The sequence below is a fragment of the Chiloscyllium punctatum genome, chromosome 20 (assembly GCF_047496795.1).
Source record: "Chiloscyllium punctatum isolate Juve2018m chromosome 20, sChiPun1.3, whole genome shotgun sequence".
Classification (NCBI taxonomy): Eukaryota; Metazoa; Chordata; class Chondrichthyes; order Orectolobiformes; family Hemiscylliidae; genus Chiloscyllium; species Chiloscyllium punctatum.
This window is the reverse complement of record NC_092758.1, coordinates 9,592,247-9,664,335: the sequence shown is the minus strand read 5'-3', so window position 1 is coordinate 9,664,335 and position 72,089 is coordinate 9,592,247. Positions and strand designations below refer to the sequence as shown.

The following is a 72,089-nucleotide window of genomic DNA, read 5'->3' as shown; positions in this document are numbered from 1 at the left end:
CTGGGGACTTGTCCGGGATATTCTCCCATCGCTGGGGGGTGGCTGGCCCTGGACACTGGGAAGACGTGTCCCGTTCCCGATTGAGGAGTGGTCTCATGTTTGGTCCGCTCCCTTGGGTGACTGGTACAAATCCCACAAGAGAGACATCTGAATCAGACAGTGAAAGGAGGTTGATAGGAAATACAGCAAAAAGGGGCCAGGCAACTCTGTGCACAGACCAAGGTAAGAAAATTGACTTTTAAGTATTGCCTTGGTGGCCGGGATTGAGTTTTAGTAGTTAATAAGGGACTAACGAAGGAACTCAATATGGGCAGTGCCGTGGGTTAGGAAAAAGCCTCCGGGAAAACAAAAGAAGGAAAAGGCAATGGAAATGGAGGCAGGGTCCCTTACAACATACCTCCAGAAAGTCCGTTGGGCAGGATGTTGTGTAATAGCAAAAATAATACTTGTACAAGGGAAAAAGATGATTAAATATTGTTGATTTGTATGAACTAAGGAATCCATTCTTTGTCCTGCCGTCTTCTGGCCAAAGTACGGGTCGGACGAAGACTGGGTTTGTAAATATTTGAAAAACAGCCTTACAGTCAGGAGGAATCAGATTATGCTTCAAGTCGGAAGGGCTAGTGAGGGTACACTTTGTAACTAAATCATGGCCAGACATCCAGAACAATATTCAAAAGATAGAGGGCTGAAGCGAGGAGCACCCAGAGGTGTTGTTGCGGGAAGCTCAAAGTGTCTGTGAGATATGGTGTGTGAGAGAGAGAGAGAGAACGAAAAGAGCTGTACAGCTGGTAGAAAGTTTAACCCTTTGTGATTTGGTTTGAATGCACATTTGTTTGTTGGTGATTGAATGTTTGTGCTTTATTCCCTGGAGCTTGAGTTCCGGGACTGTTTTGAATCTGATTTTTATTATGGAAACTTAACATGATTTCTTTTAAGGTTAAGGATTCTATAGAGATTATGAAAAAAAAATGATAACTCCTGTTCTTTTTACAGGTCATGACTGCCTTACTATCAGTTTCTAACTAATCTCTTTTATCCTTACAGAAAAGCGATTTATGGAGGACAGTTGACGTTTCAGTTCAACATTAGATTATAGTAAAAAAAAATCCTATGGTTAATATCTGTGACCTTGGATTCAGCCATTGTTCATGCATTAGAAGTTTTTTTTTAACTTGGATAGACAAATTCTTTTAAGGCAGCTTTGATTATTTCACGACCTATAGCATTGTAATTGAGCAATGATTGGTCAGGGCTACTTAAGAAAACTAATTTTGGATTTAAATTAAGGGACTAAAACAGGAGGAGACATGGGCGGCCGTGGCTGACAAGGGAAGTAAAGAAACATATAAGGTTAAAAGAGAAAAAGTATAACTTAGCGAAGATAAGCGGGAAAACGGAGGACTGGGAAGCTTTTAAAGAACAACAGAGGATTAGTAAGAAGGAAATACGCAGAGAAAAAATGAGGTACGAAGGTAAACTGGCCAAGAATATAAAGGAGGATAGTAAAAGCTTTTTTAGGTATGTCCAAGGCAAAAAAATGGTTAGGACAAAAATTGGGCCCTTGAAGACAGAAGCAGGGGAATATATTACTGGGAACGAAGAAATGGCAGAGGAATTAAATGGGTACTTCAGATCTGTGTTCACTGGGGAAGACACAAGCAATCTCCCTGAGGTAACAGTGGCTGAAGGACCTGAACTGAAGGGAATTTCTATTTGCCAGGATTTGGTGTTGGAGAGACTGTTAGGTCTGAAGGTTGATAAGTCTCCGGGACCTGATGGCCTGCATCCCAGGGTACTGAAGGAGGTGGCTCGGGAAATCGTGGATGCGCTGGTGATTATTTTCCAGAGTTCAATAGAATCGGGGTTGGTTCCTGAGGATTGGAGGGCGGCTAATGTTGTGCCACTTTTTAAGAAGGGTGGGCGGGAGAAAGCAGGAAATTATAGACCAGTTAGTCTGACCTCAGTGGTGGGAAAGATGCTGGAGTCTATTATAAAGGATGAAATTACGGCACATCTGGATAATAGTAACAGGATAGGACAGAGTCAGCATGGATTTATGAAGGGGAAATCATGCTTGACTAATCTTCTTGAATTTTTTGAGGATGTAACTCGGAAGATGGACGAGGGAGATCCAGTGGATGTAGTGTACCTGGACTTTCAGAAAGCTTTTGATAAAGTCCCACACAAGAGGTTAGTGAGTAAAATTAGGGCGCACGGGATTGGGGGCAAAGTACTAGATTGGATAGAGAATTGGTTGGCTAATAGGAAACAAAGGGTAGTGATTAACGGCTCCATTTCGAAATGGCAGGCAGTGACCAGTGGGGTACCGCAGGGATCCGTGCTGGGACCGCAGCTTTTTACAATATATGTAAATGATATAGAAGATGGTATCAGCAATAACATTAGCAAATTTGCTGATGACACAAAGCTAGGTGGTAGGGTGAAATGTGATGAGGATGTTAGGGGATTACAGGGTGACCTGGACAAGTTAGGTGAGCGGGCAGATGCATGGCAGATGCAGTTTAATGTGGATAAATGTCTGGTTATCCACTTTGGTGGCAAGAACAGGAAGGCAGATTACTACCTCAATGGTATCAAATTAGGTAAAGGGGCTGTTCAGAGAGATCTGGGTGTTCTTGTCCACCAGTCAATGAAGGCAAGCATGCAGGTACAGCAGGTCGTGAAGAAGGCTAATAGCATGCTGGCCTTCATAACAAGAGGGATTGAGTATAGAAGCAAAGAGGTGCTTCTGCAGCTGTACAGGGCCCTGGTGAGACCACACCTGGAGTACTGTGTACAGTTCTGGTCTCCAAATTTGAGGAAAGACATTCTGGCTATTGAGGGAGTGCAGCGTAGGTTCACGAGGTCAATTCCTGGAATGGCAGGATTGCCTTACACGGAAAGACTGAAGCGACTGGGCTTGTATACCCTTGAGTTTAGAAGACTGAGAGGGGATCTGATTGAAACGTATAGGCTTATGAAAGGATTGGACACTCTGGCAGGAGGGAACATATTTCCGTTGATGGGGGAGTGCCGAACCAGAGGACACAACTTAAAAATACGGGGTAGACCATTTAGGACAGAGATGAGGAGAAACTACTTCACCCAGAGAGTGGTGGCTGTGTGGAATGCTCTCCCCCAGAGGGCAGTGGAGGCCCAGTCTCTGGATTCTTTTAAGAAAGAATTGGATAGAGCTCTTAAAGATAGTGGAGTCAAGGGGTATGGAGATAAGGCTGGAACAGGATACTAATTAGGAATGATCAGCCATGATCATATTGAATGGCGGTGCAGGCTCGAAGGGCAGAATGGCCTACTCCTGCATCTATTGTCTATTGTCTATTGTCTAAAACTGGGTAATTATAATGGATTTCTAAGTTGGGAACTGTATGCATTTTACATTTTAAATATTGAATACTGAATAAATGAATGTATAATATATAAATATATTTATAAGTTAGGAACAGGCTTTAAAGTTAGTCAAGCATAAATTGATGAATTGGTATTTGAAGTTATGGGGAGCAAGAAATATTACAATATTTTTTTTTAATTCTCAAGATCTAAATAAAACATTGGGTGATGAAGAATGGCTATTAGATGGCCCTAAGCTGTTCAGTTGGTTAAATCGGGTCAGTAATTGATCTGGCAATATAACATGAGAAGTGGAAGCAAAAGGCAAAAATAATGATAAATCACGGTTGATGAGATAATGAAAGGACAAAACTAAAAGGAGAAAGAAACCGGAATGGTCAGGGAGGAGATGTTAAGGGGTCTGGTGGACAGGAACAAGGATCGAAGTGGAAATCCCCACAGGCGGGATGTTATTACTGTGAAAGGACCGGTCACTTTAAGAGTGTTCAGATTTGAAAAAGGAAGTAAAGACAGTACCGTTTATGAACTTGATGAAAAATAGAGGTGTCAGGAGTTCCTGCCCCCGGGGACCCATCAGGAACCCTTGATAAATTTAAAGGTTGGACTTTATAAGGAGGACATAGTTTTCCTAGTCGATACAGGGGCAGCAAGGTCATCCTTAAAATCTAAGCCCAAGGCAGGGGGACTGAAAGAGTAAATTGGATTATGGTGACAGTTTTGTGATGAGAGGCATGAAGAACCAGTTTTGCGCTCTTGACAAAATACTGCCACCAAATTGGGACTGAATTAACTGCAAATGGTGCTATGAAATCTGTTGAGGTTCTTAAAAATGAATGTGCTCGAGCAAAACAATTACAGAAACAGAATGAGAAGTCACAAGTGACTGGTAAACAAACAGAACTGTGCACTTACAGTTTTAAAAATGTTTTGGTCACTTGTTGTGTTTCCACCCTGAATTACAGATAATGATTTTTATATTTATATAATATATAATTAATAATCAATATTTATAATAAATTGATTGTGCTAGCCTGAATCAATATTAATTGGCAGGATCCTTTGACACATTCTCAGTGACCTGTCATATTGATTCCTGGTTAATTTAAAACATGACTGCATTAATTCATTGTTAATTAAAGAATGGAAAGCTACATTACTGGCTGATGAGGTAACTAAAGAGGCAGCCCTGAATCCACAGGAAGCGGTGGTTTATTCCCTAATACCTACTGTCCCAGGTCCTCGGGAAGTTCCTATCTCTGGCCACTGCCAATCCCAGAAACTAAAGATTTGTTCTTAAAGAAGTATATACTGGGCTTGTCCTCCTCTTTGTCTTTCCTCAGGAAACAGAATTTATTGGCACAGACTCTGCCCCGCTGTTCATCTGATTCGACCGGTAGATTGGGTCTTAGTAAAATCATGGGCACTGACTAAATTGCAGCCGGACGGAAGGGCCGTACCAGGATCTTTTGACTACTGAAACAGTGATAAGAACGGCAGAAAAAGGCTGGACTCACTACACTCGGACCAAAGGGCCAGTGGAATCTCCAGTTGAGGAAGAAGTCTGGACAGCCGAATCAACGCAAGAACCACTGAAACTCAGACTAAAGAGACTTTGAGGAACCGATTATACAATGGCGATGCGAGCGCGGGATTATTTCTATGGTATTGTAAATTAAGTCTTTTGGTGCTTCAAGACGATTTTTAGAATGCTGGGGATGCTTAGGGTTATGATACAAGCTCTCTTAATATTGGGATTTTGTCAAACATTATTTCCATATGTGTTATTAACAGTTCCTGAGTCTGATAATCCGCAAGTAATAGACCTGATGCATGTAGCTTAGTAAATTGTGGGGATATAGATAATCAGAGACAGTACAGCAGCTCAGAGATACATCTTAAGTCCTTTGGGAATGGTATTTGGTATAATGGTCTTGTCACAATACACCGGGCCCCCTTCTGACCAGCTCTTGATTGTCCCGATAAAGAGCGTAACCCAATATACCTAACGATAAAGAAAACCACATGGCACAAAGCAAATCTGGTGGGGGGAGGGGGAACCTATGAGATACAATTAGATGAAACATTTGGGATAGAAATGAAAGCAAATGGGAAGGATTTCTCGGGCTGTTGTTTTCGAATTAGCGTAGGACAGGGAAAACGGGCAGAACTACTGGATAATAAGGTACAACCTTTCACCCCTTCCGATGATCGTAAAGTAGTAAAAATTATAGAGGTAAAGGACTTGGAACAGACCATCGAAACAGAAACTGGATATGGGGATGCAAATGCCTGGGTTGAATGGGTAAAGTATACTGTAAAAAGTCTGAACAAGAGCAATTGCTATGCATGTGCCTCCGGTCGGCCAGTGGCCCAGGTGGTTCCCTTTCCGCTCGGGTGGAAGCGAGGCAGGAAGGGCATGAAATGTATGATAGCCCTATATCAGGATGAGACTGCATGGAATGATAGGAATTGTACCTCCCTATCTCTGATGTTCCCTCCCTTGGAGAAGAAAGACTTAAAATCCCGCCCTACGTTTTCAACCGCAGATGGAAATCACACGTCGTGTGTGCGTAGATTAGGTACAAATCGGTCCAGAGATTTGGGGGAGCTGAAATTATGTACAGACATTAAGAATGTCACCGAAACAGATAAGGAAGGGAACCACTCAGCACTCAAGGTCCCCTGAGCGATCTGTGGTGGTACTGTGGAGGCAAAATATTGAGACCCACCCTACCTCCGGATTGGAGAGGGATATGTGCAATTGTACAATTGATAATTCCATTTACTCTGGCATTTGAGAAGGAAAAAATAGTAGGGAAGGAGTAAGAGATCACTATTAGACACCTCTTTCGATGGCAGGATTTATGTAGATTCTATAGGAGGGGGTACCTGATGAGTTCAAGGCTCGTAACCAGATTGCAGCAGGCTTTGAGTCAGCTCTCTTTTGGTGGGTAACAATTAATAAAAATGTAGATTGGATAAATTACATTTTCTATAATCAACAGTGATTTATAAATTATACAAGAGATGTGGTTAAAGGAATATCAGAACAGCCTGATGCGACAAGTAGGCATGGGAAAACAGAATGGCCCTTGATATAATTCTAGCGGAAAAGGGGTGTGTGTGTGATGTTAGGAAGAAGCTGTTGTACCTTCATTCCTAATAGCACTGTGCCTGATGGTTCTGTGGGATATAGGTAAATTAATGTTACTTCTGCAATTCTGCAATTCCATTTTACAAAGTAAAATGAACTCACACCAGTGTGTAATTGTTTTAGCCAAGAGCTGAGTCAACAAGAATGGAAACGATGTGGAGGAAATATATAATTGTTTTTGTATTAGCTAAAACTGTATGTCAGAAGGTAGACATTACGGGCAAATAGATAAGATGTTGTGAGGGGATGAAGTTAAGCTAGATACGCCTGTACAAACAGTAGGTATAAACATCTGCTTCCCACTTTTACAAAAACACAGGAACAAAGCCCAATTAAAAGGGTCATAGGGATCAGAACGGCCTCGGGAAAGGCACAGATGAAGGGGGTAGATAATGATGAAGAAAGAATATGCCTAACAATTACCTACCGCAGGATGAGGTCAAACAGCCTTGTGAGGCCAGGAATAAGCATTTTGTCACAGACAAGGCAAGAGATAAACAGGGGTAATGGGGGCCGGTCTTAGGGAAGTGGAGGATGTAAACAGGGGAGGGAGCAGTGTAAAACAATAGACATCAAATCATATAAATGTGTGTATGAATTGAATTTGGTGTGTATGTCCTCTACCTTATAGGCACTGGACACCACACCCACTTGCAAGTGTAAAATAAATGACACTACTGATTCAGATCTTGTCTCGGACTGAAATTATTGAAGTGAGTGGGCTTTGTTTCTCACAGTTCAATTACTTGGGCCTTAAGTGGATTGACTACCTTAGCAGAGGAACTGGCTGAGAATTCAGGAGTAGACACATCTCTTACGGGATGGCTTGAATCATGGTTTGGAAAATTGAAGGGGGTGGTGGTTTCCATCCTTACTTCCTTGAGAGTAGTAGTAGGGGTATTGGTAGCCATTGGCTGTTGTATCATACCCTGTATACGAGGGCTAACCCAGAGACTGATTGTAACACCTTAATGAAACAAATGCCCCAAAAAGCATTCTGAGCGAAGGGCTGGAATGAAGGAATAAGTGACCTCAAGGAGATTTCCAAAATAAATGAAATTTTGGGTAAGATGCTCGTCAATTTGGAAGTGACACATAAGGAAAATGCAGAAGGTAACAAATGATAATTAAAGAAAAAGGGGGAAATTGTGGGATATAGGTAGTGTTACTTCTGCAATCATTTTTACTTATGCAAGGTAAATGAACTCACACCAGTGGGTAATTGTTTCAACCAAGAGCTGAGTCAACAAGAATGAAAACTGTGGAGGAAATATATAATTGTTTTTGTATTAGCTAAAATGTGCATACATGAATGATAGATATTACAGACAAATAGATAAAGTGCTGTGAGGGGAGGGGGTTAAGCTAGATATGCCTATACAAACAGTAGTTATAGTCTTCTGTTTCCCGCTTCTGCAAAAACAAGAACAAACCACAATCAAGAAGTCATGATGTAATAAGGTCATAACAAGTAAGGGAGGATATACCTAACAATGGCCCACAGCAAGATGTGGTCAAACAGCCTTGAGGCCAGAAATAAGCATTGTGGGATATCAGTAGGATTAGTGTTACTTCTGCAATTCCATTTTACAAAGGAGGTGAACTCACACCAGTGGGTAATTGTTTTAGCCAAGTGCTGAGTCAACAAGAATGGAAACAATGTGGAGGAAATATATAATTGTTTTTGTATTAGCTAAAACTGTATGTCAGAAGGTAGACATTATGGGCAAGTAGATAAGATGTTGTGAGGGGATGAAGTTAAGCTAGATACGCCTGTACAAACAGTAGGTATAAACATGTGCTTCCCACTTTTACAAAAACACAGGAACAAACCCCAATTAAAAGGGTCATAGGGATCAGAACGGCCTCGGGAAAGGCACAGATGAAGGGGGTAGATAATGATGAAGAAGGGATATGCCTAACAATGACCTATAACAGGGTAAGGTCAAACAGCCTTGTGAGACCAGAAATAAGCATTTTATCACAGACAAGGCCGGATAAGGCAAGAGGCAAACAGGGGTAATGGGGGCCGGTCTTAGGGAAGTGGACAATGTAAGCAGGGGAGGGAGCAGTGTAAAACAATAGACATCAAATCATATAAATGTTATGTATGAATTGAATTTAGTGTGTGTATGTCTTTTGCCTCTTAGACACGGGACAACACACCCACTTGCAAGTGTAAAATAAATGACACTATTGATTCAGATCTTGTCTCGGACTGAAATTATTGAAGTGTGTGAGCTTTGTTTCTCACAATTGGGGGCTCGTCCGGGATTTTCTTCCATCACCGGGGGGAGTGGCTGGCCTTGGACACTGGGAAGACGCGTCCCGTTCCCCATTGAGGAGCGGTCTCGTGTCCTGGTTTGGTCTGCTCCCTTGGGTGACTGGTACGAATCCCACAAGAGAGACATCTGAATCAGACAGTGATAGGAGCTCGATAGACAATACGGCACAAAGGGGCCAGGCAACTCTGTGCACAGACCAAGGTAAGAAACCTGACTTTTAAGTATTGCCTTGGTGGCCGGGATTGAGTTTTAGTAGTTAATAAGGGACTAACGAAGGAACTCAATATGGGTTGTGTCGTAGGTAAGGAAAAAGCCTCTGGGAAAACAAAAGAAGGAAAAAGCAATGGAATTGGAGGCGGGGTCCCTTACAACATACCTCCAGAAAGTTCTTTGGGGAGGATGTTGTGGAATTGGCAAAATAATACTTGTACAGGGGAAAAAGATGATTAAATATTGTTGCTTCATATGGACTAAGGAATCCATTCTTCGTCCCGCCTCTTTTGGCCAAAATTCAGGTCGGACAAAGACTGGGTTTGTAAATATCTGAATTTATTTGTCAATGAGTGAGAGAGAGAGAGAGAGAGAGAATGAAGAGAGCTGTACAGCTGGTAGAAAGTTTAACCCTTTGTGATTTGGTTTGAATGCACATTTGTTTGTTGGTGATTGAATGTTTGCGTTTTATTCCCTGGAGCTTGAGTTCCGGGACAGTTTTGAATCTGATTCTTATTATGGAAACTTAACATGATTTCTTTTAAGGTTAAGGATTCTATAGAGATTATGAAAAAAAAAAGAATGATAACTCCTGTTCTTCTTACAGGTCATGACTGCCTTACTATCAGTTTCTAACTAATCTCTTCTATCTTTACATGAAAGCGATTTATGGAGGACAGTTGAAGTTTCAGTTCAACATTAGATTGTAGTAAAAACAAGATCCTATGGTTAATATCTGTGACCTTGGATTCGGCCATTGTTCATGCATTAGAAGTTTTTTTCTTTAAACTTGAATAGACAAATAATTTTAAGGCAGCTCTGATTATTTCAAGACCAATGATTGGTCAGGACTACTTAAGAAAACTAATTTTGGATTTAAATTAAGGGACTAAAACTGGGTGATTACAGTGGATTTCAAAATTGAGAACTGTATGCATTTGACATTTTGAATATTAAATACTGAATAAATGAACGTAAATATATAAATATATTTACAAGTTTGGAACAGGCTTTAAAGTTAGTCAAGCATGAATTGATGAATTGGTGTTTGAAGTTATGGGGAGCTAGAAATATTGCAATATTTCTTTAAAAAAAAAGAAAAAGGGGAAGAACGTAATGACTTATCCCCTTCGGGAGGTACCAATAGGGGACAAAGATTGGGTTTGTAAGTGTCCCCCTCAGCAGTGGGGAGGTCAGAATATTTAAAAAAGAAATGAAGGTCCTGGTTGAGGATCTGGTAGGGTTGTCTGAACAAACTGATCAATTTTTGGGGCGCAGTCTGTATACCTGGGCTGAGTTAATGTCTATTTTGAATATACTATTTATTGGGGAAGAAAGGGGACTTATATGGGGAGCAGCCATTAAAATATGGGACAGGGAACATCCGATTGGAGATGGAGATGCTGGACAGGGAGAGGTGAAGTTTCCCCTCAGAGACCCCCAGTGGGAAAATCAAAATCCGGAGCATAGAGAAGAAATGAGGGAATTGAAAGACCTGATTCTAAAAGGAATAAAAGAGGCAGTTCCGAAGTCACAGAATTTGACTAAAGCCTTTGAAGTTAGACAGGAGAAAGATGAGACTCCCTCAGCTTTCTTGCAAAGATTAAGAGACTCAATGCGGAAATACTCTGGAATGAACCCTGAGGACCCAGTGGCACAGGGTCTTTTGAAAGTACATTTTGTGACAAAGGCATGGCCAGATATACAGAGAAAGATACAGAAGATAGAAGGGTGGAGTGAAAAACCATTAGATGAATTGTTAAGAGAGGCACAGAAAGTGTTTGTAAAGAGAGAGGATGAGAGACAGAAACAGAAGGTGAAAATGATGGTAGCTACGGTTGATGAGGTAGTTAAGAAAAGAATGGAACCAATATTGAGCAACCGGAGCGGTGGGTGGAAGCATGTAGGACAGAGAGGAAGAGGGAAAGGGAGAGGGAGAGGGAGAGGACAAGGGGGAGTATTTGATAGAGGGTTCGAGCGACAGGGGCAGAGCTGGAAGACTCCACAGGCAGGATGTTATTATTGCGGAAAGATAGGGCATTTTAAGCGGGAATGTCCGGCTCTGAAAAGGGAAGAGAGGGCAATTCCGCTTATGAATTTTGATGAAGAATAGGGGTGTCAGGGGTTCCTGCCCTCGGGGGCCCACCAGGAACCCTTGATAAACCTGAAGGTGGGACCCTATAAGGAAGAGGTAGTCTTCCTAGTAGATACGGGGGCAGCACGGTCATCACTGAATTTTAAACCAAAGAAAGTAGAAATGTCGACACGGTCAATTACTGTTTCAGGGGTTAAAGGGGAGGGATTTACTGTTCCAGTATTTGAACCTATGATGATAGAAGGTCCTAAGGATAGGGTCAAAGGGGAATTGTTGTATATCCCTGATATAGGAAGTAACTTACTAGGGAGAGATTTAATTATCCTCTTAGGACTGGAGATTGGAATTCAGGAAAAAGAATTAGTTGTCCAAATGGCAATGTTGACAGAGGATATGGAGAGAGAGATAGACCCTATTGTATGGGCTAGAGAAGGGAATCGTGGAAAATTACAGATCCCCCCCCTTGAAATAAATTTAAAAAGGAAAGGGGACATTGTCTGTGAGCGACAATGTCCCATTTCCATAGAAGGTAAACGAGGACTGCAGCCAGTAATTGAAGGATTGATTAGAGATGGATTGTTGGAGCCATGTATGTCTCCTTATAATACCCCAATACTACCAGTGCGGAAATCCGATGGAACTTACCGATTGGTGCAGGATTTGAGAACATTATATCAAATAGTACTGATCAGGCACCCAGTGGTGCCAAACCCCTATACCTTATTAAGTAAGATCCCTCATGACCACAAATGGTTTAGTGTGATAGATTTAAAGGATGCCTTTTGGGCCTGTCCCTTGGCAGAGGAAAGTAGGAATTTGTTTGCCTTTGAGTGGGAAGACCCTAAGACAGGGTGAAAACAGCAATACCGATGGACTGTGCTTCCCCAGGGGTTTACGGAATCCCCGAATTTATTTGGACAGATGTTAGAACAAGTATTGGAGAAATTTAGCAGCCCCAAGGGGACTACCCTGTTGCAGTATGTAGACGACCTCTTAGTAACAGGAAAAAGAAGAGAAAGAGTAGTAGAAGCCACTAACAAATTATTGAATTTCCTGGGTCAGCAGGGACTGCGGGTATCTAAAAACAAACCACAATATGTGGAGCAAGAAGTTAAATACTTGGGACATTTAGTTAGTGAGGGAAAGCGAAAGATAAGCCCGGAACGGATAGAGGGAATAGTGGGAATGCCACTGCCCAGCACTAAAAGGGAGTTACGCAAATTTTTAGGTCTAACGGGTTATTGCAGATTGTGGATTGATTCCTATGCACTGGAGACTAAGAAATTATATCTCAAACTATTAGAGGGGGGAACCCAAATGTCTAAGTTGGGATGATGAGGAAAAAGAACTAGTTGAGAAACTCAAAAGAGATTTGATCCATGCCCCTGTGTTAGCCCTACCTTCCCTAGATAAACCTTTCCACCTCTTTGCTACCGTGGATAAGGGAGTGGTTTTGGGAGTATTAACCCAGAGGTGGGGGAAGGGATTAGTACATGAAGAATTGATTAAACGGGTCTTGGAGTCCCTATTACTTCCCCGAGAAATAGCAGTAGTGCATGTAAATGGTCATCAGAAAGGAAATGAACCAAAGGTTAGGGGAAATAGATTAGCCGATGAGGTGGCTAAGGAAGCAGCCCTGAATCCACAAGAAGTGGCGATTCATTCCCTAATACCTACTGTCCCAGGTCCTCGGGAAGCTCCTATATTTACTGAAAGTGGAGAAAAAGAATTGAGAGATTTAGGGGCTGTAAAAACAGCAGACGGGCATTGGATGTTACCTGATGGAAGGGAAATGTTAAACAAAATGATGATGCGAGAGATTATGGCCGTCCTATACCAAGGCAGCCATTGGGGAGTACAAGCAATGTGTGATTTAGTTCTTAGGGAATATGGATGTAAAGGAATATATACAATTGCTAAACAAATATGTGAGGGATGTATCATATGCAAAAAGGTAAATAAGAAAGTCTTGAGAAAACAGACCCCGGGAGGAAGAGACCCAGGACTGAGACCTTTCCAGAGTATACAAGTAGATTATACTGAACTCCCCAGGGTAGGCAGACTAAAATATATGTTGGTCATAGTAGATCATTTATCTGGTTGGGTTGAGGCATACCCCCTAGCTACCGCCACTGCAAGTGGAGTGTCTAAAACAATATTGGAGCACATAATTCCCCGATATGGGCTCGTGAACCATATTGATTCCGATCAAGGAACACACTTTACTTCTAAAGTGTTACAGGGGGTAATGAAAGGGTTGGGAATTTCCTGGGAGTTCCATACTCCGTGGCACCCGCCATCATCGGGAAGGGTTGAGAGAATGAACCAAACACTCAAACGACAGCTCTCTAAATTGATAATAGAAACCAGACTCCCTTGGATCAAATGTTTACCTATAGCTCTCTTGCGAGTACGAACAGCCCCAAGGAAAGACTTGGGACTATCCCCCTATGAAATCTTATTTGGATTACCTTACTTGGGAACGAATGGAGAATTGCCAATTCCCGAAACTAAAGATTTGTTTTTAAAGAAGTACATACTGGGTTTGTCCTCCTCTTTGTCTTTCCTAAGGAAACAGGGTTTATTGGCACAGACTCCACCCCTTGAATTCACCGTTCATTCCATCCGGCCGGGAGATTGAATCTTAGTAAAATCATGGTCAGAGACTAAATTACAGCCGGACTGGGAAGGGCCGTACCAGGCTCTTTTGACTACCGAAACGGCAATAAGGACAGCGGAGAAAGGCTGGACTCACTACACTCGGATCAAAGGGCCAGTGGACCCTCCCGTGGAGAAAGAAGTCTGGACAGCCGAATCAACGCAAGATCCGCTGAAACTCAGACTAAAGAGACTTTGAGTAACTAATTATACAGTGGCGACGCGAGCGCGGGATTATTTCTGTAAGATTGTATATTAAGTCTTTTTGTGCTTCAGCATGATGTTTAGAATACTGGGAATGCTTAGAGTTATGATGCTAGCTCTCCTAGTATTGGCATTTCATCAAATATCATTTTCATATGTATTATTAACGGTTCCTGAATCTGATAACCCACAAGTAATAGACGCTGATGTATGTAGCTTAGTAAATTGTGGGGACGTAGATAATCAGAGACAGTATCGCAGCTCTGAGATACATCTTAAGTCCTATGGGGATGGCCTTGGGGACGGTACTTGGTATAACAGTCTTGTCACAGTACACCGGGCCCCCTTCCGACCAGCTCGCGATTGCCCTGATAAAAAGTGTAACCCAATATACCTAACAATAAGGAAAACCACATGGCACGAAACAATCCTGGGTGGGGCCACCTATGAGATACAATTAAATGAAACATTTGGGATAGAAATGAAAGCAAATGGGAAGGATTTCTTGGGCTGTTGTTTCCGAATTAGTGTAGGACAGGGAAAACGGGTAGAACTACTGGGTAATAAGATACAATCTTTCACCCCTCCCGATGATCCTAAAGTAGTAAAATTTATAGAGGTAAAGGACTTGAAACAGACCATTGAAATAGAAACTGGGTACGGGGATGCAAATGCCTGGGTTGAATGGGTAAAGTATACTGTAAAAAGTCTGAACAAAAGCAATTGCTATGCATGTGCCTCCGGTCGACCAGTGGCCCAGGTGGTTCCCTTTCCACTCGGGTGGAAGCGAGACAGGAAGGGCATGAAATGTATGATAGCCCTGTATCAGGATGAGACTGCGTGGAATGATAGGAATTGTACCTCCCTATCACTGATGTTCCCTCCCTTGGAGAAGAAAGATGCAAAAGTTCCCCCCCTGTTTTCTGCCGCAGTTGGAAATCACACCTCGTGTGTGCGTAGACGAGGTACAAGTCGGTCGAAAGATTTGGGGGAGCTGAAACTATGTACAGACATTAAGAATGTCACCGAAACGGAGAAGGGAGGGCACTACTCAGCATTAAAGGTTCCCCGAGCGGATCTGTGGTGGGACTGTGGAGGCAAAATATTGAGACCCACGCTATCTCCGGATTGGAGAGGGATATGTGCAATTGTACAATTGGCAATTCCATTTACCCTGGCATTTGAGAAGGAAAACAAAGGAGGGAAAAAGGGAAGGGGTAAGAGATTACTGTTAGACACTTCTTTCGATGACAGGATTTATCTTGATTCGGTAGGAGTCCCTAGGGGAGTACCGGATGAATTTAAGGCTCGTAACCAGATTGCAGCAGGCTTTGTGCCAGCTCTCTTTTGGTGGGTAACAATTAATAAAAATGATCATACCCTGTATACGAGGGCTCACCCAAAGGTTGATTGAAACAGCCTTAATGAAACAGATGCCCCTAAAAGGGAATCAGGCTGAAGGACTTTATCGACTAAATAATGAGGAGATGAGTGAGACCAAGATGGATGAAATCTCTGGGATGATGCTTGCGAATTTCGGGAGCGATGCTTAAAAATAAAATATTTGCAGAAGATAACAAATGGTAATTAAAAGAAAGAGGGGGAATTGTGGGATATCAGTAGGATTAGTGTTACTTCTGCAATTCCATTTTACAAAGGAGGTGAACTCACACCAGTGGGTAATTGTTTTAGCCAAGTGCTGAGTCAACAAGAATGGAAACAATGTGGAGGAAATATATAATTGTTTTTGTATTAGCTAAAACTGTATGTCAGAAGGTAGACATTATGGGCAAGTAGATAAGATGTTGTGAGGGGATGAAGTTAAGCTAGATACGCCTGTACAAACAGTAGGTATAAACATGTGCTTCCCACTTTTACAAAAACACAGGAACAAACCCCAATTAAAAGGGTCATAGGGATCAGAACGGCCTCGGGAAAGGCACAGATGAAGGGGGTAGATAATGATGAAGAAGGGATATGCCTAACAATGACCTATAACAGGGTAAGGTCAAACAGCCTTGTGAGACCAGAAATAAGCATTTTATCACAGACAAGGCCGGATAAGGCAAGAGGCAAACAGGGGTAATGGGGGCCGGTCTTAGGGAAGTGGACGATGTAAGCAGGGGAGGGAGCAGTGTAAAACAATAGACATCAAATCATATAAATGTTATGTATGAATTGAATTTAGTGTGTGTATGTCTTTTGCCTCTTAGACACGGGACAACACACCCACTTGCAAGTGTAAAATAAATGACACTATTGATTCAGATCTTGTCTCGGACTGAAATTATTGAAGTGTGTGAGCTTTGTTTCTCACAGCATTTTGTTATAGACAAGGCTGGATATGGCAAGAGATAAACAAGAGTAATGGGCGCCGGTCTTGGGTGGGAGATGTAAACAGGGGAGGAGCAATGGGATGAAAGAATAGGAACCAAATTATATAAATGTTGTGTACTAGTTGAATTCAGTGTGTGTGTGTCCCTGCCTTGTGGACAGTGGACACCACACCCTCTTGCAAGAGTAAAATAAATGACACTACTGATTCAGATCTTGTCTCGGACTGAAATTATTGAAGTGAGTGAGCTTCGTTTCTCACAAGGTAAAAACAATGACTGCAGATGCTGAAAACCAAATACTGGATTAGTGGTGCTGGAAGAGCACAGCAGTTCAGGCAGCATCCAACGAGCAGCGAAATCGACGTTTCGGGCAAAAGCCCTTCATCGTTTCTCACAGCTCAGTTTGTATCATCATTTGCCTTGTGGTCAGAAGTACAGTGATTAGTAGCTGGAATGGTATTGAAGATGATTGAGGTTAAGATAGAGTCTAAAACCTGTTGCAATGTGAAGAGGATGAGATAGAAAATGTAAACATTAGGAAACATTAGAATGAGCAGAAACACTGGCGTAGCTGTTCGTTAGGATGGCTTTTGTCTTTGGAAATTCAGCTTATCATTGTCAGTGAGCCTGGCTGAATAGGCTTATGGTACGTAAGGCAGGTTGTCTCTGGAGATAATTAGATCTAGAGTGTAAGTTGTCAAGAGTGGAATAAATGGCCCACTATATCTTTCAAACTACTTGGAATCATTGCATCTGATGTTCACCAGCTAAGAAACTACCTGTACATTTACCCATAGTTTACTGGGCAGCATTTCCAAGTGTGGAGTCTTCGAGTACCTTCAGTGCAGCATCTTAGGATGGCTTCCCCATTGCAGTGTGCAGTAGGTGACCCCATACCCCACGACTCTCCAAGGGCTGGAAATTCCCATCAAGGTCAGCCTGAAGATTCCATCAGGTGAGGTGAGTAACTTAAACTTCTCCAGCAGTTGTCATGTGTTACAATGTTTAATGCTAAAAATCAGGTTATAGTCCAATGGGTTTATTTGGAAGCATTAGCTCTTCATCAGGTGGTTGTGAAGGAGCAGCGCTCCGAAAGCTAGTGCTTCCAAATAAACCTGTTGAACTATAAACTGGTGTGATTTTTAACTTTGTCCACCCCAGTACAACACTGGCTCCTCCACATAATGATTAATGCATTGATGCAGGAGGAATGGAGTCAGAATCTCCAGAATGAGATGACCACTCTTTGAAGTGAGACGTTATTGTGAAAAGTAGACAAGCGAAGCAGCCCAGGAAACTGATTTCTTCAGTCTGCAAGGATGTGCTGTAATGCAGGCAGTAAAATGGAAATGTGTGCCCATCTGCAAATTCAGGGAAAAAATGTTCTGAGAACATAGGAATAAAATCAGGCTATTCGGCCCCTCCAACCTGTTCTGACATTCAGTGAGATAACTGATGCATAGCCTAACTCCATATACCTTTGGCGCATATGCTTTAATAAACCTTTGTTTAACAAAAAATATATGTATCCCTGATTTAAAGTTATCTAGCATCAACTGCTGTTTGTGTAGGGGTTCCAAACGTCTACCACATTTCCCAGGGCATCTGCACATAAGTTTTAAAGTGCTACTGCGTGAGTTTAAAGTGCAGAAAGGTCACAATTGTTTTTGTTGTTATAAAATACAATTGCATTGGCAATGTTTTCGACTTTAATTAGTTTTGTCTGTAAATACAAGCCAGCAACCTCCACCTCAGCAGCATATTTTGCAAACTGTCTCCAGTTTTTGCAAAACATGTCTCGAAGTGGGATTACAGCAGTCTGTGTGCGGGGGAGGGGGTTGGAGGAGGGGGACTGCTTGAAAGAGTAAGCAGATTAGACAGCAGTAATGGTTTCAGGTCAGCGACCTTGCATCACAACCGAAGGAAGACAGACATGTAAAAGTTTTTAAGTGGATGGACGATGGTAGTGGGCAGGAAGAGCAAAAATGAACTTTTTTGCAAGGATGGGAGGCGGGGGAGATTGGGATTTCATTATGCACCAGTTGTAGCGGTCGTGGGGGTGCTGGGGTGGGGTGGTGGGGCAAACAAATGTTGTGACCAATGAGCTGTGAATGGCTACATTAATAACAATCTGAATGCAACTTAAGGGGATAAGGAAAGAAACAAGATGAGTACTGACCCAATAAAACAAATAATGAAACATACAGAATGTGATGAGGCCAAAAGTGCACGGGAACACCTTAGCAGGGTAGGACCAACATGGGGAATTAAAATGAATAGCATCTGGAAGGTCATGGTCACACTTATGGATTGAAAAAGCGTGTTCCCCAAAGCATTCATCCTCTAACTGTTTTTATGTGAATAGCAAGTCCAGCATTATTTTCCATCTCTAATTGTCCCTGAGAGGGTGACATTGAGCTGTCGTCTTGAACTGCTGCAATCCATTTTGTGTAGGGACACCCGCAGTGCTGTTGAGGAAGGAGTTTCATGGTTTTAGAATCATAGAGTCATAGAGATGTACAGCACGGAAACAAACCCTTCGGTCCAACTTGTCCATGCCGACCAGATATCCCTAACCAATCTAGTCCCACCTGCCTGCATCTGGCCCATACCCCTCCAAACCCTTCCTATTCATATTCCCATCCAAATGCCTCTTAAATGTTGCAATTGTACCAGCCTCCACCACCTCCTCTAGCAGCTCATTCCTTACACCTACCACCATCTGCGTGAAAAAGTTGCCCCTGAGGTCTTTTTTATATCTTTGCCCAAAACCTATGCCCTCTAGTTCTGGGCTCCCCACCCCAGGGAAAAAAAAACTTTGTCTATTTATCCTATCCATGCCCCTCATGATTTTGTAAACCTCTATAAGGTCACCCCTCAGCCTCTGACGCTCCAGGGTAAACAGCCCCAGCATATTCAACCTCTCCCTATAGCTCAAATCCTCCAACCCTGGCAACATCCTTTGACCCAAAGACAATGAAGGAGCAGTGATATTGTTTCCAGTCTGGATGGTGAATTTTTGGAGAGGATCTCTTAGGTGGTGGGTGTTCCAATGTATCTTCTGCCCATGTCTGCTAGTGGTGGTCACAGGTTGGTGCTCACCGATTGGAAGGTGCTGTTAAAGACTCTTGGTGAGTTACTGCCACGCACATTGTGGATTGTCCATGCTGCTGCTACTGGGTGCGCATAACGAGAGGTGTGAATGCTCAGAATGGTGGACGCATTGGGCTACACAGTGTTGCACATCTTAAGTGGAGAATATTCTGTCACAACATTGACTTCTCCCTTTGTGGATAGTGGACTGGGGAGACAGATTTGGCTTATTTGCTGCAGATGTCCTGGCTTCTGACCTGCTGTTGAAGCCACAATATTTATATACCTAGTCTAGTTCAGTTTCTGATTAATATTAACCCCCGGGTTGTTGATAGTGAGGAATGCAGTGATGGTAATACCACTGAACATGAAGGGGCATTGGTTATACTCTCCCTTAGATATTTACATTGCCTGGCACTTGGGTGGCACAAATGTTACTTGCCACTTGTTTCTAATGTTCATTTGTGGGATGTGGCCTTTACTTGATGGAGGAGTGCTCCAAAAGCTTGTGATTTCAAATAAATCTGTTGGATTATAACTTGGTGTCATGTGAATTCTGACCTCATCCACCCCAGTCTAACACCGGCACCTTCACATCATAGCTGGCATTGAAGATTGGCCCACTAGAAGGCCTCAACTGGCCCACTTCTGCTGCTATCTCTTATGTTCCTTTATTCAGAAGATCCTTGGATTTTTCGCTTGGAATGTGAGTTGCCGTTTGAGCAGCTCATCACCTTTCTTTGATGAAAACCACAATGGAATTTCATTACGAAGCAAAATGTAGAAAATCTGAAATGTGATCAGATGATGCTGTTTCTGTGCTGTGACATCTCCCAAACAGGGTCTTCCAAGATCAGTTGTGAATTTTGACTGTTAATCTTCCAAGATACACTGCGATGTCCAGCGATGCATGAATTCAAACATCAAAGGCAGTAACTGTGCGAGTTCACTGCTCTGTCAGTTAGCAATGTGAGTTTCTTTCTCTCTCCTGCACAGACCTCACCATGTGCTTCCTTTGTCTGTTTCCCTCTCCCTTTTAATAGTGCTGTAGTTTTGGCTTTTTTTTCTCCAAAAGTTCCAAAACAATTGTGGGATATAGGTAGTGTTACTTCTGCAATCATAATTACTTATGCAAGGTAAATGCACTCACACCAGCGTATAATTGTTTCAACCAAGAGCTGAGTCAACAAGAATGAAAACTGTGGAGGAAATATATAATTGTTTTTGTATTAGCTAAAATGTGCATACATGAATGAAACCTGCCTGCAAACAATGGTAGATGTTACAGACAAATAGATAAGGTGCTGTGAGGATGTAGGTTATGCCAGATATGCTTGTACAAGCAGTAGTTATAAGCATCTGTTTCCCACTTTTGCAAAAACACAAAAACAAACCCCAATTAAAAGGTCATAAGGATCAATATGGTTGGGGAAAGGGAGGAAATGTCACAGGTGGGGGAAGTAGATAATAGTGAAGAAGGATATACCTAAGAATGGGCCACAGCAGGATGTGGTGAAATGGCCAAGTAAAACTTGTACGTTGTTATGCATAAGGCCGGATAAGGCAAGAGATAAACAATAGTAATGGGCACCAGGTTGGGAGCAGTGAATCCTATATAAGATATGTACTTGCTCAACTCTGTGTGCCTTACTTCAGGCACCATGCTTGCAAGTGTATAATAAACATACTGATTGCTTCAGACCTTGTCTCGGACTGAAATTATTGAAGTGAGTGAGCTTTGTTTCTCACAATTGGGGGCTGTCCGGGATGTTCTTCTATCGCCGGGGGAGTGGCTGGCCCTGGACACTGGGAAGACATGTACCGTTCCCAATTGAGGAGCGGTCTCGTGTCCTGATTTGATTCGCTCCCTTGGGTGACTGGTACGAATCCCACAAGAGAGACATCTAAATCAGACAGTGAAAGGAGGTCGATAGAAAATACGGCGAAAAGGGGCCAGGCAACTCTGTGCACAGACCAAGGTAAGAAAGCTGACTTTTAAGTATTGCCTTGGTGGCTGGGAAAAGGGGTATTTAATTGCTGAGGGACTGGTGAGGGCCCCGAGAAATGGGGGCTAGGCAGAGTAACTGTCACGGAGTAAAGGAAGAAAAAGTCCCTGGTAACATTCCTCCTGAAAGTACGTTGGGGAGGATGTTGCGGGAATGGACAAGTAACACTTGTACAAGGGCAAAAGATAAAAAAAAGATTAAATATTGTTGTTTCGTATGGACCAAAGAACCAATCCTTCGCCCGGCTGTCTTCTGGCCAAAGTATGGTTCGGACGAGGATTGGGTGTGTCAGTATTTAGATTTGTATGTGAATAAAAAACAACCTTTAGTCAAGACGAGGCGGACAATGCGCCCTGTTGGAAGGGCAGTTTGGGAATGATGGTAGTAAAGACAAAGGATTCCCTCTCTGCCCCACCCAGTCCCTGGGATCCTCTTGGCTGCTGCCCCCCCCACCGTACCATAAAATCAGATTAGGTGAAAACGGGGGAGGAGGAGGAGAGACAGACAGGCAGGGACAGGGAACTGATGACCTACAAGAGGAGGACGAAGGGGCAGTGGTTGGGGATATTGTTGTTTCTGACCCTCAATCCTCAACAAAAGAAAGGGAAGATAAAGTAGACGTAGAGGAGGCCTCCGGAGTATCTAAACCAAAGCCTAAGGGGGAGAAACAAAAAAAGAGGAAGAATGTAAAGACTTATCCCCTTCAGGAGGTAGCAATCGGGGACAAAGAGATTGGGTTTGTAAGTGCTCCCCTCACCAGTGGGGAGGTTAGAACATTTAAAAAGATGAAGGTCCTGGTTGAGGATCCGGTAGGGCTGTCTGAACAAATTGATCAATTTTTGAGGCCAAGTCTGTATATGTGGACTGAGTTAATGTCTATATTGAATATACTATTTACTGAGGAAAAAGGGGACTTATACGAGGAGCAGCCATTAAAATATGGGACAGGGAACATCCCATTGGAGATGGGGATGCTGGACAGGGAGTTTCCCCTCAGAGACCCCTAGTGGGAAAATCAAAGAAATGAGGGAATTGAAAGACCTGATTCTAAAAGGAATAAGAGAGGCAATTCTGAAGAATTTGACTAAAGCCTTTGAAGTTAGACAGGCGAAAGATTAGACTCCCTCAGGTTTCTTGCAAAGATTAAGAGAGTCAATGCGGAAATACTCTGGAATGAACCCTGAGGACCCAGTGGCACAGGGTCTTTTGAAAGTACATTTTGTGACAAAGGCATGGCCAGACATACAGAGAAAGATACAGAAGATAGAAGGGTGGAGCGAAAAACCATTAGATGAATTGTTAAGAGAGGCACAGAAAGTGTTTGTAAAGAGAGAGGATGAGAGACAAAAACAGAAGGTGAAAATGATGGTAGCTACGGTTGATGAGGTAGTTAAGAAAAGAATGGAACCAATATTGAGCAACCGGAGCGGTGGGTGGCAGCATGTAGGACAGAGAGGAAGAGGGAAAGGGAGAGAGAGAGGGAGAGGACAAGGGGGAGTATTTGATAGAGGGTTCAGGCGACAGGGGCAGAGATGGAAGTCTCCACAGGCAGGATGCTATTATTGCGGAAAGATAGAGCATTTTAAGCGAGAGTGTCCTGATCTACAAAGGGAAGAAAGGACAATTCTGCTTATGAATTTTGATGAAGAATAGGGGTGTCAGGTGTTCATGCCCCCGGGGACCCACCAGGAACCCTTGATAAACTTGAAGGTGGGACCCTGTAGGGAAGAGGTAGTCTTCCTAGTATATACGGGGGCAGCATGGTCATCACTGAATTTTAAACCAAAGAAAGTAGGAATGTCGACACGGTCAATTACTGTTTCGGGGGTAAAAGGGGAAGACTTTACTGTTCCAGTATTTGAACCTATGATGATAGAAAGTCCTAAGGATACAGTCACAGGGGAACTGTTGTATATCCCTGATATAGGAAGTTACTTACCAGGGATAGATTTAATTATCCTCTTAGGACTGGAGATTGGAATTCAGGAAAAAGAATTAGTTGTACAAATGGCAATGTTGACAGAGGATGTGGAGAGAGACATAGACCCTATTGTATGGGCTAGAGAAGGGAATCGTGGAAAAATACAGATCCCTCCCCTAGAAATAAGTTTAAAAAGGAAAGGGAATGTTGTCTGTGAGCGACAATATCCCATTTCCATAGAAGGTAAAGGAGGACTGCAGCCAGTAATTGAGGAACTGATTAGAGATGGATTGTTGGAGCCATGTATGTCTCCTTATAATATCCCAATACTACCAGTATGGAAATTCAATGGAACTTATCGATTGGTGCAGGATTTGAGAACATCGAATCAAATAGTACAGATCAGGCACCCAGTGGTGCCAAACCCCTATACGTTATTAAGTAAGATCCCTCATGACCACAAATGGTTTAGTGTGATAGATTTAAAGGATGCCTTTTGGGCTTGTCCCTTGGTGGAGGAAAGTAGGAATTTGTTTGCCTTTGAATGGGAAGATCCCAAGGCAGGACGGAAACAACAATACCGGTGGACCATGCTCCCCCAGGGGTTTACGGAATCCCCGAATTTATTTGGACAGATGTTAGAACAAATATTGGAGAAATTTAGCAGCCCCAAGGGAACTACCCTGTGGCAGTATGTAGACAACCTCTTAGTAACAGGAAAAAGAAGAGAAAGAGTAGTAGAAGCCACTAACAAATTATTGAATTTCCTGGGTCAGCAGGGACTGCGAGTATCTAAAAACAAACTACAATATGTGGAGCGAGAAGTGAAATACTTGGGACATTTAGTTAGTGAGGGAAAGTGAAAGATAAGCCCAGAACGGATAGAGGGAATTGTGGGGTTGCCGCTGCCCAGGACTAAATGGGAGTTATGTAAATTTTTGGGTCTAATGGGATATTACAGATTGTGGATTGATTCTTATGCTCAAAAGACTAAGAAATTATATCTCAAACTATTAGAGGAGAAACCAAAGTGTCTAAGTTGGGATGATGAGGAAAAAGAACTAGTTGAGGAACTCAAAAGAGATCTGATCCATGCCCCTGTGTTAGCCTTACCTTCTCTAGATAAACCTTTCCACCTCTTTGCTACCGTAGATAAGGGAGCGGCTTTGGGAGTATTAACCCAGAGGTGGGGAGGAATGAAACAGCCAGGAGCATATCTTTCGAAGCTATTGGTTCCAGTATCCTGGGGGTGGCCTGAGTGTGTGCAGGCCGTGGCTGCCACTGTACTGTTGGTGGAGGAAAGCAGAAAGCTTACATTTGGGGGAGCCCTAATAGTAAGCACCCCACACCAAGTGAGAACGATCCTAAACCAAAAAGCTGGGCGATGGTTGACAGACTCGCGGATTCTGAAATATGAGGCAATATTAATAGAAAAGGATGATCTAGTGTTGGTCACGGACAATTGTTTAAATCCAGCTGCCTTTCTTTGGAAAGGGGAAGGAGAATCTCCTCAGAATCCAGAGCACAACTGCCTTGATATTATAGAATACCAAACTAAGGTCGCATGGACCTGAGAGATGTTCCACTTCATGCAGGAGCCAGACATTTTATAGACGGATAATTCCGGGTGACTGAAGGGAAAAGACATAAGGGGTATGCAGTCGTAGACGGGACGAAAGGTAGTGTGGTAGAGGCTGGAAGGTTGCCAAATGGGTGGTCAGCTCAGACCTGCGAACTCTAGGCATTGGAAAGAGCCCTTAGGGCATTAGAAAATAAAGAGGGAACAGTATACACTGATACTAAATATGCATTTGGTGTTGTGCACACTTTCGGAAGGATATGGCAGGAAAGAAGGCTTATCAATAGCCGGGGGAAGGAATTAGCACATGAGGAGTTGATTAAACGAGTCTTGGAATCCCTATTACTCCCCCGAGAAATAGCGGTAGTGCATGTAAATGGTCATCAGAAAAGAAATGAACCAGAAGTTAGGGGGAATAGATTAGCTGATGAAGTGGCTAAGGAAGCAGCCCTGACCCACAAGAAGTGGCGATTCATTCGCTAATACCTACTGTCCCAGATTCTCAGGAAGCTCCTATATTTACTGAAAGAGAGGAAAAAGAATTGAAAGATTTAGGGATTGCAAAAACAGCAGACGGGCATTGGATGTTACCTGATGGAAGGGAAATGTTAAACAAAATGATGATGCGAGAAATTATAGCTGTCCTACGTCAAGGCAGCCACTGGGGAGTACAAGCAATGTGTGGTTTAGTTCTTAGGGAATATGGATGTAAAAGAATACATACAATTGCTAAACAAATTTGTGAGGGATGTATAATATGCAGAAAGGTAAATAAGAAAGTCTTGAGAAAACAGACCCCAGGAGGAAGACATCCGGGATTGAGACCCTTCCAGAGTATACAAGTAGATTATACTGAACTACTCAGAGTAGGAAGACTAAAATATATGCTGGTCATAGCAGATCATCTATCTGGTTGGGTTGAGGCATACCCTCTAGCTACTGCCACTGCGAGTGGGAAGTCTAAAGCAATATTAGAGCACATAATTCCCCGATATGGGCTAGTGAACCGTATAGATTCCGAGCAAGGAACTCATTTTACCTCCAAAGTGTTACAGGGGGTAATGAAAGGGTTGGGAATTTCCTGGGAGTTCCATACTCAATGGCATCCGCCATCATCGGGAAGGGTTGAGAGAATGAACCAAGCACTCAAACGACAGCTCTCTAAATTGATAATAGAAACCAGATTCCCTTGGACCAAAGGTTTACCTATAGCTCTCTTGTGAGTACGAACAGCCCCAAGGAAAGATTTGAGACTATCCCCCTACGAAATCTTATGGTAACGAATGGAGAATTGCCAATTCCCGAAACTAAAGATTTGTTTTTAAAGAAGTATATACTGGGCTTGTCTTCCTCTTTGTCTTTCCACAGGAAACAGGGTTTATTGGCACAGACTCCGCCCCTTGAATTCACCGTTCATACCATCCGGCCGGGAGATTGGGTCTGAATAAAATCATGGACAGAGACTAAATTGCAGCCGGACTGGGAAGGTCCGTATCAGGCTGTTTTGACTACCGAAACAGCAATAAGGATGGCGGGGAAAGGCTGGACTCACTACACTCGGACCAAAGGGCCAGTGGAATCTCCAGTTGAGGAAGAAGTCTGGACAGCCGAATCAATGCAAGAACCGCTGAAACTCAGACTAAAGAGACTTTGAGTAACTGATTGTACAGTGGCGACAAGCGCGGGATTATTTCTGCAGGATTGTATATTAAGTCTTTTTGTGCTTCAGCACGATTTTTAGAATGCTGGGGATGTTTAGAGTTATGATGCTAGCCCTCTTAGTATTGGGATTTTGTCAAATATCATTTTCATATGTGTTATTAACGGTTCCTGAGTCTGATAATCCACAAGTAATAAATGCTGATGCATGCAGTTTAGTAAATTGCGGGGATGTAGATAATCAGAGACAGTACCGCAGCTCAGAGATACACCTTAGGTCCTACGGGATTGGTCTTGGGGATGGTACTTGGTGTAATGGTCTCGTCACAGTACACGGGGCCCCCTTCCGACCAGCTCTCGATTGTCCCAATAAAAAGTGTAACCCAATATACTTAACGATAAAGAAAACCACATGGCACAAAGCAAATCTGGCGGCGGGGAGGGGGGGGCACCTATGAGATACAATTAAATTAAACATTTGGGATAGAAATGAAAGCAAACAGGAATGATTTCTCAGGCTGTTGTTTTTGAATTACTGTAGGACAGGGAAAACGAGCAGAACTAGTGTATAATAAGGAACAACCTTTCACCCCTCCCGATGACCTTAAAGTAGTAAAAATTATAGAGGTAAAGGACTTAAAACAGACCATTGAAATAGAAACTGGATATGGGGATGCAAATGCCTGGGTTGAATGGGTAAAGTATACTGTAAAAAGTCTGAACAAGAGCAATTGCTATGCATGTGCCTCCGGTCGGCCAGTGCCCAGGTGGTTCCCTTTCCGCTCGGTGGAAGCAAGACAGGATTGACATGAAATGTATGATAGCTCTGTATCAGGATAAGACTGCATGGAATGATAGGAACTGTACCTCCCTATCTCTGATGCTCCCTCCCTTGGAGAAGAAAGATTCAAAAGCCCCCCCATGTTTTCAGCTGCAGTCGGAAATCACACGTCGTGTGTGCGTAGACAGGTTACAAATTGGTCTAGAGATTTGGGGGAGCTGAAATTATGTACAGAGATTGAGAATGTCACCGAAACAGACAAGGGAGGGAACTAATCAGCACTAAAGGTTCCCCGAGTGGATCCGTGGTGGTACTGTGGAGGCAAAATACTGAGATTCTGGATTAGTGGTGCTGGAAGAGCACAGCAGTTCAGGCAGCATCCGAGGAGCAGCAAAATCGATGTTTCGGGCAAAAGCCCTTCATCAGGAATAAAGGCAGAGAGCCTGAAGGGTGGAGAGATAAGCTAGAGGAGGGTGGGGGTGGGGAGAAAGTAGCATTGAGTACAATGGGTGAGTGGGGGAGGGGATGAAGGTGATAGGTCAAGGAGGAGGGTGGAGTGGATAGGTGGAAAAGAAGATAGGCAGGGAGGACAAGTCATGGGGACAGTGCTGAGCTGGAAGTTTGGAACTAGGGTGAGGTGGGGGAAGGGGAAATGAGACCCACCCTCCCTCTGGATTGGAAAGGGATATGTGCAATTGTACAATTGGCAATTCCATTTACCCTGGCATTTGAAAAGGAAAAGATAGTAGGGAAAAAGGGAAGGAGTAAGAGATCACTGTTAGACACTTCTTTCGATGACAGGATTTATCTCGATTCTGTAGGAGTCCCTACGGGGGTACCTGATGAGTTCAAGGCTCGTAACCAGATTGCAGCAGGCTTTGAATCAGCTCTCTTTTGATTGTTTAACAATTAATAAAAATGTAGATTGGATAAATTACATTTTCTATAATCAACAGCAATTTAAAAATGATACAAGAGATGTGGTTAAAGGAATATCAGAACAGCTTGATGCGACAAGTAGGGTGGCATGGGAAAACAGAATGGCCCTTGATATGATTTTAGCGGAAAAAGGGTGTGTGTGTGTGTGTGTGATGTTAGGAGGAAGCTGTTGTACCTTTATTCCTAATAACACTGTGCCTGATGGTTCAATTACTCGGGCCTTAAGGGGATTGACTATCTTAGCAGAGGTAAAAACAATGACTGCAGATGCTGGAAACCAGATTCTGGATTAGTGGTGCTGGAAGAGCACAGCAGTTCAGGCAGCATTGGAACTGGCTGAGAATTCAGGAGTAGACACATCTCTCACTGGATGGCTTGAATCATGATTTGGAAAATGGAAGGGGGTGGTGGTTTCCATTCTTACTTCCCTGATAGTAGTAGCCGAGGTATTGGTAACCATTGGCTGTTGTATCATACCCTGTATATGAGGACTCACCCAAAGACTGATTGAGATAGCCTTAATGAAACAGATGCCCCTAAAAGGGAATCAGGCAGAGGAACTTTATCGATTAAATAATGAGGGGATGAGTGAGACCAAGGTGGATGAAATCTCCGGAATGATGCTTGCGAATTTTGGGGGCGATGCTTAAAAGAAAAATGCAGAAGATAACAAGTGGTAATTAAAGAAAAAGGGAGAAATTGTGGGATATAGGTAAAGTAGTGTTACTTCTGCTATCATAATTACTTATGCAAGGTAAATGCACTCACACCAGTGTATAATTGTTTCAACCAAGAGCTGAGTCAACAAGAATGAAAACTGTGGAGGAAATATATAATTGTTTTTGTATTAGCTAAAATGTGCATACAAGAATGAAACGTGCCTGCAAATAATGGTAGATGTTACAGACAAATAGATAAGGTGCTGTGAGGATGTAGGTTAAGCCAGATATGCTTGTACAAGCAGTAGTTATAAGCATCTGTTTCCCACTTTTGCAAAAACACAAAAACAAACCCCAATTAAAAGGTCATAAGGATCAATATGGTTGGGGAAAGGGAGGAAATGTCACAGATGGGGGAAGTAGATAATAGTGAAGAAGGATATTCCTAAGAATGGGCCACAGCAGGATGTGGTGAAATGGCCGATTAAAACTTGTACGTTGTTATGCATAAGGCCGGATAAGGCAAGAGATAAACAATAGTAATGGGCACCAGGTTGGGAGTAGTGAATCCTATATAAGATATGCACTTGCTAAACTCTGTGTGCCTTACTTCAGGCACCACGCTTGCAAGCATATAATAAACATATTGATTGCTTCAAATCTTGTCTCGAACTGAAATTATTAAAGTGAGTGAGCTTTGTTTCTCACATAATGCAACAGCGTATAAAACAGTAATTGCTGCTCCTGGAATTTGAGGATATTCCTGGGGTGGGGGAGTCCAGAACTAGAGCGCATAGGTTTAGGGTGAAATGGGAAAGATATAAAAGTGACCTAAGGGGCCATGTTTTCACGCAGAGGGTGGTACGTGTATGGAATGAGCTGCCAGAGGATGTGGTGGAAGCTGGTACAATTGCAACATTTAGAAGGCACCTGGATGGGTATATGAATAGGAAGGGTTTGGAGGGATATGGGCCGGGTGCTGGCAGGTGGGACTAGATTGGGTTGGGATATCTGATCGGCATGGACGGGTTGGACCGACGGGTCTGTTTCCATGCTGTACATCTCTATAACTCTGTTCTGTACCAGACTTGGCAGTATCTGTGGGGAGGGTAAGGCTGGTTCAACCCAGGAACTGGTCCTCCCAATCCGAGAGGGGGCGCTGTGCTCGTAGGCTCCCACTGAGCGGGAGCCTCTTGTCCGGCTCGAGCTGTCTTTGGCGTGAGTGGTTGTTGTGGGGAGGGATTACTCAGTTTACGGCAGCGGGGGGAGCTCCGCGCGACAGTTTTGCGGCAGAAGGAGAGGAGTCGGAATGGCGTCGGGGAGTGGGGTGAGTCCTCCGGGGGGGGTTGGGGGTAATGGTCGGTTTAGCGGAAGTGGAGGGCAGGTTGAGTCCGATGTGACCGGGGCCCAGCCTTAACCGAGATCTGACCCGGAATAAACATACACCAGGCCCGAGAGGAAGGGGGGAAGCAAGGAGTGGGAGGTGTGGGAGAAGGGAAGGAGTGGGTTAAAGAGAGGGGAGCAGGGAGTGGAGGAAGGGGTAGTAACGGGGGGGGGGAAAGCACTGAGTGGGGGAGGGGAGCAGTAACGGGGCGAGAAGGGGTGCAGTGTGGGGAGTGGGAGCAGTAATGGGGGGAGGAGGTTGGAAAGCAGTGAGAGGGGGGAGGGGATCAGTAACTGGGAGGAGTGGGAGAGAGAGGGATCAGTAACTGGGGGGAGTGGGAGAGAGAGGGATCAGTAACTGGGGGGAGTGGGAGAGAGAGGGATCAGTAACTGGGAGGAGTGGGAGAGAGAGGGATCAGTAACTGGGGGGAGTGGGAGAGAGAGGGATCAGTAACTGGGGGGAGTGGGAGAGAGAGGGATCAGTAACTGGGGGGAGTGGGAGAGAGAGGGATCAGTAACTGGGGGGAGTGGGAGAGAGAGGGATCAGTAACTGGGGGGAGTGGGAGAGAGAGGGATCAGTAACTGGGGGGAGTGGGAGAGAGAGGGATCAGTAACTGGGGGGAGTGGGAGAGAGAGGGATCAGTAACTGGGGGGAGTGGGAGAGAGAGGGATCAGTAACTGGGGGGAGTGGGAGAGAGAGGGATCAGTAACTGGGGGGAGTGGGAGAGAGAGGGATCAGTAACTGGGGGGAGTGGGAGAGAGAGGGATCAGTAACTGGGGGGAGTGGGAGAGAGAGGGATCAGTAACTGGGGGGAGTGGGAGAGAGAGGGATCAGTAACTGGGGGGAGTGGGAGAGAGAGGGATCAGTAACTGGGGGGAGTGGGAGAGAGAGGGATCAGTAACTGGGGGGAGTGGGGAGTGGGAACTGACATGAATGCTGTCCAAAAAAGGGAAGAGAAGGGGGAGAGGAGTGGGGGCAACAACTTGGGGAGGTCAAAAGTGAGTTGGTAGTAACAGGATGGAGTGTGAAAATAATTGAGACCATAAATTAATATTAATAAATATGTGCAAGATTTATGGAAAAGGGCTACAGTTAATTTTTGAAAACTTTAGAAGTATTTGTGTGAGTTGGGAGCTCTTTAAAAACTTGGAGGTCTTTAAGTTTGGGACAAATTTGTCGCACGAGGTGCAGACAGCGAATGGTTGCACCTCTAGATGAAATGAAAACCAGGAAGTATCAATCTGAAAGGGTATTCAGGAGAAACATCTGTACCTGAAGAGAGTTAAGAATGTGGAACTCACTACCAAAGGGGGTGGTTGATGTGACTGGAACAGATGCATTTAAAATTAAGTTAAGCATCTGCGTGATAGAGAAAGGAAGGGGATGGTTGGGAGGTGTTGTGTGGAGCACAAACACTGACATAAACCATTTGAGCTGAACAGCTTTTATGTGCCTGTGCTGTACAGGCTTTGTAATAAATTATCTACAATCTTTAATTTGTTCTCTCCACCACTCATGTATGATGTGTACCACATAAAATTTGCATTGTAACAACATGAAGATTCCTCAGGTTGTACCTTCTAAATCTGTGATATCTATATCCCAACACCACCATTAAATTTTCTCTCGAGTTTCGCAGCATCCTAACTCAGAATTACTGCCATTTCTTCACTTTCATTAAGTCAAAATCCTGGAACTCAGAGTCATACAGCATGGAAACAAACCCTTCAGTCCAATCAGTCCATGTTGACCATATTCCCAAACTAACTTAGCCTGACCTGCCTGTGCTTGGACCATATTCCTCCTATTCATGTACTTATCTTAATGTCTTTTAAATGTTGTACCTCTAGCTGCATCCACCACTTCCTTGGGAAATTCATTCTACACACAAACCACTCTTGTGTAAAAAAGAATGCCTGTCATGCACTTAAGTCTTTCTCCTCTCACCTTAAAAATATGCAATCTTGTCTTGAAATCTCCCACCTGAGGGAAAAGTCACCTGCCATTCACCTTATCCATACCCCTCATTATTTTATAAACCACTAAGGTCATCTCTCAGCCCCTCATGCTCCAGTGAAAAAGTCCCAGCTTATCCAGCCTCTCCTTATAACTTAAACCCTCCACTCCTGGCAACATCCTGGTAAATCTCTTCTGAACCCTCTCCAGTTTAATAATGTCCTTCCTATAACTGGGAAACCAGAAGTGGACACAGTACTCCAGAGGAGGCCTCACTAACACACTGTACAGCCACAACATCACGTCGCAACTCCTATAACCAGATGTCTGAGCAATGAAGGCAAAACGTCTTCTTAACAATCCTATCTATATGTGATGCAAACTTCAAAGAATTATATACCTGAATCCCTATGTGTCTCTGTTTTACAACACTGCCCAAGGCCCTACTTTTAATTGTATAAGTCTTAACTTTGTTTTACCAAAATTTAATACTGTACCTCACATTAAACATGCTCCCTAACATGAAGGGCTTTTGCCCGAAATGTTGATTTCGCTGCTCCTTGGCTGCTGTCTGAACTGCTGTGCTCTTCCAGAATGCTCCCTAACAGCAATGTGGATCTACTTTCACCACTTGGACTGCAGCAGTTCAAGAAGGTAGCTCAGTATTACCTTCATGAGGGCAGTTAGAGATGGGCAACAAATGCTGGGTTTGATTTTTATCCTCATTGTTCCATGAATGAATAAAACGAAACTGGTAGATGGTCGATAAAAGGAAATATAAAGTGCAATGTGCATTGAAGGAGAATAAATGAGCTAATCATTTGTTCATGGTGGTCAGGAAAGAGATGAAATTTAACAATAAATACCATGTGTTAAAAAAAGAGGGAAACAGTCTCAATTAATTTTTCTACTAAACATTTATAGGACATGAAACATTACAGCGCAGTACAGGCCCTTTGGTTTCACAGGTCAGTACAACATCGAGGACCAATCTGAGGCCCATCTAACCTGCACTATTCCATTTACATCCATATGCCTATCCAATGACCATTTAAATGTTGGGAGTCTACTATTGTTGCAGGAAGGCTTGAACAGTTTTGGGGTCTTTCATCTAAAAAAAGATGAAAACTGGCCTTATAGAGGTTTTTAAATTGTGAACGGATTTGAAAGAGTAGAGGAGATCTTTCTCATTGTCAGAGAGTCTAAAGCTAGGCTTCATGAATGGAAATAAAGGTCATTGATAAATTCAAGCATGAATCCTGGTGAAACTTTACACATATTGGGTACAATGCAGAACTCTATGCAAGGCAAATTGAGGTAATTGCATGGGGCAAGAAAGAGGTTATGCTGATGTATATAATCATGGTTGAGGAGGCTTCTTAGAAATGATATACACATTTTAATTTGGTGACCTCAATTTTTATTGATGCTTCCCTCCTTCATCTCCCAAACAAAGATTAAGGTTTGCTCCATTGATATTGGTTCTAGCTACCTGTCACCAAATGTACATCCACATTCCACAATTCCTGAGCCACTTTCCTTACTAGTCCTTATTAAGATGCATTTAGGCCTGTTTATGGTCCCAAAGCTTGTTTGCTTTAGTAAATCCCCAAGAAAGAAACAGAGTTTCCAATTTGCAGGATCATAAAATTCAAATGTTAACAAGGAGTGACCTCTTTCAGAGGTAGATTGGTCATGACTTCTGCACAGATACATTTTGAACAGCCTTTCCACTTGAAGCATTTTAAATTATAGTAAGAATTAAAAATGGAATCTGGTATAAAGTGGACTTTCTCACCACTTTTAAATCTCTCATAAAAATTGTTGGAATAGGTGGACAGGTGAGAGCTGCAATTTAAAGTAGTGTGAGATTATATTTTATAAATGGAAATGTAAGTAGAAGTATTACAAAGTTGGGGTCTGCCTCTGATATCCTTTTGGTTACAGTAGTTATGATCATTTCTGTATGTGATCTTGTGTCTTGCTGTTTCATGTCTAATTATAAATGATGTAACCCAGGGATGCAACGAAAATTATGCATTTTGATGTAGTTTAATGGTGGATTCAAGAAAGAGACTTGGAAGTGTTGCTGCACAAATATTTGAAGGTAGGAAGATTGTTAGGTTAACAAAGCCATTCATAAGGCATGTGAAATCCTGGGTTTTATAAGTAAAGGTATATATTGTGAAGGCAAGGATATTATGATGGTATGCTAAATCTTTGGGTGGCGCTAGCTGGAGTATTGGGTCATTTCTGGTCACTATGGGAAGCACATGAAGGCTTTGGAAAGATTATAAAAAGATTGAACAGAATGTTTCCCAGAATTACAGTTATGTGGGTAGGCAGGGGAAACTGGATTTGTTTTTCATAAAACAGATTTGTTAGAGGTATTTAGAATAATGTTTCCAGTGGCTGTCATATAAATAAAGGGGAAACATTTAATGTGATTGTTGAGAACCAGAGGTGACAGGCAAAGCTTTTTTTGCAACAATTGGTGTGGGTTTGGAATACACAGAAGATGCTTGAAACATCTTCATTGCCAGCCTTGAAAAGTAAATTTCATAAATAATTTAAGCAAAAGTGAATTACAGACTCTGTATGCCAGCCTATTCACTCTATAGGCTGAATGGCCTTCTATAACGCACTATTTGATGCTATCATATGATGTGGTTTCCTTATTTTTTTCCATTGTATTTTTCTTGTCCTAACAAAGACAGGCTGGCAAATACTTTAAGTTAACGCTTCATTTTGTTAGTCTTGTGGACAAAGAGACCAGCAGTCAAAACAAGCTCCACCCCTTCCACTGGACCCCAATGTTGTCTTATAATGTGAGGGGTAATAATTAATTAATTACGTGCTCCATTCCTCTTTGTGACAGTGCCCAAGTTGTTTCTGACATTTACGTTTCTGTGCAGATGTTTATTACAACAACTGACCTACACTTTGAGGTTCTGCAATTCAAAGGTTCGTTGCATCAATGCTCGCCCAAGTGTTTTCTCAATTTCCATACTCCCTTAAAAGCATGGGGACCTCCCCTTCTGTGTTTGCCAGCAGGCCAATTGACCCAAAAGAATATTGTCATTACTCTGTGATAGTGTGCTTGGAATCAACACTGCCCCATTCCCAGAGATTGATTTCTTGATGTTATCAGCTCAGCGATGATAAGTCGTTAGCTCATTAGTTGCAGGATTGGACCTTTAGAAGATTTAGATTTATTTTTAGTTTTCTCTGTGCTCAGACTTCAGGAAGTCTCCTTGCTTCTCACTGGGTGTGGGTTAAACTGCAACCTGACCAATCAGAGGCTTGTTGCTATTCTGAGCTCTCCTTAACCCGTAACAAATGGTGCTACTTTTGGACCCAGCGTTTCCAAAAAGTAACATTGTTCCATATTCATCAGTTAGCTTCACTTGTTTTTCCAAAGCTGCAAACAATTTGTACATTTTTCCCTTTTTAAATTGGTGTTTGTTTTTCTCATTTTCAGCTCATAGTCCAAAAAAAGTGGTCTCTTACAATATTATCTTACTATACGTTTTTCACACACCTAATTTATATTTTGTAACTGTTGTTCTTTAACCCCATGAGATATAAATTTAATCCCTCACATGCTGCTTTTAACTTTGTATCAGGAATTAGATGAGGACTGTCCTCCAGTGACAGTCAGAAATCCTAAATGTGATGAAACAAAATGGAAAATGAATAGAAAGATGCTGATATGTGGATGTTGGAAAGATTGGGTTAAAATACATAATTCTGTCCAAGAATGGCAAAGTAATGCCATTTTTAAAAAAACAGACCAGCTCTTTACTTTTTATAGTTGTAGCAAGAGTAAAAATAAATGATTGTGGATTTCTTGATGCTCTTCATAAGGCTTTGAATGAAAATTGATTCCTTATTGTTCCAGTGTTATAAAACCAAGACCTGGGTGGTTGTGCACAGTTCCTTGTTAATGCTGAGCAGGACAATTCAGTTTCTTAATAATATTCAGTGAATGCCAGCAGATTATTTTACGATTGGGAGTATTGCAGTGGAACTTGTTCCATTGCTGATCCTATTGTAGTCTCCTCCTTAATTGTACAGCACAGATGGAATCCATTGGGCCCATGTACCTGTGTCAGCTGTTTGAAAATTAGATGAAGATGAATGCAACGCTGGCCTATATATTGCCAGACACAGAATTAAGGGTAAAATTCATGTTTTAGTAATACTAAACCCTGATTAGAGCACATCAGGAGAACTGTGCGCAGCTTAGCATGCTGCAGTGTAGGAAGGATTGACTTTGGAGGGATTTACCAGAATACTTGGACACAAACCATTAAGCTACAAATAACATTAATGTGAACTAGGGTTGTATTTCTTGGAGCTTTGAAGGTTAAGGATTCATTTGATTAAAGTTTAAGATTTTATGGGAGATACATACAGTGAGGAATAACCACTTCTGTTGAAAAGTCAAGCACACGTAGGCAGAAGCTGCAGATTAGAGCCACACAATTCAGGAGAGGAATTAGGAAATGCACAAGATGGCAGAAGAAAGAGTAACAAATTTCTGCAAATGATAACAACTACAAGGTCAGTTATTATATTTAAATCTTAGATTGATGGATGTTATTCAAGGTATTCAGGGTTAAGGGGAAAAGCTGGGTATGTGGACTTAGATCACAGACTAGCCATGATCTCACTGAGTAACAAATGAGGCATGAGGTGTAAATTGACCTTATCTTGTATCTATTCAAATATTTCATTTCCCAATTTTATCCAGTTTTCTCTTGACAGTTACTATTACATGTGCTTCCACCATCCTTTTTGCCAGTTCATTCCAGGTCACAATTGATTGCAACACCTGATTCTTTTATCAATGAACTTAAGTCTATGTCCTCTAGTTACTGACCCATTTGCCAATACAATCAGTGTCCAGTTAGTTGCTTTGTTGTTGAACACACCTCTGTTAAATCTCCTAATAACCATCTCTGCCTAAGAAGAGCCATCATGTTTCATGGAACATAGTCCCTAATCCCCTGTAAATTGTTGTTTGTTTTATCGTCTCCCTTGCCACTCACTTAATAGCAGCTAGGAAGGGGGAGCCTGGCTGATTTTCCTCTCTATCCCTTTCTGTTTTCCCACATGCATTTGGAGGCATCAAGGCCATTTCTAATAACTCAGTGATGTGAAATAAATCAGTTCAGCACCTACTTGCAGTCTTAATCACATTTCTGGGAGGTTTCCTCCAAGAAGGTTCAACGTACTGGAAACAGAACTAAAAACTCAGTGTTGAAAAGGAAGATCATTCTTTTTCGGAAGAAATCTAATATTTCCAACATTGGCACCATTCATCTGAATTGGATCAGTTCCTTTCTCTGAGCTGTATCTCTGTGGGCAGCATTCTCACCTGAGAGTCAAAAGGTTCTGGATTTAAATCTGTCTTTCAGGGACTTGAATAATCCAGGTTTGCACTGCCCAATGTAGCACTGAAAGAGTACTGCTTTGTCAGCCTTGCTATTGCAGATCTTAAGCCCCTCTGATAGGTAAAACAGATTCAATGGCACTACCTTCAGAAGAGGAGGGAATTCTTCAGTGCCTTTTGATCATCCTGCATTACAAAAATAGATTATCTGGTCATCGTCACCTTGAGAGTAACATGGCTCATTTGTTTTTGATTTTGTAACTAACTCGAGTTCAAGTACTCTTAATTGGTTGTAAGGTACTTTAAGAAGTCCTGAGGCTATGAAAGCTGCTATATAAATCTTTTTCTTTCTTTTCCACTCAAGCTGGTACCTGCTTGCAGGGCACACGTAATTTCCAGGGAATGGAACACATTTGATTGTTTTAATAAAAGTAAAATGCTGGCTGTACTGAAAATCAGAAATTTTAAAAAAAAAGTTAGAGAAACTCCACAGGTCTGGCAGCTTCTGTGGACAGGGAAACAAAGTTAACATCTTCAGTCTGATATAACTTTTTTTTGGAGCAGTTTTGATCAGTGAGTGTTTCATTTTATCCTGTTCCTAATTTTATCTTGGCTCTGTCCTCCATCCAGACAAAAAACATGGACTTCCGCAAGAAGTGGGACAAAGATGAGTATGAGAAATTGGCGCAGAAGCGTTTGCAAGAAGAAAGGGAGAAGCGAGATGGTGAGTTGATGTTTGAAGTGGCCAATCTGATCTGTTACAGGAGGTACTCTGAAATAACCTATATCTAGCTCCATATCCTAATCCATTCTGTTTTGATTTCAGCAAAGCCTCCAGTACCCATCAAGCGTGAACTTTTACGTCACAGAGATTATAAAGTGGATTTGGAATCCAAGTTAGGAAAAACCATCGTCATCACAAAAACGACACCCCAGTCTGAAATGGGAGGGTGAGTGTTTTCTTTCTTTCCTTTTTCCTCCTCTGAAGATACTGTCTGTGGCAGTGCAGGCTGCCTACAGGAAATGCTGATGGGATGGAGGAGGTAGGGTTTGTGCTGGGGGTATTGATTCAACAGAAGCAACCTGCCTTGCCCTATTCACTACCTGAGATCTGCTATCAAAATGTCACTGGACTGTGCTCAAGAACCCAGGATATTGGTCAGGGACATGAATTAAGATCCCACTATGACAGCCAGTGGAATTTAGATTCAATTATGTCTGGAGTCGAAAGCTGGTTTCAGTAGAATCATAGAATCCCTACAGTGTGGAAACAGGCCATTTGGCCCTGGAAGTGTACATTGACCCTCCAAAGAGTAATCCACCCAGACCCATTTCCCAATCCTATTACTCTACATTTGCCCCTAACTACTGCACCTAACCTATAATTCCCTGAACATCTTGGGCAATTTTAGCATGGCCAATCCACCTAACGTGTACACCTTTGGATTGTGGGAGGAAACCGGAACACCGAGAGAAAACCCACGCAGACACTGGGAGAACGTGCAAACTCTATACAGACAGTTGCCCGAGGCTGGAATCGAACCTGGCTTCCTGGTGCTGTGTAATATTCATAATGAAAGACTTCAATTGATTTTCATAAAACCTCATCTGGTTCATTATCTTTCGGAAAGGCAATCTGCCTCCCTTTTTGGTTCTGGCCTCCGTATGAATTCCAGACTCTCGGCAATCTTAACCTTTTTTGGAAGAATGGGCTCATATTGGACAACTGGGGATGGACAACAAATCCTGGCATTGCCACTTATGCTAATGCATCATGAAAGGATAAAAACAAAACTTGTGTCTAAGACTGGTGCTAGACTGGCGTGTTGTGTTCCCTGTTGGCTTTTTTGAGTATATAGCGTGAAGCTTAGGAGTCAGGGTAAGAGAGTTTTGAACTGCATGTGAGCTGAGATCTAGCTTTGACTTGATGAGTGTCACTCCCACCTCTGACTTTGAAAAATGTGAATTTAAGTGCCCAAAGCAAAGTTGTTCTAAATTTACTGACAGTAAACTTTTACTGAAAGAGTAAATATTATTCTTGTTAAATGCATCAAAACTTGTTCACCTGTAAGTTGTATTAAAGAATAGACTGAGCATGAGTTTTGCACACCTATGCAGTGGAAATATAATCTTAAAGCCAGAGAGCAGTTTGGAAACATGTCTGCAGACCCATAACCCTCTGAGATATCTGTGCTTCCTAATTCTGGACTTTGGGAGCATTCCCAATTTGATTCACACCATTCGTTGTGCCCCAAGCTTTTGAATACTCCCGGTTCCTCTCTTTGCTCACTTTAAAACACTCCTTAAAATCAACCTCTTTGAGCAAACATTTTAGTCATCTGATCTAAAATGTCTTTATGCTCCTCGGTTTCATAGTAAATTCTGTAGTTTCCTGGTGAAGCAACCTTGGGATGTTTTGTTCTGCTAAAGTTGCTCTATGAATATCGTTGTTCAGACACACGTAGAAGTACAGAACGTGGTCCCACAAAAAGTACAGATGCAAGTACAATTAACCATTTTAAATGAGATCAATATATTTTTGCTAACCAAGTACTTAAAGGAAAATGATGCCAATGTAAGGGGATGGAGTTAAGATTACAGATCTGCCCTGATCTCCCTGAGTGATGGAGCAGGTTGAACGGACTAACTGACTTCTTTCTACTACTGTGGACCATGGAATGATGTAGTTGTAAACTGCTAGGCTAAAGTAGAAGGTGGACTTTTCACTAAGAAGGGAGTCTCTGGTTATCTGGGTAAGTGGAAATGGGGTTCAGGCCAAAATCAGATCAACCAAGAACCTTATTAAATGGTGTAGGTTCAAGGGACTAAATGTCCTACTTTCCTAATTTGTTTGTAAGAATTATCGTCTGTAAAAATAATCCTTTTTCACTGCCTCCCATCTTTTAAACTTAGTTTGACTGTGGTTTCTTTTGACAGATATTACTGTAATGTTTGCGACTGTGTAGTGAAGGATTCCATCAACTTCCTGGATCATATCAATGGCAAAAAGCGTAAGTGAACAGTACAGGAATGGGTGGCAGATGACAGCAGTGTAACCGTACGTAGTTCTATTATTTCAGGATTTTAGTGTAATGTGGTTGCTGTACATTTATAAAACATGTTACTTATTGTGCAGACTGTCACTGTTTTCATTAACGCGAATCGGCAGTAACGTGATTGGTGAATAGGGAATGCTGTTTCTAAAATGTGAACTTTAAAAGTGTGTGTTGGCTATAATGTGATTAGAAAGCCAATGTTTTGTCTGTGTTGTGCAATTTTTGTGTAGCGTGGGGTCGCACAGGAACACAACTATCGTGTTCTTGAAGAGCTACCTCTATATTGGTAAAAATACATTGTGGGGGGGGGGTGGGGGAAAGGTGTCTGAACCTTGTGTAGTCCTCTCAATTCAGCAGAAGCATCAGTAACCAGAAAAAGCAGATACTTATCTGAAAGGATTGTGGAAAGAGTTTTTTTTAGTTTGATTTATTATTGTCACACGTACCTCAGTACAGTGTAAAGTTTTGTTTTGCGTGCAGTACAGGCAGATCATACCATATAAAGTGCATCATAGAACAGAGCAAGGAATACAATGTTAAGGCTGCAGGGAACGTGCACACAAAACGATATCAATTGTTTTAAATTTAAAATTTGAGAGGTCCATTCAGAAATCTGATAACAGGGAAGAAGCTGTTGGTAACTTCCAAATTGAATTGAGAAGAGCAATTTTACAAGCTAATGGGGAAAAGACAGTTAAAAGATGAAGTTCTTCCACACAGCTTGCATAAACAGGATCTCCTCTTTCTATATATGATTCTGTTAAGTTGTTACCCACCTCTGCCACTCGCAGTGATGTAGCTGGAATTCAGAGTACTTAACCCTGCTACAAAGCTCAAGATCTATCACTGGTTGCTAGCATTATGTGGAATGACAGTGTGGTTCAATAATTTTCTAGTGACAACACCAGGTCATGAATTTTCAAAATCCATCAAAATATGAGCTGCGCCTGTTCAGTAACAGTATAGATTGTAGATTACAGTGATGGAAGAAATGGTGATCGATGAAATGGGTGCACCACAGCAATGGAGAATGACCATGTTGATGGGTGTCAGAAGGCTGTGAGAGGCAGTTACATCACAATAATGGGAGAAACTAGATAGACATACAGGATGAGGACTGTGGTCATGGGAGAAGCAGGGGAGTAGCGATCATGAGATTGGGTGGCTACTATGAATTGAGAAAAATGAAAGGTGCAGAATGCTGTGATTTTGAGGGGGTGTGGAATCTTGTTCAAGTGGAGGCCACATTAATAGAGGAAGAGGGAGTGAGTAGAAGAAATGTTGAGTTTGATAAAATAAAAGTGGGAGATGCCATTGAGGGGAATTGAGGCGTCTAAGGATTTAAAAGAAAGGAGAGCAATGGTTACATCCTCAGATACTAAAGGAAGTAGCTGCAGAAATAGTGGATGCACTGTTAGTAATCTTCCAAAATTTCTTTGAATGTGGATTCCCAGAGGATTGCAAAACTGCCCATGTAACACTGCTCATCAAAAAAAGCAGGGAGACAAAATAATGTAACTATAGACTTGTTATCTGTCATTGGGAAAATGCTCAGGACTAATAAAATATTTAAAAATACATAATATATTCAGGTTTCATGAAGAGGGAATGATGTATTATAATTCTTTGAGGAGCTAACAAACTAGTAGATGAAGGGGAGCCAGTAGCCATAATGTGTTTGGATTTCCAAAAGCCATTCGATAAGGTACTCATCAAAAGCTACTTCATAAGGTTAGAACCCATGTTTTTGGGGATGGTATATTAGCAGGATTAGAGGAGTGGCTAACTAACAGAAAACAGTTTAATTCAAGGTGGCATTTCAGAATGGCAATCTGTAACTAATGGAGTACCAAAGGGATCAGTGCTGGGGCCCTGATTATTAAGTCTTTATTAATGACTTGGATGGCTGAAGTGAATGTACTACAGCCAGGTTTGTGAATGGCATAAAAATAGCTGAGTGTGGAAATCGTGAGGATGACACAAAACATCTGCAGAGGGATAGACAGGCTAAGCGCGTGAGCAGAAATTTGGTAGATGGAATATAATGTGGAAAAATTAGGTTATGCACTTTGGCAAGAAGAATAGAGGAGCTGAATATTATTTAAATGGAGAAAGACTGCAGAAAACTGCAGCCCATTGGGAATTTAGGATCCTTGTGCATGAATCACAAAAAGCTAGAATCCAAGCTCAGCAGGTAATTGGGAAGGAAAATGAAATGTTCACCTTTGCTTGAAAGGGAATGGAATACAAAAATAAGGAGGCCTTGCTGAGATTAAAGAAGGCACAAGTCAGACTACAGCAGGACTGCCATGCACAGTTTTGGTCCCCTTACCTAATGATATAGATACTAGTGTTGGAGATAGTTCAGGAGGTTTACTAGCTTGCGGAGGTTTTAATGATGAGACTAAAGTAGGTTGGACCTATATTCATTAAAGTTTAAAACAATGAGAGCTGGCCTTATTGGAACATGTAAGATTCTTAGGAGACTTGACAGGATCTATGGAATCAAAGAGCTGCCCAGACTGATACTTAAGTATATTCAAGGCTGAGATAGTCTGATTTTGTTTATCAGTAAGGAAATCGAGGGTTATGGGGAGGAGGAAGGAAAATGGAGTTGAGGATTATCCGATCAGCCATGATCTCTTTGAATAGTAGAGCAGACTCCATTGGCTGAATGGCCTCCTGCGGTTTCTTTGTCTTGGCCTTATTACTCAGACTGGCTTAATGTTCCAAATATATTAATTACATTTAGGAAACAGTGTCTTCCACAGCATTATTTCCAGCCTTTGGATTACTACTATGGTACCACTATGTCACCACCTGAATCTTCAAAGCTTGTCCACCATCTCCAAGGCAAAGTCAGGAGTGTGATGGAATACTCCCCACTTGCCTGGATGATTCCGATTCCGACAACTCTGGACTACTTGCATCTAGAAGGACAAGGTCAGCAGATACATGGGAACACCAGTGCACACAACTTCCTGTCTGAGTTCTGACTTTGAACTTAATTTGTGGTGCTAGGTCAGAAAGTTGGAACTCCCTTACTCCCAGCAATGGTGTACCCACACACCGTGCACTGCAGCAGTTCAAGGAGGCAGCTTACCTTCTCCAGGTTAATTCAAGTTGGGCAATAAATGATTGCCAAAAAATTATCACCCATTCCCCCACAACTTCCCTATTGTCACATTACATCGACACTGAGACCAGTTTTAGCATGCTGCCCTATGGAATTTGCTGTCTTTAAAGGCACAGGGAATATCATTGGATTTTCTTATTTGTGTAAATCTATTACTACAGTAGACCACCATGGGAAGGTGGGTTGTATACTAACTCCAGAACCGCTGTCTACATTGTTCTGTTATCTGTGAGATTTGGAGAACCAGTAATCCCAAATGATTTCACCTACATTAAATACAAAACACCCTAACTGGATCAGATGATCCAGCTCATGTTTTGATATATACTGTTGGTCTGATTTCTATATTGAATAAATCAGAAGAATGGTTGATGGCTTGACAGAGCCCTGAGAGATAAAATGGGCTCACATCCATGTTAAGCTGGGTTAATTTTTATGCTCACAGTGAAAGGAGTTATGAAACTTTATTTATCCCATAAAATTGGCTGCTGTTCACAGTAAGGTTTGGATCTGCTTCAGTAATGATTAGATGCAGAATTAAAATTCCACAATGTTCAAAAAATACATTCCAAAGGAGCCAAAATACTGTCCAGGCTGCACATCACGTTGTGGTCAGGTGCATTGAGTTTATTGGCGACTACGGTAACATAGGAGATGAGTACAGAATGGTTCCAAATCTTGCGTGCATGTCACGGTACTTAATATTTGTGTGAACACCTGGGCTCTTTGCTCTAAGCTGAGCATTAGTATGGTGTGTTCCAGTTCATGAATGAAGTATTGGATGGCATATAAATTAGACTCTGCTTTCATTCAGTTGACAAACATTGGCTGTTTTGGCATGGGTTTTAAACAAGATTCCAACTGTTACCGCCTGTGGCCCTCCCTATCACCGTACCATAGATCTCATGGGCACTGTTGTGTGAATGTGCCAACTTGGAGCAGGGAGTAGGCAATTTAGCCCCTGAAACTTGCTGTGCCTTTCTGTAAGATTCTGACCAATTTGGTTTCTCCTCTTTCAAGCCTATTCCCAATAACCTTTTACAACTTGTCACAGTGTCTTTCTCATGAGGCATTTGTTTCTGATTATCTGGTATTTTTAATTAAACTAATAAAAGATAGATGTAAAAGCATTCTTGGATAAATAACAATTTTGAGATCTCTGGACTTGGCTTCATCCAAATTCAGCTAGATTAGGGGAGGCAATGGCCTAGTGGTATTATCACTGGACTGTTAATCCGGAGACCCATGTAATGTCTTGGGGACCTGAGTTTGAATCTCACCACAACAGATGGTGGAATTTGAATTCAATAAGTATCTGAAATGAAGAATCTAATGACTACTATAAATCCATTGCCAATTGTCAGAAAAACCCATCTGGTTCACTAACATCCTTTTGGGAAGGAAACTGCCGTTCTGAACTGGTCTGGCCTACATATGACTCCAGACCCACAGCAATGTGGTTGACTCTCAACTGCCTCTGGGTAATTAGAGATGGGCAATAAATGCTGCCTAGCCAATGACGCCCTCATCCTGTTACAGAATTTGCTTTCATTTAAGTGTGCTTCCCCCCTTTTAAATTCATGGTAGCTGAACCAACTTTGCACAAACAGCAGCAGAAATGAGACATTTGGTACCACCTGCTTTAGGGAATGATGCAGCATTCAGTGAGGCCATGCAGTCCATCCTGTCTCTGCCAGCTGTTTGAGAGAGCTGTCCAATTTGAACCACTCCTCTTGCTCTTTAACTATAACCCAAGTATGTCTCCTCTATTGCACTTGTAATATGGTCAAAATAGTCAGTTGGTGATGAGGAAATCCTTTTGCTATTGGTTAAGGGATATAGCAGATATATCTGAGCAGGTGTGGGTCATTTAGCCCTTTGAACCAGTTCTATGATTCATTTAGATCAATATCTTATCTGCAAACAGCCACCTTGATTCATTAACCACAGAGATGTCCAGACCTGATGGTAATCTTCCAATCTCAGTTTTAAGTTTTAATTGAACTCCAGCCTCAGCAGCTTTTAGGAAGAGAGTTCCAGATTTCCCCTCCCCTTTGAATGAGGAATTGTTTATTGATGTCATAAATGGCCTAGCTCTAAGTTTATGATTGTATCGTCTTGTTCTAATCTCTCACGTTTGCCTACTGGGCCCAATTCCCACTTTAGACTCTTAGATTAACCTGCAAACATCTATACAGTAGGTGGTACAAGTTGAAAAGTGTGGCGCTGGAAAAGTACAGCCGGTCAGGCAGCAACCGAGGAGCAAGAGAGCCAACGTTTCGAGCATGAGCTCTTCATTAGGAATAAAGAGCTCTTGATGAAGAGCTCATGTTCGAAACATTGACATTCCTGCTCCTCGGATGCTGCCTGACTTGCTGTGCTTTTCCAGTACCACACTTTTCAACTCTGATCTCCAGCATCTGCAGTCCTCACTTCCCCCTACTGTGAGGTACAAGCCTAATTTGATGCAATCTGTCTTCATTATTTACCATTTCAACATGCTGTCATTCTGGTGAAGCTGTTTTATGCTCTTCTGCATTCTAGACATCTTTCATGATGTGCAGTGTCAGACAGAATGCAACACTGAATAAGTGCGGCAGAATGATGTGTTGCCTTGATTCTTCCTTAAAGTGTATCTTTTATACTTGCGGGTCAGTGAGCTGTGCCAACAGATTTGATTTGATGTTGTTATAACTCGATAGACCAACGGAATTTGGGGATGTCAATGAAGGTGGAACGCTCGACTCTGGACCAAGTAAAGAAACGTTTTGAGGTCAATAAGAAGAAAATAGAGGAAAAGCAAAAGGAATACGATTTTGAGGAGCGCATGAAGGAACTCCGGGAAGAGGTAAGATTTGATTGGGGCCTTGGTGGAGATGAGGGCACCTCTGTTATCTTGGGTACTTAATTATATGAATGTTTTTGCTTATAGGTTGCCGTATGAAAAGAGTCCCTCAACCTGCATCACTTTTCAAAAGAAATTTCACAATGTTGTCACTGCTGTTTGCTGTGTGCAAGTTTTTATATTTTCTATATCACAGCAGCGACTACACTTCAAAGCAAGTACTTATTTGGGTGTAGGGTGGTTTGAGATGACATGACATTGTGCCAGGTGCTACACAAATGTACATTTGCTCTTTTTGTTCAGAAGGTGTATGCAGCCTGACCAAAGTGAAATGGTTAGCAGTTCTCCCTCTTGCGTTGACCTGATTTCATTGCTGGAATGTTGGTAGCTGTGCCTTCAACTCTGGAATTCACTCCCTGATTCACACTATCTGTTCACCTCCACACTCTGTTCACCTCTCTTGCACCTTAGAATCTGAATTTTTTGACCAACTCCTCTTCCCTATTGTTTCCTTATCCTAGTCTGTGTTACAGGTTTCCCTAATTATGCTTCAGTGGAATGCTTGGGGGTATTTTGCATTGTAAAGGGAAGTATTTAATGCAAGTTGTGTTGTTGTAGGAGGAGAAAGCGAAGGCATACCGGAAAGAGAAACTGAAGGAGAAAAAGCGGAAAGCGGAGGAGGAGTTGACATTTGAGGACGACGATGAAATGGCAGCAGTGATGGGATTTTCTGGCTTTGGTTCGTCAAAAAAGAATAGCTGACCTATCCCACCAGATTGATACAAGACAGCCCTTTACTGACTTTTATCTCTTTCCCACCTCCCTTTGTGATCCTTTTTTAATTCCACTCCCCCCCCCCCCCAAAAACCCAATTGAGTGGGAATGTGAACAGCGTGACTGAAGGTGCATTTATTAATAAAGGATTCTTCTGTTTAAAGTTACAAGTACCCCTTCTCCAACACCTTTTTACAGAAAGGTTTCAGCAGTATTTAGGCTGCAGGTTGCATGGCTTTTGCCTTCAACTATTCCATGTTTAGGAATGGTAAAGGAGAAGCCATGAAATGCCCCCCATTTCCTGAGCTTACTCTTGCTTGGTTGAATCCCTGTTAACCAGGAAGCAACAGTTCCACTGAGTTTGATCTGTGCTGGCATGGGCGATCATGTCCAGGACAATGTTTATGGAGGTACACTTGGGTTCAGCACCCTTTGGGCCAAGGAGGTGAAAATCGGGCAGAGTTCCCACTGATTATTTTGTAGTGATCTTGCAGAAAATATTCATACGTGCACAATCTCTTCTGATTGAAGCTAAGCTGCCACATGAGACATGGCCACTTGATGGAGGGCTCCTGCCCTACACAGTAAACAAACCAGCAATTCTAATGATGCATCACTTGTTTTTCTTAAATTCGGTCCATGTCAGTCCAGGTGAAATCCTTTATTATGCATCTTACAATTGACCAACTGATGATCTGAATTCAGGCCCTCAAATAATTCAATGAATTGAATGTATTTGTCTGTTTCTGTGAAGGAGAGATTCAAACATTGAGCTGCAAGAATGAAGGTCTGAAGTTCTTTTTAATAGCAAGATGTTTTCTAAGCCTCTCAAATTCATTGTTGACTGCTGTTTTCTATGAAATTTGCAATCTTTGTAGAATTTTAACATGGCGATATTATCCATAGCAGATATAACAAATAATAGTGACAAGCTTTCCTTTGTGGTTTGATGTGTCTGTTCCTGACTCTCAAACAGCAGAATGCCTGCCCATTAAGTTCGCCAATCTCAGTCACAGTCAATTGATTTCCACAACTTTGAATTGAACGTAGATGAAATAAATCAAAAAGTGTATTCCTGGTTCTCATTGATGTGGAGGTGCTGGTGTTGGACTGGGGTGGACAAGGTCAGAAGTCACGTGACACCAAGTTATAGTCGGTCACAAGCTTCCAGTGTACTGCTGAGTTGTCAGGAGAAGAAGCAGCGCTCTGCTGGACTATAACCTGGTGTCGTGTGACTTCTGACCTGATTCTCATTAGCAACTTGCACTGAATATGTTTGAAGTCGAACTGATGATGCTTTCTTTCCCATAGCCCTACATTTTTGTTTCTGTTTACATGTACAGTATGTTTTCAATTCCCATTTAAAATTACTGTTGAATCTGTTTTCATGATTGTTTTAGGCAGTGAATTCCAGATCATCCTTACCTGGGTGTTTAAAGAAAATAATGCTACTTCTTATTTCCCTATGATTATTGTGGTAATTTTTTTAGACTTGTTTGACCTCACCCAGTTTGGGAATGTTTTTGAGAATGATCTTCAAATGGAAAATGGTTCGGGATATGGTCCTGTGTAATGGGGCATGGGTAAAGTTTATTTCTATGTTCCTGGATAATAGAGGAAACATGAAGACCTCGAAAAACTGCAAGCTGCCCAGAGCCTAGATGTTTTCAAGAGTAATGGATTGTCCTGAAATTCTTCATCCTGCCAGGCTAATTTATAAACCAACTCAATCAGAAAGTCAAACAGTGAATGATTTGTATCTGAAGAGTTGTTTAAATGCAGTGAGATGTTCCTGTTTTGGATTTCCTTTGTGTTTTGTGCTGTGCTCTGAAGTTTCTACTTGTGCTTTACTTTCTTCTCTTTCAGTTGACACTTACAAATACAAGAGGTTATTTTTATTTCTTACTGTGTGTGATCTCCATTAAAATAACTTGGCATCTGCGACTTTATTTTAATTAAAGGTGACCGAAATTTTCAATTGGTTTTAAGACATTTCCCTAAAGAAAAAGCAACTTAATTCCCAAATTTCCCTCCCTATGTGGCTATTTAATCAGCTGCCATCTTCCCTGATTGATTGACATATGTACACCTCAGCTCTCCCTTTCACTGCCATTAATATACAGTTTAGTTCATTGTTTGCTGTGACCATAATTTATATTCCTGTGGACAGGCCTTGAATTAATAGTGATATACTCTGCTATATCCACAATGCACAGTGGTAGTAATGTATATTATTGGCAAGATGCACAACTCACCAAGGCTCCTTTGACCTCTACCACTGAAAAACCAGGATAGTAGATGCATAGGAGCACAGCTAATTGCAACTTCCCTCCAAGCCACACACTGTCCTAACTTGGAACTACATTGCCATTCCTTCATTGTCACTGGGTTAATATTTAGCAATTTCCTCACTATCAGCACTGTGATTGTATTGCTGAAGTACTTCAAGAATGCAGCTCACAACCACTTTCACAAAGGGAATTTGGCAAATGTCATAATCCTTGTCCGCTACATCCACAACGAATTAGAACAACATTATGGATCAATTGATTTCAATGCATAGGGGTGACAGCTTTAAGGAAATGGCTATAAATTTTAGTTTCAAGAAACACAGAAGGAAAGTTCAAACTAGTATTGACTTGGGCAAAGACTCATTTTCTGATTGGACTAGTCCTTTTGATGATTTCATTAGTTATCTGCAAGGATATCAGCAGCCAAAAGGCCTAGCTTTACAGCAGGAGAACATTCACTCGCATTAGGAGAAAATGAGGACTGCATATGCTGCAGAGTCAAGAAGTGTGGCCACAATTTTTGATATTAACTCATGTTGCAAACAAAAGGTCGCAGTTTATGCCCTATGGCAATGTAAATTTCAGTGTTTCACTCCATGTAAGAAATTAGTGTTAGAAAAATTTCACCTAGAGAAAGAGGAGGTGAAAAAATTGCAGGGCTTCGAATATCACAATGGCTATTGATGTTGTAAAGGTGCAAGGCAATTAACAGGGCTGATTGTCAAATAAGACTCGAATCAAGCTGCAAAGGCAGCATTAGAACAGGTTACCAAAACTGCCTATAGAGGTAGATTTTAAGAGAATTAAAGGAGAGTCATACAGCACGGAAGCACATTCTTCGGTCCGACCCTTCCATGTCAAACATAATCCCAAACTAAGCAAGTCCTACCTGCCTCATATTGGCATGTATCCCTCCCAACTCTTCCTATCATGTACTTATCTAAATGTCTTTTAAACATCGTAACTGTGCCCACATTCACCACTTCAGCGAAGTTCGTTCCACACGTGAACCACCCTTGCGTAAAAAATTGCTCCTCAAGTCTTTTTAAAATCTCTCTCACCTTAAAAATATGCCTCCAGTCTTGAAATCACCCATTCTCGGTGGAAGACAGCTACAGTTAACACTATTGAGAAGCCCAGGGCCCATGCAGCTGAAGATTGAAAGTGAGACCAGGGAAGTATTCCAGAACTGGAGACAATGTTGGTCAATGAGCATCGCATGAATGGGATCCAGTGTGAGATACTATACAGACATCAGAGTTCTGGATTGCATAAAGTTAATCCAGGGTTGAAAATGGATGGTTGGCCAGGAATGTGTCAGGATATACAAGATTCGAGGAAACAACAACTGGAACAGGATTTCATCAACAGAAGAACTGAGGCAATGATGGGAATGGGCTGCAAAACCTGGTTCATGGAACTTACATATGGTCGGAAGTTCACTGCGGGGTCAAACAGAACATCAAGCTTGTAACCTGTCTGGTTCAGCATCGGTGAGAAAAAGGAGGGTTAGATTTGTCAATTGGGGAACAGAGCTGGTGGTAGGGACTGAGGACAATACAGGAACATAAGAACAAGTGCACTTGGCCCTTTGAGTCTGCTCGACCTTTCTATAAGATCAGAGCTGATCTAATTTTAACCACAACTCTACATTGCTGCATGTCCCAGTTAAACTTCCATCCCTCTTGTTCATACCATCTACTTCCACCTAAAAAACTTTTATAGATTCTGCCTTTTAAGGAAGTGATTACCAAAAACTCACAACTCTATGAGAGAAAAAAAATGTTTCCGATCTCTATTTTAAATGTGTGGCTCCTTATTTTTAAACTATGATCCCCTATTCTAAACAATAACTGATTTTGATATTTAATTGGAGCAAATACTGATTAAAATTTGGCAGTTACTGAGCCTGAGATGTGACCTCCTTATTATTGAAGCAGGATGGTGATTGATTACAGTGTAAATTATTATAGTGTGACTAGAATTCAGAAAACTAAATTATCAATTGTGATGATCTGCTTCTTACAACTAAGCCAAAGAAAGTCAAACACTGACAAAGAGACCAGGTTTCTCTTCCTTCATCCCCTCAAGATGAAAATCAATTTCAAACAAAACAGGCAACAGCAGATTGACTTTACATCACATCTGACTCCCTTCTTGGCCCAAGTTTTCCAATCAGTTTCAGAAACCCAAGGCCTAGGAATTCTGATTGCCTGTTGATTGTTTCTGCACGATTGACTAGAGTTGCAGGTAGGGATCATGCAGGAATCCAGATACAGCTGACTGCACAGGATTTGCCCAAGAAATTGAAGTTTCCGTGGGATAATTACTCAACTTCTGGAATCCACTGAAAACGTCATCAACTCTGAGTTAGAGTTTGATATTTTGAAGCATCTGTTTCACTTAAGCCTAACAGTCACCCTGGAAATCTTAGAGGATTAAAAGCCTACTCTGACTCCTCCTTAATTATTCAGATGAACCTCTCCACTTGCCACTGCCTTCATCCCAATATTCTTGCCATTAATCTAGTATTCTATGCACCCTAAATTAAATACCCTCCAATTCTAAGTTTGTGTAAAGATTTGTAGCTTGGGTGCCGGTTGCCGTAATTATGGGAGCAGGGAAATTGATTTGCAGACATTTTAGATTACTTACAGTGTGGAAACAGGCCCTTCGGCCCAACAAGTCCACACCGCCCCGTCAAAGCGCAACCCACCCATACCCCTTACCTAACACTAGGGGCAATTTAGCATGGCCAATTCATCTGGCCTGCACATCTTTGGACTGTGGGAGGAAACTGGAGCACCCGGAGGAAACCCACACAAACGGAGAATGTGCAAACTCCACACAGTCAGTCACTTAAGGCGGGAATTGAACCCAGGTCTCTGGCACTGTGAGGCAGCAGTGCTAACCACCGTGCCACCGTGCTGCCTATAATGATGCTGTTAAATAAGCTCCAAAAATGGTAAAGAAGTAAATGGGTCAAATAATCTGCTATAGTGATGGATTGAGAAACCAACGTTATGAGCGGAGACAAGAAAGCAGGATTATAGTATTCTCTAGTAGAGAATACATAGATGAGAGATATAATCGAGGCATTTTCAAAGGCATACAATGCAAATAAGATGAAACAGCTTCACTTGGTAAAGGATAAGTGCAGCAGGTACATGGAAGCTCCTGTAAGTTCCTCTCTAAGCCACTCACTGTCCTGACCTGGAAATCTATGTCTAGATTAAAATGGTGCTGGCAAAGCACAGCAGATCAGGCAGCATCCGAGGAGCAGGATAATCGACGTTTGAATAGAGCTATTCCTGATGAAGGGCTTTTGCCCAAAACATCGATTATCCTGCTCCTCAGATGCTGCCTGACCTGCTGTGCTTTTCCAGCACCACTCTAATCTGGACTCTGGTTTCCAGCATCTGCAGTCCTTGTGTTTACCTTGGAAATCTATGTCCACTCATTCACTGTTATTGGGTCAAAATTCAGCAACTCTCACCCTAATGGCTTAGTGGGTCTAACTATTGAAAATGGAGTAATTCTTGGGTAACTTAACAAGATAGATGTCGAGAGGTTGTTTTTCCTTATGGGAGAGTTCATTTGCCTTCCCTATTAGGCCTTTTACATTGAAATAAATGCAGTTTATCAGTCCTACCTTGTTCTCTGCTTTGATCTCCTTCCTCACTATCTCCCTGGGTATGCCCCCCCACCCCAACACACCCTTTAATAGTTCAAATCCTCCTGAGCAGCTCTAGCAAGTCTCCCTGCCAATATATTAGTCCCCATCCAATTCAGGTGTAATCCTTCCTTTTTACACAGATCACTTCTACCACAAAAGAGATTCCAATGATCCAAAATGTGAATCCTTCTCCCATACACCAGCTCTTCAGCCACACATTCATCTGCTCTATCCTCCCATTCCTACCCCCACAAACTTGTAATCCAGATATTACCACCCTTGAGGACCTCCTTTTTAAATTCCTGCGTAACTTTCTATATTCTCCCTTCAGAATCTCATTCTTTTTCCTTTGAATGTCATTAGTACCAATGTGTACAATGACCTCCTGCTGATCCCTCTCCCCTTTGTGAACATTCTGCACCCTCTCTGAAACATCCTTGATCCTGACACCAGGGGGGCAACACACCATTCTGATTTTTCGCTGCTGGCCACAGAAACGTCTGTTTGTACCCCTGACTAAAGAATCCCCTAACAGAATTGATTGCTTGGAACCCAATGTATCCTTCATTACATTAGAGCCAGTCTTGATGCCAGAAACTTGACTGTTCATGCTACATTCCCCAGCAAGTCCATCACCCCTACACTTTCCAAAACAGCAGACTTGTTTGAAATGGGGATGGAAGACAGAAGACTCTCCTACCTTTTGTGGAGTTAATCCATCTACCTGACTCTATCTGTGGCTTTTCTCCCTTCCCATAACTGCCATCCATCATACGCCCTGGCTCTTGTAAATTCCTCATTGCCTTTAAATGTCGCTCCAACCGATCCATTCGGGCTGAGATTTTTAATCACTCGGGGGGTCGGGGTTATGGGGATAAGGCAGGAAAGTGGAGTTGAGGATTATCAGATCAAATCTATTTCAAAACAAGGATAATATTTTAGCAACAAGAGCTGTAATTCAGGAAAACCAGCAGCCTAAAGAACAAGATCCACAAACAACATTCCATCTGTTTTGAGATAGCTGGGGGTTAGCTATTGTCCAGGGCACTGAGAAGATCACTTTGGTTCTTCACCACAGAACTCTGTTCCTCTCTCCACAGAGGCTGCCAGACCTGCTGAGTTTCTTCACCATTCTTTGTTGCAGATCTTAAGCATCCGCAGTATTTTACTTTTAGTCTTATATCCTTATAAAGTTAATTGTCAAAAGAAAAGCAAAGACTTTCTTTCACTCAAGTTGTTGGAGGGGCTTTAGGTGAAAAAGGTGGGAGATGCTGAATCCTTGAGTATTGTCAAGGAGCTGGACGTTTACAATTAGGAATGTAAAAGAAATCGAGACTAAGGAAAAAGCAAGTGTTTGAAATAAGCCAGCAGGAAGACTAAAGGCTGAATGGCCTCCTTTTGTAGATTTTATGAAAAAGAGAAATCAGTGAGTGAGTGGGGTGGTCCTCCTGGTCCAGGGTGCTTTGGAGAGAGGGTTTCATGAACAGGACAGATGAAGTAGACTGAATGCTTGCCTTTGTTGATTAATACATTGAGTACAGGAGTTGGGATGTCATGTTGCGGCTGTAAAGGACATTGGTAAAGCTACTTTTGGAACCCTGCATGTAATTCTGGTTTCCCTGCTACAGGAAGGGTGTTGAGAAACTTGGAAGGGTTCAGAAAAGATTGACAAAGATGTTACCAGGGTTGGAAGGTTTGAGCTGTCGGGAGAGGATATATAGACTGAGGCTATTTTCCCTGGAGCATTGGAAGCTGAGGGATGACCTTATAGAGGTTTATAAAATCATGAGGGGCATGGATAGGGTTAATAGTCAATGCCTTTTCCCCAGGGTAGGGGAGACCAAAACTAGAAGGCTTGGATTTAAGCTGAGATTGAAAAGATTTAAGAAGGTTCGAAGGCACAACCTATTCATGCAGAGGGTGGTGCATGTATGGATGAGCTGCCAGAGGAAGTGGAGGAGCTGGTACAATTATGACATTTTAAAAGCATCTGGATTGGAATACCAAATAGGAAGGGTTTTGAGGGACCTGGCAAAAGTGAGGACTGCAGATGCTGGAGACTGGAGTCAAGAGTGTGGTGCTGAAAAAGCACAGCAGGTCAGGTAGCATCCGAGGAGTAGGGGAATCAACGTTTTAGGCAAAAGCCCTTCTTCAGGAAATATATGGGCCAAGTGCTGGTTAATGGGACTAGATTAATTTAGGATATCTGGTATGGTCTGTTTCTGTGCTGTACATCTCTATGATTCTACGGCTGTTCACTGTGCCTGCTGGAAGATGGGGACCCCAGTGAAAATGGGTGGTTGTGTCTGGATGAGATGGTGAAAAATGTGCAAAGAGCTGAATGTGCAGGCAGAGAAATAAAAAGTGGTGGTTAAAGCCATAGTGTTAAGGGTTTAGATGGAGAGGAATTTGTTAAGTGTGTATAAGAAACGTTTCTGATTCAGTATGTGGATGTACCTACTAGAGAAGGTGCAAAACTTGACCTACTCTTGGGAAATAAGGCAGGGCAGGTGACTGAGGTGTCAGTGGGGGAGCACTTTGGGACCAGCGATCATAATTCTATTAGATTTGAAATAGTGTTGGAAAAGGATAGACCAGATCTAAAAGTTGAAGTTCTAAATTGGCGAAAGGCCAGTTTTGATAGTATTAGGCAAGATTTTTCAAAATCTGATTGGGAGCAGATGTTCGCAGGTAAAGGGATGGCTGGAAAATGGGAAACCTTCAGAAATGAGATAACGAGAATCCAGTATATTCCTGTTAGGGTGAAAGGATAGACTGGTAGGTATAGGGAATGCTGGATGACTAAAGAAATTGAGGGTTTGGTTAAGAAAAAGAAGGAAGCATATGTAAGGTATAGACAGGATAGATCGAGTGAATCCTTAGAAGGGTATACAAGCAGGAGGAGTATACTTAAGAGGGAAATCAGGAAGGTGAAAAGGGGACATGAGATAGCTTTGGCAAATAGAATTAAGGAAAATCCAAAGGGTTTTTACAAGTACATTAAGGACAAAAGGATAACTAGGGAGAGAATAGGGCCCCTTTGTATGGAGCCGCAGAAAATGGGGGAGATACTAAATGAGTATTTTGCGTTAGTATTTACTGTGGTAAAGGATATGGAAGATATAGAATGTAGGGAAATAGATGGTAACACCTTGCAAAATGCCCATATAACAAAGGAAGAAGTGTTGATTGGAAGAAGCAGTGGTTAGCACTGCTGCCTCACAGCGCCAGAGATCCGGGTTCAATTCCCGCCTCAGGCGACTAACTGTGTGGAGTTTGCACGTTCTCCCCGTGTCTGCGTGGGTTTCCTCCGGGTGCTCCGGTTTCCTCCCACAGTCCAAAAATGTGCAGGTCAGGTAAATTGGCCATGCTAAATTGCCCGTAGTGTTAGGTGAGGGGTAAATGTCGGGGTATGGGTGGGTTGCGCTTCGGCGGGGCGGTGTGGACTTGTTGGGCCGAAGGGCCTGTTTCCACACTGTAAGTAATCTAATCTAATCTAATCTAAACACATAAAGGTGGATAAATCCCCAGGACCTGATCAGGCATACCCGAGAACTCTGTGGGAAGCTAGAGAAGTGATTGCTGGGCCTCTTGCTGAGATATTTGTTCCATCGATCGTCACAAGTGCCACTGTTTGAGAAAGGTGGTAAGAACAAGCCAGGGAACTATAGATTAGTGAGTTTGACATTGGTGGTGGGCAAGCTGTTGGAGGTAATCCTGATGGACAGGATGTACATGTATTTGGAAAGGCAAGGACTGATTGGGATAGTCACAAGGCTTTGTGTGAGGGAAATCATATCTTACAAACTTGATTGAGTTTTTTGAAGAAGTAACAAAGGGGATTGTTGAGGGCAGAGTGGTAGATTGTAATCTATATGGATTCGACAAGGTTTCCCATGGAAGACTGGTTAGCAAGGTTAGATCTCACGGAATAGAGAGAACTAGCTATTTGGATACAGAACTGTCTTAAAGGTAGAAGATAGAGGGTGGTGGTGGAGGGTTGTTTTTCAGACTGGAGGCCTGTGACCAGTGGAGTGCCACAAGGATCAGTGCTGGGCCCTCTACTTTTTGTCATTTACATAAATGATATGGGTGCAAGCATAAGAGGTACAGATTGTAAGTTTGCAGATGACACCAAAATTGGAGGTGTGGTGGAAGCAAAGAAGGTTATTTCGGATTACAACAGGATCTTGACCAGATGGGCCAATGGGCTGAGAAGTGGCAGATAGAGTTTAATTCAGAAAAATGCGAGGTGCTGCATTTTGGGAAAGCAAATCATAGCAGGACTTATACTCTTAATTGTCAGCTCCTAGGGAATGTTGCTGAACAAAGAGACCTTGGAGTGCAGATTCATAGCTCCTTGAAAGTGGAGTCGCAGGTAGATAGGATAGTGAAGGCGTTTAGTATGCTTTCGTTTATTGATCAAAGTATTGAGTACAGGAGTTGGGAGGACATGTTGCGGCTGTACAGGACATTGGTTAGGCCACTGGAATATTGCGTGCAATTCTGGTCTCCTTCCTATTGGAAAGATATTGTAAAACTTGAAAAGGTTCAGAAAAGATTTACAAGGATGTTGCAGTGTTGGAGGATTTGAGCTATCGGGAGAGGCTGAACAGGCTGGGGCTGTTTTCCCTGGAGCGTCGGAGGTTGAGGGGTGACCTTATAGAGGTTTATAAAATTATGAGGGGCATGGATAGGATAAATAGACACAGTCTTTTCCCTCGGGCCAGGGAGCCCAGAACTAGAGGGCATAGGTTTCAGGTGAGAGAGGAAAGATATAAAAGATACTTCAGGGGCAACTGTTTTACTCAGAGGGTGGTACATGTATGGAATGAGCTGCTAGAGGAAGTGGTGGAGGCTGGTACAATTGCAACATTTAAAAGGCATTTGGATGGAGTTATGAATAGGAAAGATTTGAAGGGATATGGGCCGGGTGCTGGCAGGTGATACTAGATTGGGTTGGGATATCTGGTAGGTATGGGTGGGTTGGACCGAAAGGTCTGTTTCCGTGCTGTACATCTCTTTGACTCTAAAAATTAGGGGTTAGATAGGAAGGCAGAAAAGAATGTCAGTTTCCATTTGAAACACCTTGAACTATGAACACAATAATCCATATCCAAGAAATACTGTATAATGGATGTTGGTTTGCTCACTGAGCTGGAAGGTTCGTTTTCAGACATTTCGTCACCATACTAGGTAACTTCTAGTTAGCCTCCGGATGAGGCACTGGTGGTGTATCCCGCTTTCTATTTATGTGTTTGGGGTATAATGATGTATAATGCTCCTGATGTCACCACTAAAAGAATTTTTTTCTCAGGACACTATTCCCAACCCGCGTGTTCCCGTCCAGCTAACTACAGGCATTTTATTCCTTCAGTAGCCCACCGGGAAATGTACATACTTTCCAAACAACGTTTATCCTTTTATTCCAAGCAATAATTACGCACAAAAGGTGTTGCTTTTTAGCGTTGAACAGCCCAACAACGGCAAGGAAAGACTGTTGATAATTTGGATGGGGCTTTTTGGTTTGAGTAAGGCAAAAAATACGCTCCAAATTTTAATGTTATTAAACTTGAAATCACCTTGTTACAGGTCACACGAGCGTTGCCAGGAGGAGGCGCTGCCCCCTCTCTCCCGTCTCAAAGCTGTCACTCTGTCTCACTGGGGTCACTCATCTTTACATTTCAGAGACACAGTAATGATCTGATTATCGGCAGCTCAAAAACACGCTGAAAATTTGGATAAATGCGTTGCACTTCGGTAAAACGATCAAAGAAAGGCTGATACAATTAAAAGTAGCGTCTTCCCGATAGTGTTGTAGAACAAAGTGACCAAGAGGTTGAGAGCTGACTCTATTAATTCACTTTTTAGATTAGAATCAGTCTAAACATTATGACACAGACAGGAAACACAGGGGGCTAACACCTTCAACATATTATCTGGCTAACACCAATTGTTACAGTTCACTTGAGAATCTAACTTTTTTAAAAAAGTTTTGTGATTTACATATGAAAGAAGTGAAACTGTCATGGTATTCGCTTAGATGAAAGACTCAACGAACAATCAAGGTATTTTTCAATGTATAATTTCAGTTACATCGCACTGTAACCTTTTGCTATAAATTCTGTGCCTTACAATTGTATCCTTCACAATCACCTGATGAAGGAGCGGCGTTTCGAAAGCTAGTGCTTCCAATTAAACCTATTGGACTATAACCCGGTGTTGTGTGATTTTGGACTTTGTACACCCCAGTCCAACACCGGCACCTCCAAATCAGAGCTGAATGTGTAAGCAGAGAGAGAGAGAGGGAGAAGAAAGCATTAAATAAGAAGCAGTGGTTAGAGGTAAGGGGTTAGGCAGGAGAAAATGAGTTTGCATTTGAAACACCTTGAGGTTTGAACAACAGTATAATCCCAATACAGGAAGTGCATCACTTCTGACATCAGCAGTGAAATAGCTTTTCCCGAGTAGCAAAACCTGGCGTCGGCTTTAGCTCAGTAGTTACTTCGATTTCGCTCAAATCTCTCTGGTCGCGTGTTCGCGTCCAGTTTACTACGGGCGCTGTCCGGCGTTTTATTTTGTTAAAAATCACACAACAGGTTATAATCCAACCGGTTAAATCGGAAGCACTAGCTTTCGGGTACTGCTCCTTCATCAAGTGATTGTTTTATTCCTGCAGTAACTTCTTTTGTGATCCCACCGGGACATGTACGCAATTTACAAACAAACGCGCTTTATTTTGTAATTTATCTCTTTTTCCAAGCAATAATCACGCATAAAAGGTGTTACTTTTGAAGTGTAACTGTCCGACAGCAGCAAAAAAAAAGACTGTTGACAATTGGGACGGGGCTTTTTGGGTTGTTTAAGGTAAAAAAAACCGCTCCAAATTTAACATTATTTTTAAACCTGCAATCACCTTGTTACATTTCATACGAGAGCTGCCAGGAGGGGGCGGTGACACCTCTCTCCCGACTCAAGGTCTCATTGGGGTCACTCATCTTTACATTTCAGAGACAATTATTGACAACTCAAGGACATGTTGGAAATGTGGACTGGCAAAGAATGGGAAAAAAACAAACAATAATGTAATTTTCTTTGAATTGTTACAGTGCAAAAGGAGGTTTTTTGGCCCATCGATTCAGTCTTTACTCTGAGCGTTTCAATGAATTAGTTTTATTGTCCCAGATAAGGAGTACAGAGAAAAGTTTACATGTCACCACTTACAGCATCATCTTAGGTACAAAGGTACCTCAGGACAGCTTCTTTAGTTATAAGATTTTGGAAAATAGAGAAATAAAATGTCTAGCATTGTAGAAATAAAAGTCTAGAAGCATGGTCTCCCAACCCAGACCAAGCTGGCACCTACCCTCCAGTCCGCACTGGGCCTTGGCTCCAGACTGAGCCTGATGATCATGAGTCTGGGAGATTGCTCTACCCTCGAGAGTGTGGCGCTGTAAAAGCACAGCAGGTCAGGCAGCATCCGAGGAGCAGGAGAATTGACGTTCTGGGCAACGATTCTCCTGCTCCTCGGATGCTGCCTGACCTGCTTTACTCTTCCAGCACCACACCCTTGACTCTAATCTCAAGAATCTGCAATCGTCACTTTCATCTGATCAATCCAGACTGCCAGGCTGGGCCGAGGATGCCATGCCACACCTGAAGGCTGCCACAGGAGGTAAAGTGAAATGAGGATTGAGTTGGGTAAAGTGACCTGGGTGGATAGAGTAGCAGGAATGACAGTAAGAAATCAGTGGCAGACATTTAAGGAGTTAATTCAGGACTCTAGGCAAAAATGCATCTCAGTCAGGAGGAAAGATTCTAACAGAAAGATGCACCAATACAGGCTAACCAAGAAAGTTAATGAGAATGTTAAGTTGAAAGAAAAAGCATCCAAAAAAGCCAGTGATCAGCATGAAGTCTGGGATTAATTTAGAAGCCAGCAAAGGAAAAAATAAAGAGATTGAAAAAAATCAATATCAGTGCAAACCAATACGGAATGTTTAAACAGAAAATAAGAACTTGCAGGTAGATAGAATAGTGAAGAAAGTGTTTAGTATGCTTTCCTTTATTGGTCAGAGTATTGAGTACAGGAGTTGGGAGGTCATGTTGCGGCTGTACAGGACATTGGTTAGGCCACTTTTAGAATATTGTGTGCAGATCTGGTCTACTTTCTATCAGAAACATGTTGTGAAACTTGAAAGGGTTCAGAAAGGATTTATAAGGATTTTGCCAGGGTTGGAGGATTAGAGCTATAGGCTGGGGCTGTTTTCCCTGCAGCATTGAAGGCTGAGGGGTGACCTCATAGAGGTTTATAAAGTCATGAGGGGCATGGATAGAGTAAATAGACAAAGTCTCTTCCCTTGGGTGAAGGAGTCCAGAACGAGAGGGCATAAGTTTAAGGTGAAAGGGGAAAGATATAAAAGAGACCTGATGGGCAACCTTTTCACGCAGAGGGTGGTATATGTATGGAATGAGCTGCCGGAGGAAGTGGCGAAGGCTAGTACGAGAGCAATATTTAAAAGGCATCTGGATGGGGATATGATTTGGAAAGGTTTGGAGGAATATGGGCCAGGTGCTGGCAGGTGGGACTAGATTGGTTCGGGATATCTGGTCTGCACGGACGAGTTGGACCGAAGGGTCTGTTTCCGTGAAGTACATTTCTATGATTCTATGACTCTAAAAGGGAAGAGAAGGGTCAAAGTGAACATAGGCCACTTAGAAAGGTTCACTTTTGTTTGTGATTTTACTTAAATGATCTGGATGAGAATATAAGAGGCATGGTCAATAAGTTTGAGGATGCCACCAGGGTGGTACAGTGGACAGTGAAGAAGGTTATCCATGAATACAAAGAACTTTTGATCAATTGGATCAAAAGGCTGAAGAGTGGTAGATGAAATTTAATTCGGATAAATGCGTTGCATTTTGGTAAAACGAACAAAAGGCAAGACTAATACAATTAAAAGTAGGGCCTTGGGTAGTGTTGTAGAACAAAAAGACCCAGTGGTTCAGAACTGAACGTGCGAGCAGAGAGAGAAATAAATAAGAAGAGATGGTTAGAGGTAAGGGATTCGGCAGGAGACTGAGTTTCCATTTGAGAAGCCTTAAAGTTTGAACAATACAATATTTCAAATACGGAAAGGTAATACTCCTGACATCAGCAGTGAAATAGTCTTTTCCGGCTGTAAAGCCAGGGACCGGCTTTAGCTCAGTAGTTACTTCGACTTTACTCATGTCATCCTCGTTGCGGCTTCGCAGCCAGGTTACTACAGGCGCTATCTGACCGTTTATTCCTTCAGCATTTTCTTTTATGACCCCACGGGGAAATGCACACATTTTCCGAGTAACGTCTGTCCTGTCATTTCTCTCTTGTTCCAAGCAATAATTACGCATAAAAGGTGTTGCTTTTGGAGTTGAACAGTCCAACGGGAGCAAGAAAGATCTGTTGACAATTGGTCGGGGCTTTTTGGGTTGTTCAAGGCAAAAAAACCGCTCCAAATTTAACATTATTTTTAACCTGAAATTACTTTGTTACATTTCACACGAGTGTTGCCAGGAGGGGGCGCTGCCTCCTCTCTCCCGTCTCAAGGTTGTCACTGTCTCACTGGGGTCGCTCATCTTCAAATTTCAGAGACACAGTAATGATCTGATTATTGATAGCTCAAGGTCATACTGGAAATGTTTATTGGCAAAGAATGGAAACAAACAAATAATTAAGTAATTTTCTCTGAATTGTTACAGCGCAGAAGGAGGTTTTTTGGATCATTGATTCAGTCTCTCTGAGTCTTTCAGTGAATCAGTTTTATTTTCCCAAATACTCAATGAGTACAGAGAAAAGTTTACATGTTGCCATTTACAGCACCATCTCAAGTACAAAGGTACCTCGGTACAGCTTTTTTAGTTATAAGATTTGGGAAAATAGAGAAATAAAATGTCCAGCATTGCAGTAATAAAAGTCTAGAAGCACGGTCTTCCAACCCAAACCAATCTGGCACCTAGCCTCCAGTCCGCACTGGGCCTTGGCTCCAGACCGCGCCAGATGATCATGAGGCTGGGAGATTGCTCTACACCACCAAGCCAGGCCAAGGATACCATGCCACGCCTGGAGGCCCCTCCCAGGAAGCAGCTACACCAGGCTGGGAGGTCGCCACACCAGGCCATGAGTGTCAGAGCCAGCAATCATTGTTGGAGGCTGGGAGAGAAGAACCAGCAAAACAAAACCAAGAGGGGAAAAAAATGAGAAGAAAAGAGTAAGTGGATTGGTTGGGCAGACGAGCTCCAGCTGAAGTGTCCGAAACCACCGCCATCTTGGAGAAACATCTTCGAGTCATTACCAAACTCCTGCCTTTCCCCTATCACCCTGCACGCTGCTGCTATTTAACTAATCAGCTGATGCCCTCTTGAACTTGCCTCCATCACATTTCTGAAGTGTGTGCTCCAAACCCAGTGCACTCATTGTGTACAACGTAATGAGGATAGAATTGGGTAAAGTGACCTGGGCAGATAGATTGGCAGAATGACAGTAAGCAAGCAGTGGCAGACATTTAAGTAGAAAATTCAGCAAAAATATATCACAGTCAGGAGGAAAGATTCTAAGAGAGAGATACATCAATTCAGGCTAATCAAAGAATTTAATGAGAATATTAAGTTGAAAGAAAAAGCCTCAAAGAAGGCCAAAGTCAATGATAGCCTGAAGACTGGGATTAATTTGGAAGTCAGCAAAGCAGAGCATAAAAAGAGAGAGGAATAATCAACATGAATACAAACTAATCAGGAATGTTTAAACTGACAAGAAGAGCTTCCGTTAATGTATAAAAGGGAAGAGAGGGAGCAAAGTGAATGTAGGCCACTTAGAAACATGCACTTTTGCTTGCGATTTTATATATATGATCTGGATACGAATATAAAAGGCATAGTCAGTAAGTTTGAGGATGACACTGCCACCTACAAACGGACCATACTACTAGAGATATGTTCTCCTCCCCACCACAATCAGCATTCTGGAGAGACCATTCCCTCCTCAACTCCCACATCAGGACCACACCCTCCACTAGCCCACACCCCACCACCAGCACCTTTCCCTGCCACAAAAGGATGCACCCACACCACTCCACTCACCTCTGACCAAGGCCCCAAAGGATCCTTCCACATTCGACAGAAATTTACTTGTACTTCCACCAATGTCATCTACTGTATCCATTGCACTCAATGTGGTCTCCTCTACATTGAGGAGACAGGATGTCTTCTTGCAGATCATTTCAGAGAACATATCTGGGACACCTGCACCAACCAACCCCACCGCACCATGGCTGAACACTTCAATTCCCCCTCCCACTCCATCAATGACATGTAGGTCCAAGGCCTCCTCCATCAAACCCTTATGCCTGGAGGAAGAATGCCTTATATTCCGCCTTGGGACCCTGCAACCACACGGGATCAATGTGGATTTCAACAGTTTCCTCATTTCCCCTCCCCCTCCACATAACCTCCAACTTTCCATGGCCTTTCTGACCTGTCCATCACATTTCCCATCTATCCGCTCCACCCTCGTCTCTGACCTATCACCTCTCCCTGACCTTTATTGACCTATCACGTTCTCAGGTACTTGCCCCCCAACCCCACCCCCTCCCATTTATCTCTCAGCCCCCCAGCCCACAAGCCTCATTCCTGATGAAGGGCTTCTGCCCGAAACATCGATTTTCCTGCTCCTCAGGTACTGCCTGACCTGCTGTGCTTTTCCAGCACCACAATCTCGACTCTGATCTCCAGTACCTGCCGTCCTCACTTTCCTCCAGTGAAGACTGTTATCCATGATTGCAAAGAACTTTTGTCCAATTGGATCAAAGGGCTGAAGAGTAGTAGATGGAGCTTAATTTGGATAAATGCATTGCATTTTGGTAAAATGAACAAAAGGCAAGACTGATACAATTAAAAGGAGGGCCTTGGATAGTGTTGTAGAACAAAGAGACCTAGTGATTCAAAGCTGAATGTGCAAGCAGAGACAGAGAGAGAGAGCAATAAATAATAAGCAGTGGCTAGAGGTAAGGGGATAGGCAGGAGACAGAGATTCCATTTGAAACACATTGAGTGTTGAAGAACAGAATAGTTCCTATACGAAAATAAAATGTTCCTGATATCAGCAGTGAAGTCGCTTTTTTTTTTCCAGGAGATGTTGCTCGGTGCTGGCTTTAGCTCAGTGGTTGCTTCAATTTCACTCAAATCCTTCTAGTTGCATGTTTGTAACTCGCTAACTGTGGATGCTGCCTGGAGTTTTATTCCTTCACAATCTTCTTTTGCTATCCCACCGGAAAATGTACACACTTATCTGAATAACGGTTGTCCTGTCAGTTCTCTCTTATTGCAATGCATAAGATGCATTGCTTTTGAAGTGGAGCTTGTCCAACAACAGCAAGAAGAGACTGTTGACAATTAGCTCAGGGCTTTTTGGTCTGGGTTTAAGGAAATAAAATCCCTTCAAAATGTAATATTATTTTGTAACCTGAAATTACCTTATTACCTTTCACATGAGAGTTACCAGGAAGGATAATGCTTCCTCTTGCCCGTTTCAAGGTTGTCACTCACTGTCACACTAGGGTCATTGGTAGAGTCATAGAGATGTACAGCATGGAAACAGACACTTCGGTCCAACTCCTCCATGCCGACCAGATATCCCAACCCAACCTAGTCACACCTGCCAGCACCCGGCCCATATTTCTCCAAACCCTTCCTATTCATATATCCATCCAGATGCCTCTTAAATGTTACAATCGTACTAGCCTCCACCACTTCCACTGGCAGCTCATTCCATACATGTACCATACTCTGTGTGAAAAAGTTGCCCCTTAGATCTCTTTTGTATCTTTCCCCTCTCACCCTAAACCTATGCCCTCTAGTTCTGGACTCCCTTCAGAAGGATTCCCTTCAACAATGTGCCCACCATCGACGTCAGGGTCTCTGGTCTATAGTTCCCTGGTTTGCCCTTACCACCTTTCTTAAATAAAGGTCACACATTAGCCAATCCTTGGTCTTCCAGTACCCCACCTGTGACTATTGATGATACAAATATGTCAGCAAGAGGCCCAGCAATCACTTCCCTAGGTTCCCACAGAGTCCTAGGGTACACCTGATCAGGTCCTGGGGATTTATCTACTTTTATATGTTTCAAGACATCCAGCATTTCCTCCTCTGTAAGATGGACATTTTTCAAGATGTCACCATCTATTTCCCTACATTCTATGTCTCCCATGTCCTTTTCCACAATAAATACTGACACAAAATACTCATTTAGTATTTCCCTCATCTCCTGCGGCTTCATACAAAGGCTGCCTTGCTGATCTTCGAGGGACCTTTTCTCTCCCTAGTTACCCTTTTGTCCTTACTGTATTTGTAAAAACCCTTTGGATTCTCCTTAACTCTATTTGCCAAAGTTATTTCATGTCCCTTTTTTGCCCTCCTGATTTCCCTCTTAAGTATACTCCTACTGCCTTAATACTCTTATAAGGATTAATTCGATCTATCCTATCTGTACCTGACATATGCTTCCTTCTTTTTCTTAACCAAGCCCTCAATATCTTTAGTCATGCAGCATTCCCTACACATACCAGCCTCTCCTTTCAGCCTAACAGGAATATACTGTCTCTGGACTCTCATTATCTCATTTCTGAAGCTTCCCATTTTGCAGCCATCCCTTTACCTGTGAACATTTACCCCCAGTCAGCTTTTGAAAGTTCTTGCCTAATACCATTAAAATTAGTCTTCCTCCAACTTAGAAGTTCAACTGTTAGATCTGGTCTATCTTTTTCCACCACTATTTTAAAACTAATTGAATTATGGTCGCTGGCCCCAAAGTGCTCCCCCATTGACACCTCAGTCACCTGCCCTGCTTTATTTCCCAAGAGTAGGTCTTGGGAAGTTTTGAGTAGAAGTTTTGCACCTTCTCTAGTAAGTACATTCACAAGCTGAATCAGAAAGTTTTCTTGTACACATTTACCAAATTCCTCTCCATCTAAACCCTTAACACTATGGCAGTCCCAGATTATGTTTGGAAAGTTAAAATCCCCCTACCAGAATACCCTATTATTCTTACAGATTACTTAGAACTCCTTACAAATCTGTTTCTCAATTTCCCTCTGATTATTAGGGAGTCTATACTATAATCCCAATGAGGTGATCATCCCTTTCTTATTTCTCAGTTCAACCCAAATAACTTCCCTGGATGTATTTCTGGGAATATCATCCCTCAGTACAGCTGTAATGCTATCCCTTATCAAAAGCACCAATCCCCCTCCACTCTTGCTTACTTTTCTGTCCTTCCTGTAGCATTTGTATACTGGAACATTAAGCTGCCAGTCCTGTCCATCCCTGAGCCACATTTCTGTAATTGCCATGATATCCCAGTCCCATGATTCTAACCATGCCCTGAGTTCATCTGCCTTCCTTGTTAGACCTCTTGCATTGAAATAAATGCAGTTTAATTTATCAGTCCTGCCTTGTTCTCTGCTTTGTTCCTGCCTGGCCTGACTGTTTGAGTCACTTCTTTTCTCAGCTGTATTAGTCTCAGATTGATCTCTTTCCTCAGTAGCTCCCTTGGTCCCACGCAACCCCCGCCCCCCCCCCACCCCCCCCGCCCCCCCCCCCCCCCCGCCCCCACACAATTACTAGCTTATATCCTCCTGAGCAGCTCTAGCAAATCTCCCTGCCAGTATATTAGTCCCCTTCCAAAGCAGGTGCAATCCGTCCTTCTTGTACAGGTCACTTCTACCCCAGAAGAGATTCCAATGATCCAAAAATGTGAGTCCTTCTCCCATATGCCAGCTCTTCAGCTGGCATTCATTGGCTCTATCCTCCTATTTCTACCCTCACTAGCTCGCAGCACCAGGAGTAATCCAGATATTACTACTCTCGAGGATCTCCTTTTTAAATTCCTGCCTAACTCTACACATTCTCTCTTCAGACTCTCATCCTTTTCCCTTCCATGTCACTGGTTCCAATGTGTACAATGACCTCCTGCTGGTCCCTCTCCTCCTTGAGAACATTCTGCACCCTCTCTGAGACATCCTTGATCCTGGCACCAGGGAAGCAAAACTCCTGTCTGTGTCTCAGACTAGACAGTCCCCTAACGCAATTGATCTCTTGGAATCTGACATACCCCTCATTGCATTAGAGCCAGTTTCAATACCAGAAACTTGACTGTTCGTGCTACATTCCCCTGAGAATGCATCACCCCAACATTTTCCAAAACAGCGTACTTGTTTGAAATGGGGCTAACCACAGAAGACTCCTGCACTACCTGCCTACCTCTCTTACCTTCCTGGAGTTAACTCATCTATGTGACTGTGTCTGCAACTTTTTTCCCTTCCTATAACTGCCATCATCACGTCCCCTTGCTCTTGAAAATTCCTCATTACCTCTAACTGTCTCTCCAACCGATCCATTTGATCTGATATGATTTGCAATCAATAGCATTTCTTGCAGATATAATCCTCAGTAACATATAAACTCTCGCTAAACTCCCACATCTGACAATCAGAGCATATCACTCAACAATATGTCACTTTTGCTCCTTCCAATGTACAGACCCAGAAAATAGCACTGTCTAATTCCTTGACAAAACACAGCTCCAGGCTAACTTCGTACTAATGGCTTACATTTTTAAGTTTAATCAAGAGACCTATTTCAATAAAACATATAATCAAGAAAGAACCCACTCTACTCACTAATGCAAGCCACACTGAAAAATATTCAGTTATTTACTTCTGTGCTGTGACCATTTCCAAACAGGTTCCTCCAAGACTAATTGTGAATTTCACTGTTTGTTAATTTTCCCAGACGCACTCCAATGTCAAGCAATACATGAATTCAGCAGCAAAGGTAGCAACTGTGCAGTTTAACTGCTGTGTCAGTTATCTTCACATTACGGAGACACAGTAATGATCTGATATAAGGCATAAGTGAGGATACGGATCAGAGTCCAGTTTAGAATGGTGCTGGAAAAGCATAGCAGCTCAGGCAGCATCTGAAGAGCTCCTTGAATGCTGCCTGACCTGCTGTGCTTTTCCAACACTACTCTAATCTACACAATGATCTGATGATTGACAGCTCAAAGATACACTGGAAATATGTATTGGCAAAAAATGGGAAAAATGACATTTTCATAGAATCGTTAAAATGCAGGAGGAGGCTTTTGGACCGATCATTTTAATCTCTGCTCTCTGAGTATTTTGACTCAGTATCAAACTTCTGCTTTTCCCCATCATCCTGCGCGCTGCTGTTATTTGAACATGATGTGCAGGTGCTACAGCTACCTGACGAAGGAACAGCGCTCTGAAAGCTAGTACTTCCAAACAATCCTGTGGGACTATAACCTGGTGTTGTGAGTCTTTTTTAAATGCTATTTATATAATCAAATAGTGCCTTCCTGAAATTGCCTCCACCATATTTCTGGGCTGGGTGTTCGAAACCAGTGGACTCACCATATCAAGATAAAATGAGGATAGAGTTGGGTATAATGACCTGGGTGGATACATCAGCAGGAATGACAGTAAGCAAAGAGAGGCAGATATTTAAGGAGGTAATTCATGACTATCAGCAAAGATGCATCCGAGTAAGGAGGAAAAGATTCTTACAGAGGAATGAACCGATTGAGGCTAATCAAGAAAGTTAATTTTATTAAGAGTCATAGAGAAACACAGCATTCATACAAACCCTTCAGTCCAAATCATCCATTCTGACCAGATACCCAAAATTAATCTAGTTCCATTTTCCAGCATTTGGCCCATGTGCATTTGAACCCTTCCTGTTCATCTACCTTGCAAGAAGCATTTTAAATGTTGCAATTGGACCAGTCTCCACCACTTTCTATGACAGCTCTTTCCATACATACACCACCTTCTGCCAGCAAGTATTGCCCTTTACATACCCGTTAAATACTTTTTCCTGTCACATTAAACTTATGCCCTCTAGTTTTATACTCCCACACACTGGAAAAAATACCTTAGCTGTCCACCCCATCCGTGGCTGTCATGATTCTATAAACCTACATAACGTCACTCCTCAGCCTCCTTCATTCCAGGGAAAATTGCCTCAGCCTATTCAGCCTCTCTGTACAGCTCAAACCCTCCAAGCTGGCAAACTCCTTCAGCAGTTATGTGGGAAATTGAGGTGGGAAGGGGAGTGGTGTTGGTGTCAAGAAGTGTAGTAGGCTATCCTGGAGGGAAGGATCCCTGTGAAATGCGGACGGGAGAGTGGGGGGAGATGTGTTTCTATAAATGATTGAGGTAAGAATATAGAAGGCATGGCTAGTAAGTTTGAGGCTGACACCAAGACTGATGGTACAGTGGAGAGTGAAGAGGTTATGTAAGTTGCGAAAGAGACCTTGAACAATTGGGTCAATGGGCTGAGGAGTGGCAGATGGAGTTTAACTTGGATGTATGCGGGGAATTGCATTTTGGTCAAACAAACAAAGGCAAGACTTATACAAAGAAAAGTAGGGCGTTGGGCCCTCTTGTAGGCCAGAGAGACCTTCGGGTTCAGGTGCATACTTTTTCTTGTAATTTGCATCACATCTAGACAAGGAGGTTAAGAAGTTGTTTAGCACGCTTGCTGTCTTTTGGTCAGACTTTGAGTTTAGGAGTTGTAATGTTCTGTTGAGGTCGTGCGGGATTTGAAGGTATTGAACTCATTATAGATCCGAGCAGGTTGTAAAGTGCCGAGTTTGAAGACGAGGTATTGCTCTCCAGTTTGCACTGCCATTCACTGGGACTTGCCCAGGACAGACAAATGGGCATGTGAGCAGGACACTGTGTTAAAATGACCGGCTTCGGGTAGGTCAGGGTCAAGCTTGCAGACAGAATGGAGGCGTTCCGCAAAGCGGTCACCCAGTCTGCGTTTGGATACTCCAGTGCCGATGAGGCCACATTGCGTGCAGCCCAGCTGATACACAAGAGTGGAGGAGGTAGTGGCGAAACAGTGCTTCAGCTGGAAAGAGTGTTTAGGCCCTTGGAAGGTGAGCAGGCAGGAGGTAAAGGGGCCGGTGTTGCATCTTCTGCAGTTATGTGGGAAATTGAGGTGGGAAGGGGAGTGGTGTTGGTGTCAAGAAGTGTAGTAGGCTGTCCTGGAGGGAAGGATCCCTGTGAAATGCGGACGGGGGGGGGTGTGTGGGGGGAAGGGGGAGATGTGTTTGGTGGTGGCATTGTGCTGGAGTTGAATGTGGAGGCTGGTGCGAGGAAAAGTGAGAAGTATGGGGACTCTGGTGTTTTGAGTGGGTGTTGCATTGTGTGTGAGTCTCTGTTCCCCACTCGAATGGGAGAGTGTGTTGTTTGCAGTGTGGCAGTTAGACACACCAGAGTTGTGGCAGTTCCAGATTGCGATGAATTCTTGTGAAGTATGAAGAGCCCTTCTCCCCCCAGAGTCCTCGCTGGTCGAGCCCACTATTGCATAAATGCTGGCTTGTCCACAGCAGTGAGCTGTGGTGAAGAGTGATGAAGACTGGAGAGTTTAGCTTGGTGTTTGAGGATGGATGGCGCGCGAGCGGCTGTGATGTGCAGCATTTGTGGTTTTGACTTGGAGGTAAGGACTTAGGAAGGAAGGCAGAAGGGAGAGAGTGAGTTTGAATGTGAAACTCCTC

The 72,089-nt window shown here is 42.5% G+C and overlaps 1 protein-coding gene across 1 annotated transcript; it reads left to right on the top strand.

The window, feature by feature from the left end:
- The first annotated feature begins 30,163 nt into the window (after nucleotides 1-30,163).
- On the top strand, nucleotides 30,164-49,398 carry zmat2 (zinc finger, matrin-type 2). The gene is made up of 6 exons (XM_072590274.1): nucleotides 30,164-30,278; nucleotides 38,320-38,413; nucleotides 38,516-38,639; nucleotides 40,627-40,700; nucleotides 46,584-46,729; nucleotides 47,345-49,398. Exons 1-6 carry the CDS (start codon nucleotides 30,261-30,263, stop codon nucleotides 47,486-47,488), a joined length of 600 nt encoding a protein of 199 aa, XP_072446375.1. The 5' UTR covers nucleotides 30,164-30,260; the 3' UTR covers nucleotides 47,489-49,398.
- Nucleotides 49,399-72,089: the final 22,691 nt, after the last annotated feature.

Bases quoted from the DNA above. Each gene is read 5' to 3' on its own strand.
- zmat2 (XM_072590274.1), top strand. The intron at 38,414-38,515 runs GTGAGTTGATGT...TTTTGATTTCAG, and splicing joins AGAAAGGGAGAAGCGAGATG to CAAAGCCTCCAGTACCCATC. The intron at 38,640-40,626 runs GTGAGTGTTTTC...TTCTTTTGACAG, and splicing joins CCCCAGTCTGAAATGGGAGG to ATATTACTGTAATGTTTGCG.